General features: G+C 37.6%; 2 protein-coding genes across 4 annotated transcripts in view; both read right to left on the bottom strand.

The window, feature by feature from the left end:
• The window catches only part of LOC118880176 (putative dimethylaniline monooxygenase [N-oxide-forming] 6), a 17,761-nt gene extending 8,271 nt beyond the window's left edge, over nucleotides 1–9,490 (bottom strand). The window contains 5 exon segments of the mRNA XM_036823675.1: nucleotides 774–838; nucleotides 841–915; nucleotides 2,016–2,178; nucleotides 3,287–3,475; nucleotides 9,353–9,490. Coding sequence (XP_036679570.1) covers nucleotides 774–838; nucleotides 841–915; nucleotides 2,016–2,178; nucleotides 3,287–3,475; nucleotides 9,353–9,490 — 630 coding nt within the window.
• Nucleotides 9,491–27,265: 17,775 nt separating this feature from the next.
• LOC118897305 (dimethylaniline monooxygenase [N-oxide-forming] 3) lies at nucleotides 27,266–49,796 on the bottom strand. Of its 3 annotated transcripts, none has more exons than XM_036856409.1 (9): nucleotides 49,681–49,796; nucleotides 48,575–48,806; nucleotides 39,243–39,431; nucleotides 38,072–38,234; nucleotides 37,679–37,821; nucleotides 36,697–36,896; nucleotides 32,103–32,458; nucleotides 29,811–29,883; nucleotides 27,266–29,110 (listed from the first exon to the last, which is right to left on the bottom strand). In XM_036856409.1, the coding sequence occupies exons 2-9, from the start codon at nucleotides 48,704–48,706 to the stop codon at nucleotides 28,768–28,770; spliced, it is 1,599 nt and encodes a 532-aa protein (XP_036712304.1). In that variant the 5' UTR covers nucleotides 48,707–48,806; nucleotides 49,681–49,796; the 3' UTR covers nucleotides 27,266–28,767. The 3 variants fall into 3 exon arrangements, with proteins under 3 accessions (XP_036712304.1, XP_036712296.1, XP_036712313.1); XM_036856401.1 differs by having other exon boundaries at nucleotides 48,575–48,712; nucleotides 49,681–49,795; XM_036856418.1 differs by lacking the exons at nucleotides 48,575–48,806; nucleotides 49,681–49,796 and adding an exon at nucleotides 42,202–42,366.
• Nucleotides 49,797–72,089: the final 22,293 nt, after the last annotated feature.

Raw genomic sequence — 72,089 nt, 5'->3', positions numbered from 1 at the left:
TAAGAATTTATTTATTGAGCACCTATTTCCTTAAAAATATTTTAAGTACTTCTGGGTTTATTGGTCATGTATGATTCATCGTGGAGTCCTCTGGGAAGCCTTCTTTGACAACTTCATCCAGGCTAAGTTCGATTCTCTATTCACGGTGCTGCCACTGCCACACCTAATATCACCGGTCTCATTGCCTCCTCTTGTGATGATCTGTGTACCTGTCATTCTACCTCCACCTATCTATTGCTCCTTGAAGTCAAGAAGTGGTCTGACTTATTTCTGTGTTTATTTCTAGTCTGACGCGGTGCTGACACATAACAAGTGCCTGATATTTGTTGAGCACTGGCTGTTAAATGGGTAAACAACAGTAAGACCTAAATCTTGTGTATCTTCCAGAACTTCAGAGTGGTAAGCACAGTACTGTTGCATGATAGGTGATAAGAAATACTATTAAATAAATAAAAGCAGAGCTTGACTAGCAACCAGTTTGCTTGGAGGTGATCAGAACATAAAATTAAAACAAAAAATGCATATTTACATATATACACATGCACATGCCCTTACCTCTGGTTCCAGCAGATTATACTTCCTTACTAGCATGGGCCACCTTACCTTTCTTCACAGGGAGAATGTCTCAAGTCCTCCTTGATTTAATGGGCATATACAGCAGGTAGACTCCTTGTGGTATGACATCGTAAATACCATCCTCACTGCTTGGGCTAATGCTGTAGTAGCACAGCCATACTCTAGGTTTATTTCCCCAAACCTTTTATATCATGTACTTGTGTAGCCAGATGACTGAGCTCAACAGCAATGTCACATCCTGAGTTTCCCAGGCCAGTCACGGGACCCTCTTCCCCTTGAACACTTCTGGGCCCTTGTAGTCCCGGCTGTGGAGGTAGTGGCCTTGAAACTGGTCTAGGCCTAAACAGAACATGGGGAGTGGTTTGAGTTGATTTTCAGAAGAAATGATCGACTTTTTTTTTTTTGCTATGTTTTATTTTTAATTCTATTGGCAGTCTTAATTTAAAAAAATTCCCTAATTGAAATGCACTTATCCTTTTAGTGATTTTTGACACTAAATCCCTAACTAATTACTTTTAGAGCCTTAGAAAAATACCTTAAGGTATTTGAACTTATATTTGGTAATAATAATAGTATTTATTGAGTACTTACTGTGGGCTAGGCCCTCTGCTAAAGGGTTTACATGTCTTAGCCATTTAATCTTGATAACATCTCTGAATGGTAGTAACTAGTATTATCTCAATTTTAAAAGGCCAGGAAATTCAGGCAAAGAAGTTAAGTGACTTGTCTAGGGTCACATGGTAAGGATCTAGTAGAATAAGGAGTTGAGCCTAGGTGTTCTACGCTCAGAACCCCTAAATATACCGCCTCTTAGCATTAATGGCTTCAATCTTCTGTTCTCCCTTAATCTCTACCTTTTAATTACCTTGCCTTATGAACATCATGCCTTGAGGTGTGAGTGCTAATATTTTTGAGGGGACATGTGTTCCTGTTGCAAGGAAAGAAGGGAGGAAGGAAGGAATGAAAGAAAGAAGGAAATAAGGAAGGAAGGAAGATAAAGAAGCGAGGGAGGAAAGAAGAGAAGGAGGAAGAAGAAAGGAAGGAAGAAGGAAGGAAGGTGGCTTGTGTAATGTATCTATTTGCTGTTTGCCACTTTTGTAGAGTAATGCAATGTGTACCTACACACCCCCCTCACACACTCACCCCCACACTCACTGTGATTTCTAAAGTTAATTTGCAAAATGTGGATATAGAAATTTTAAAACCCAGGTTTCCTCTCTACAGACCGTGTTTTCATCTAATCTCTGACCTGCAAGTCCTTGATTCTTTCAGTGTAGGGCAATTATTACTATATTTCACATATTGTCACATTAAAAATTTTGTTTTGAAATATTTGGAACGTTAAGAACAATCATTATGTACAATCTGTGGAAAGCTCTATTTCAGTCCTTGATGTTTGTGTATAAATCCCCAGATTATTACATATTTTCCAAATGTACCAGGAAAGGAATCCATTGGTAGGTTGGGGTATATATGATGTCCTGAACAAATCATTACAGCATCAAAAATAGTAGATTCCTGCTTCCCATCCTTTTCCAAAACAATTTCCCATTGGCCAGTGACTAAGAAGCTGAGACATTTCTTTATACTAGTAACCAGGGTCTTAAAGAAAACCAGAAAGAAATTCCTTCTATTTACAATCCTATGGTTTTTTTGTGTGTTTCCTTGCAGTATTTCTGTGGAGAAAATAATTATGTGCTCTCCTGGTCATTGAGAATTATATGGAATGGCATCAAAATAGGAGTCACTGTGAAGCTTCACATCTCAAAAGGAAAATTGCTCACTGGGGTATATTTACTTTCTTGACACCTAGTTAGTAGATTCGGGGTAAATTACACTGAGTATTCTTATGAAAGGTGCCATGTCATTTGCTTACTGCCACCCTCCACTGACATTCATGGCTTCTTCCTCTCTGGACTTCTCTTCTATCTACTCCATAAATATGGGATTATCTCAGGCTTCAATCCTTGATCTCTGTTTTGCAATGTATAGACACTATCCCTTGGAAATATTAGTCACTTCCATTGTATGACTATTATGTTGATATAGGTAAAATTATTTTAAATAATAATTAGATAATTAAATAAAATTATATTAATTAAAATCCCAATTCATAATTCTGCTGCTTATTTTTCTCACTACATATATGTGCTTTGCATTTAACAGTAATGAACTGAGGTTGAGTTCAAACAACTGTAAAGTATTACTGATATTTACAGAGACAATGCCTCTATGCCATAACTCCTAAGGCTCCTATCTAAGGAAATAAGTGGGTGAAGAATGAGGGCAATGACTATTTTAATCATTCATTTACATTGTTGCTCTCTTCATAATGGCAGCATTTCTAATGAATGCCACATTTATTGGAACCACAACTCCTTGACATTGAACCTACAGAAGTCGAAATACAACCTAGAGACTTTGGGGTTGTTTCTAAAACATAAGTGTGTGAGGGTGGAAAGTGCACTACGCTGGTACAGCTGCCTCCAGCATTTTCTATGGTGTTTTAAAAGCTCTTACAGACTAGTGAAGAACGTGTTTTAAGGGGAAACAAAAACAATTCATGAATACTTTATAATCTGAACCAACACTTGATTGGCGAGATGTCCAAACATTTGACTCTGATTTCTAGGATACAGTGATGTATCCCTGCTTCTCCTCTAATCCATAAACATATTGATATCAACAGCACAAGTTATAAGGCCCTTACCTCAAACTGTATATATCTTAAAAGATCCTTCTTTTGAGCAAATGTCTTTATGTATTCCTGGAGCTTTCTTTTGTGCATATAGTTGGGGTAATCATCAGGGTATGGGAAGTCTGGAAAGCACATCATCTCTTTGGATGAGTTGATGAATACAGACTGGTAAATGCTGGCTCTGCCTTCTTCTTCATTGTCCTAGGGAGAATAATAAGCTTAAAAGGGAAACCAAGAATGGCATTCCCCTCAGTGAATATTCAATGCTCAGTTGAATATTAATATATTAAAAACCTTCTTAATGTATTAAAAAAACATGAAAAAAATTGACAGCTTTCTGTAAGATATGGAAAGGAAAGCCTTCAGGATAGCACGTGGCACAGAACTGGTAAACCCTCCACCTTGGTCCTTTTACTCTAATTACCCCCTGTTTAGCTCTGTGTTTATAGTTCCATAGAGTTTTCTTTTTTCTTTTCTTTTTTTTTCCAGTCAAAGCACTGGTTCTGATCTCATACTTATGTTCAAAAACATAACTAAATGGTCCAATGGAGGCTGTGGCTTTTAGCCTATTTGATTGGCTATATGGAATTCAATGAACTCTTCACCAGCCACAGAACCTTCTAAATGAAGTCGTTTCCCAGGGTAATCAGATTCACCTGAAGGGCTCCTTAGACTATAGCTTCCGGGGCCCCACCTCAGAATTTCTGGCTCAGTTGTCTGGGGTGGGGCCTGAAAATGTGCATTTCTGACAGATCCACGTGTTGCTGACGCGGCTGGTCCAGGGACCACACCTGAGAACTACTTCTGTATTCTAAATGAATTCTGTGCTTGAGGGTTTCCTGAACTCACCAGTTAGTGGTATTCACTCCTCAACAAAGAAACAGAGGAAATAAGAAGCCTTAGAACTTGTGTTAAATCTTGGCATCTTATTTTAAAACCTCTGTGTAATTGACTCTATGACGTAAATCACAGCAAGATCCTTTTTTGACCCACCTCCTAGAGAAAGGGAAATAAAAACAAAAATAAACAAATGGGACCTAATGAAACTTAAAAGCTTTTGCACAGCAAAGGAAACCATAAACAAGAAGAAAAGACAACCCTCAGAATGGGAGAAAATACTGGTAAATGAAGCAACTTACAAAGGATTAATCTCCAAAATATACAAGCAACTCATGCAGCTCAATATCAAAAAAAAACCAAACAGCCCAACCCAAAAATGGGCAGAAGACCTAAATAGACATTTCTCCAAAGAAGACATACAGATGGCCAATAAACACATGAAAGGATGCTCAACGTCACTAATCATTAGGGAAACGCAAATCAAAACTACAATGAGGTATCACCTCACACTGGTCAGAATGGCCATCATCAAAAAATCTACAAACAATAAATGCTGGAGAGGGTGTGGAGAAAAGGGAACCCTCTTGCACTGTTGATGGGAATGTAAATTGATACAGCCACTATGGAGAACTGTATGGAGGTTCCTTAAAAAACTAAAAATAGAACTACCATACGACCCAGCAATCCCACTACTGGGAATATACCCGGAGAAAATGATAATTCAAAAAGAGTCATGTACCCCAATGTTCATTGCAGCACTATTTACAATAGCCAGGTTATGGAAGCAACCTAAGTGTCCATTGACAGATGAATGGATAAAGAAGATGTGGCACATATATACAATGGAATATTAAGAGAAACAAAATTGAGTTATTTGTAGTGAGGTGGATGGACCTAGAGTCTGTCATAGAGAGTGAAATAAGTCAGAAAAAGGAATACAAATACTGCATGCTAACGCACATATATGGAATCTAAAAAAAAAAAAAAAAAGGGGCGGAAGAACCTAGGGGCAGGACAGGAAGAAAGTCGCAGATGTAGAGAATGGACTTGAGGACACAGGGAGGGGGAAGGGTAAGCTGGGATGAAGTGAGAGAGTGGCATGGACAAATGTAAAATAGATAGCTAGTGAGAAGCAGCTGCATAGCACAGGGAGATCAGCTTGGTGCTTTGTGACCACCTAGAGGGGTGGGATAGGGAGGGTGGGAGGGAGGGGATATGGGGATATATGTATACGTATAGCTGATTCACTTTGTGATACAGCAGAAACTAACACACCACTGTAAAGCAATTATACTCCAATAAAGATGTTAAAAAAACCCCAAAAACCTCTGTGTAACTGAAAAGTGGCTTCTTTTGAGGAGCAGTTGAAGGCTAACTTCAAAATAAACATTTCCTCTCTGTTTCAAGAACAGGATAAAAATTCACACAATGTGCTGCCTTGAAAGTACATCTAAAAGCTGGCAGCCTCTCTTTCCCCATATTCTGAAGGAACTTTCATGAAATGAAGGAAAAGGATGGAATGTTATATTGCTCCTGGATTCAAGACATCTACTTCCCTCTAGCCCAACAACCCCAAATGAAAGGATTGTGTCTCTGATGGGCTGCCTTAGGCCTCACTGTTTCCTCTTACATGACAAAAGCCTCCTCTACTCATGGTTGCTGTATTTCTCATAATAGCGAAGCTCAGAGATTTAAAATTTTTTAAAACCTCTCTTGGAAATTTCTGCTAAGGTCAGAAAAAGGGTGAAGGCTCATGCTTGGAAGGGTCTCATGTTTGAGTCTGTACCATTCACGCATAGCTTGTAACTTTTGTTGATGGTTGTGAGAAGGAGCTTTCTCAGCTGCCCACTGAAAGGAGGGCTGAACTGCGGGTTGCGGACTGGTTTAAAAAAATGTAACATTCTGCTCCGGGAAACAAAGGTGATAGGACCTCACATTATTTCCGTCGTTAATGAATCCCTGCTCTTTCATCCCTGGACTCCAGCCAATTGTAACATGAGGAGATTAGAGTACGTGCCCTACAGCTCCTTGGAATTTTCCCTAAAAGGATGTTCTCCAAACAAAGGAAAACAGAAGTATTATATAACAACAGACAATTGCTCCAGAGAGCTCACATTTTCATTATTTCAATATGTGGGGTGGTTTGAGCCAGTAAGGAGGAAATTAAGCTCAGACTCTGCCTCTGGCTGAGAGAGCTTGTCCTAGACCTAGGTGCCAAGCAGCTATGGGGCACATTATCACTGTCTGTCTTGGGTTATAACTGTGTCCATCTCCCATCATCCCCACTAGAACATAAGGCAATTGAGGGCAAGGTCAGAGGCTAATTCAAGACTATTGTGCATGCATTTTAGCAGTCTGCCTTGATGGTCTTTGATATTCCATCTCTGCTTATCAAGTCCCATTTTTGCTTGTCTAAATATACCCTCAGTGTCCAGCTTAAAAGCTGTCTCCCTTCTCATGCCTTTCCTTGTCTTCCCTCCCACCAATTGGAAGTCATTCCACCAAGCTCTAATTGTCTTTACTGCCCTAATCATACTCTGTCCTATTCATTTGGATTATGATTATTCTAGTACTACTTTTCTCTCTGCTTTTAGAATACTGTCTGCCTGCTGTACTTCTTATATGCAGCTATGCCTAACATAGTACCCTATGCATAATGAACTCAAATATTTATTTGCTGAATGAATAAATGAATGAATGAGTGAAACAAAAGTTCAGATAGTTCTGGTTCTATTATTTTCCCCTTTGCAATCAAAGTGATACTGACCTATTGTACATGGCTTGTTGAGCAACCTCTTATTACAGCAACAATAAAATCTTTAGAGGTCATGAGGTCCTATATTGGAGTACGTTAAACCTAAGACATGCTCACATTCAGCCTGCTAGTATTTAAACTCCATTTGGTTTTCATTTTACAGAAAAAGCACACTGTGAAAAGTTCAGAATTATCAAGTTTCTCTCTTCTGGAATACCTTCTGCCTAACAGGACTTGCAAGATGAAAGCTTATGTAACACATTTTTCAAAAATTCCTCTCTGATCATGCAGCGTACCAAGCAACTTTTCTTAGAAAATAAGGAAGGGGTGGGGTGTATGGAGAGGGCTAAAATTTAGAATATTTGTATATGTTTACATCCCCATAGGGCTTTTGAGTATAATTCTGCTTATGCACAGTGACTTTATGGAAAAGAGACATTCCCCTCTTGTGGATAACCCAGAGTCTGACTTTGCATCTTATTGATCTATCATCTAATTCTTCTTTAAATAAATTTTCAGATCTGGCTGCACTGGTTGACTCACAGATTCCTGGATACACCATGTTCATTGCCTTCTTCTGTGCCTTTCATGGATTCCTGGTCACCCCTATCTAGAAGGGTGACCAGCAGCCCCTTTTTCCCACCTGATACTGGCACACTGTTGTGTTCTGCCCTGTTGAGAATGCCACTCTCTGGAGCTGTGTCACGTAATGGTTCTCTACTTTTCTTGTCCGAGAACATCTTTCAAGTCTCAGCTAAGTGCTATCCCTGTAGGAAGTTTCTTTTGACTTGCTAATATTCTAGTAGTCCAGCCTCATCTAAATCTCAAGGCACTTGTTTATTTAGTTCAAAGTCACCAAGGGCTGTCTTGTTGTAAAGTTCTATAATCTCTTGTTTGAACTGTTAGGACCAGATATGTTTTAGAATTTGTAGATTTTGGGGTTTTTATCCATAATAGTCCTAGTGAGATCTGGTGCAATTCAATCATGTTTCTTGACCATATGACTTCAGGACAGGTTTTGCTACTAAATGAGTTTTTGATCATTTTCTGTCAAGGATTGTGGACCTATATTAAGACTTGCTATACCAAATGAAGTAGAAATCATTTATGTATGGTGATTATGTCACATATTTGTCATCCCAGGACTTAGTACAAAACTCTGTAAAAATAGATACTCAAGCAGCATTTAATTGTTGCTAATAAGATAATAAACAACCATTTCTTGATTTAGGCTAAGCTGGTGGTATCTCCCTGAGCAAATGTAAATTCAAAAATTGAATTAATAAAAAATAGCTCTTGATTATTCCTAATGGAAAATACTAATTAATGATCTATATCTCATGTAATATTTTCAGAGTTTTATGACCCCCGGAGCAACCTGTTGTTGCAGGTTGGGCAGTGACAGATATGAGGACAGACTGTGGTTACAATATAAATCATGTGGATATAATGTCTTCAAGCCAAATAGGTATCATCTACATCCAATCCTAATTGCTGGGAACTTCAGGACAGAAAAGCTGGAAGTTTCCCCAAACCTGGCTTTTGAAATGTAAAAATTGTGTTTATAATGAATATTTCCTGATTATATTTTTTCTCCAGCAATGAGCCTGAATGGCAGAGATAATCATTTTTCTCTCTGGATTTGGCCTGACAGCGTATTTACTAACCACACACACCACACGTACAATCATCATTTATAATAACATAATGTGTACCCAATAGACATGAGTTAATTATAAAATCATATCCTATTGGAATTGGGAGGCAGATTAGAGGTAACTTAATTTCCAACTTCTGCATTTGACTAATGAGCATTTGAAGTCCAGAAAGGAAAAAGTGACTTTCCTGAAACCTATTTGCTTAAAAATTCCGAGTTGAGACCTCTGACCCCAGTCTAGGTTTTTCTTTTTTACATCCCCCTGCCCCGCACCAGCACACCCATGTTCTCAGGATTTAAGAGCAATAGGAATAGAATCTTTCAGTTACATGGGGAGGCAGTGGTATGGTTTTTCTGTTAATCATTGACCCCTTTACTGCCTAGAGATTTGGGCTGTGCCACATAGGTGACAATGTTTAATGAGTTGGAAAGTTCTCTCCAGGATAAGCCTTGCTGGTGTGAAATAGTTTTAAGTGATAGGACTTTAGTAGGATGGGAGAGAGAAGATTTTATTTTCCAAATCTGAAAATAAAGTAGGTCATTGTGACCTACCTCCCAGGTCTGAATTGGAACTGATCAAGATTGATTTGCAGTGTAACCCTTCTATTTTTTTCTTCTCTTTTTAAAAAAATTTTATTTTATACTGGAGTACAGTTGATTAGCAATGTTGTGTTAGTTTCAGGTGTACACCAAAGTGATTCAGTTATACATACACAATTATCTATTCTTTTTCAAATTATTTTCCCAGTTAGGTCAATACAGAATATTGAGCAGAGTTCCCTATGATGTACAGTAGGTCCCATCTACCTTCTATTGTCCTACTCACCGAGAATTGCCACAGGCCTCCGACATCATTGCTCCTTTCAAAGCAGGTGGGCTCCAGCTCCTCTTCCAGACAACACCATATGGAGGCCAAGCCACTGACACCAGCACCGATGATGGCCAATCCCTTCACCATGGTCATCTGCAGGAGGATCTAGAGGAGCTTTTTCAGAAGAGTTTCCTTGAATGCTTAAAATTTTTGAGTAGAAATAACCAGGTGAGGCGTATATGTCAGGATCCTCACCTTAACACAAGAAGACATAGATGCATGTTAAGAGTTTATGCTCATTATGTTTACCACTTTTGCTCTAGTAAGACACTAAATCTGGTTTCTTCTGATTATTCAAGATGCCAAAAATAGCAGAGCCAGTGAACCCCAGAGCAGGAAGGACCTTGGAAATCATCAATCTAATCCTCTCAATTGCAAATGAAACAATTGTCACTCCAAGAAGTTTAGAAATTAGTTCTTCAGGGTCTCAGAGCTAACAAGTAAAAGAGTTGGAACAAGAACTCAAGCCTTCTACATAAAATCCGCTGTACCAAATCACCCCTACTTATCTTGAATGTTTGGCTTTAAGGGGACTTACTCTTAAACAACCACCTTCTTTCCCCAGAGAACTTGCAGTTCTCAAAACGTAGAAGAGATGGCTTTTAATAACGTCTTTTGATGTAAAAATTGGGAAAGGGGAAGAAGTTATTTTTCTTAAAGTAAAAAGTCCTTTTTCCTTGTATTTTTCATGATGTAGAGCCCTGGTACAACCTGGAAGAGAAGGGCTAAGTGTGGTAGGGATAGGAGAATGGGGAGGGGGAGCGGGGAAGAGAGGAAGAAAGGAACGGGGTAAGGGAAACAATGAGATCATTGGTCCTGGTTCCAAAAATTAAAACAATAACTGATATGGTCAGTAAAGCTGTAAAGTGAAACCCCTGGGAGATCAGAGGAACAATGGTTCTTCTATTTCTTTTTGCTTTGGAAGTATAGACTATATAAACAAAGGCTATGCACCTGGACTATAATGAAAGGTTTTGTTGTGCCAACAGTGAAAAAAAAAACAGCTTAATTTTCTGGAAATTTAGGAGGGCCTGATTTGAGGAGGTGAGCTAACTCTTGGAGATGATACGTTTGTAAAAGTAGTGAACTCAAAGGACAGAACTGCAAAGTCACTTAATTTTGTCTCTGGTTCCGTCTCATTTCTGTACCCACCTTTCCTGCTTCCGTATACCTTCTTCTTCCTGTTCTTCCCTCCCTCCCTTCCTTCCACTTCTCTGAGTACCTACCATATGTCATGCCTTATAGCAGTCTGTTGGGGGTTCAAAGATGCAAAGACACAGTATTTCCATCTAGAAACATGCAGTCTAATGGAGAGAGATGATCAAAATCACAATGGAAGTGTAATTCACTGGAGTGCTGGCACTCAGGCCAGAACATCTAGGTCCACCTGGGAGAAGAATGAGAGAGACTTCAAGAGGAAGTAAGAAGAGAGCTGAGTCTTGAAGGAAGAATAGATGCTTGCTGGGTAGACGATGGGCAAGGAACATACAACAGCCATAGAGAAAAATATGTGCAAATACACAAAAAAGTAAGAGAACATGATAGAGTGAGCTGCAATTAGCTCAGTGTTGCTGAACCATAGGGTGTCGGGAATAGCAGATGAATTAAACAGGCAGGGCCCAGATTATGAAGGGTATTGAAGTGCCACACTCAAGCGTTTGGATACCATCCTCTAGGTTATGGTGATCCATTCAAGAATTTTGAACAAGGAAGTGATAAGATCAGAAAAGATCCGATTCACATGGAAACTAGAATGGGCAGTGACTACAATCAAGTAGTCAGGAGGTTATTTCAATAGTCTAGGCAGAGATGTGGAGGACCTAAATTAGAGCAATGTCAGGGGAAAGGAGCATAGAGACTGGACATAAGAGATATTTAGGAAGTAGATATTTGGGGATTTGCTGACTGATTATAGAGTTGATGCCTCAAAGAAGGTCCTTCCGTCTTTAAGATTTTATGTTTATGGCTTATATGCATATCACTCATGATTTAGTACAGGAAGCAGAAAACATTCTATTTCACAATGAAAGGGATATAGCACAGGAAATTAGGTGCTTGCAATAGATGGAAGGGCTGGAGGAACAGAAACCAGGAGGCTGCCATGAGCCTTATAAGGTCAGACCACTAGAGCATCCACCCAAAGGGCAGGAAACTCCTGCTGACACCAAAGATGCCTCCACAGGGTGAGGTATGGAGTTTGGCTGATATAAACACATCTGCTGGAATATGTTTGCCCATAAACACATCACATAAATTTAGCCTCTGCTTCCCTTCGCCTTCCAAGCACAGATGTCTATCTTGATGGAAAAACCTAAGTTGTATCCAAGCTCTAACTGCAAAGAAGTCTTAGAAATGTAGTATTGAACCTTCCAGTCCTTGGGATGCAGGAGGGAGCCCACTGGGGGAGGGTCAATATGCCAACCATCACTAAGCAGTGTCTAGCACAGTGGGTTATGTGGTATGAAATGGAAGCCAGTCCTGCGTTCCTAGAACACCTAAACATATTCGTATTCTTCTCTAATATCAATATAGTAAATACTCAGTGATTAACCCCTTTGGTTGTATATTTTGTGATAATTCTTGCAAGACTTCAGATCTCCCCTCTGTAAAATGAGCAAATTGAACTATTACTAAAGTCCTTCTGACATTCTGTGAATCTCTTAATTTATCTGTGAATAAATCCTACTAAACATTTTCAAAGATAGAAAATATAAGCTAAAGACAACACAAATATATTTAAACTGCTTAAGAGGATCTTCCTTAACTTATGTGACCCTGATGTCCAAAAGTTGATTTAATTTGGCTGCTGAGAGCCAGGTTAAATTGGAAGTTTCAGCTGATGCAACTGAAAGTATAAGAGCATCAAGAAAGCAGAGCTTGATGGAGAGGGTGTGGAGAAAAGGGAACCCTCCTACACTGTTGGTGGGGATGTAAATTGGTGCAGGCTCTATGGAGAACAGTATGGAGGTTTCTTTAAAAAAGTAAAAATAGAGTTAATATATGATCCTGCAGTCCCACTCCTGGGCATATATCTGGAGAAAAACTCTAATTTGAAAAGATACATGCACCCCAGTGTTCATAGCAGCACTATTTACAATAACCAGGGCATGGAAGCAACCTAAATGTCCATCAACACATGAATGGATAAAGAAGATGTGGTATATATATATATATACAATGGGATACTACTGAGCCTTAAATAAGAATGAAATAATGCCACTTGCAGTCACATGGATGGACCTAGGGATTATCATACTAAATGAAGGAAGTCAAACAGAGAAAGACAAATATCATATGGTATCGCTTATATGTGGAATCTATAAAAATGATACAAATGCACTTATTTACAAAACAGAAATAGACTTACAGACATACAAAACAAACTTATAGTTACCAAAGGGAATAACGGGGTGGGGGGAGAGATAAATTAGGAGTTTGGGGTTAACATATACACACTACTATATACAAAATAGGCAGAAAGCAAGGACCTCTTATGCAGCAAGAGGGAGCCTGAAAGGGAATATACGTACGTGTGTACATGGCTGGGTCACTTTGCTGTACACTTGCAACTGACACAGCATTGTAAATTAAGTATACTTTAATAAAAATAAAAACAAAACAAACAAACAAAGAAAGTGAAGCTTGAGATAGAATCTTGAAATTAATCTCTTTGGAAAGAGCTGTTGGCGTGCTGTGTGTCCCTTTCCATCCCATAAAGAGACTGGATCAGAAGACTTGCTTCTTGCCACAAGCATAGGAGGGGCTCCATCCGACCACTTGGAGAGACATTGGAGGCTTGAGGGGACTTTGTCTACCTTCCTCCTACCTGGGAAATCTAGAGGATGAGATTCTGACTGGCTAGCTATGAAGGACAGTTGCTGCTGTGCTGGGTTTGGCCTGCACTCTCAGAGCTGTTGAGACAAAGCACGTGTAAGGGTTTCCTGAGGGCCAGATGTGAGCCACCCAAGGTGAGCTAACATGGGGTCATATTAGATCCTGTCCAATAGGGCTGCCTAGAGGCACGATGGGACCCCAGTGTGAGAAGTGGCTGCTGAGGAAGTGTCTTCCAGAATAGGATCCACTCTTCTGGGTCAAGGGAACTATTGGGGAGAGACCTCTATTGTTTTGGGGCCTCTGAAGCATAAGCTGAAACATCTGTATAAGTAAGAATTAGTCTTAAACCTTTATAGACTTCAGTACTCCACTTTTCAAATTCCATACGTGGTTCACAGTTTGAATACCAAACAGAGCAGAAGTGTTTTGAACAGGCTGCCTGTTGTCTGGCTTCTCTGGGCAGGAGACTAGAATTTTTGGAGGGTGGGGGGAATGAGAAAATTTACTGTCAATCTTGTATAAGATGTGAGAAGTGCTGATGCTTGACAGACAAGCCAATTATTGCAGAACATGTGAGGGTTTGGGGAGATTGTCCAGCTTACTTTATATCTTGTAATTCTCATTATTGTATTTTGCTGAACCTAAGGGAGTCTTGAGGGACCCATAACTGTAGCCAGAGGCCTTGCTTTACTGTGATTCTAGACCCCTGGGATTCATTCCATCGCATCTCCGGGTCCGCTCTGATCACAGAGATATTCCCTTACTCCCTTGCCTGGGCCGATGCCTAGCTCTGCTTGGCTTACCCCAGGGATAGAAGAGGAAGACAGGGAAAAAGTTTAAGCTTCTCTTTCCTGGAAGTTTTCTTCAATAACAAGATATTATGGTGCATCACCTAGAAGTTGAACCCTCAGGTTAGCCAAGAGGGGGCCCTGGGTCACTTGGAGGAAAAGTGTTCAGTCAGGAAGGCTGAAGGGCCAGAATGGCAGGATTCCCGTTCCTTTCTTCAGTGACGACCTCATCTTGGCACCACCCTGCCCTGTTGAATGAACTTAGGCTCAACTCCATTCTTTTTGTGGAGTTCTTCTGCTGTTAGCAGTCTTTCTTTCCTCCCTTCCTTCCTCCCTCCCTCCCTCTCTCTTCTTTCTTTCTTTCTTTCCTTCTTTCTCTTTCTTTTTTCTTTTTCTTTCTTTCTTTCTTTCTTTCTTTCTTTCTTTCTTTCTTTCTTTCTTTCTTTCTTTCTTTCCTTTTCTTTCTTTCTTTCTCTCTTTCTTTCTTTCTTTCTTTCTTTCTTTCTTTCTTTCTTTCTTTCTTTCTTTCTTTCTTTCTTTCTTTTTCTTTCTTCCTTCCTTCCTTTCTTTCTTTTTTTTAAAATTTTTTTTTTAATTGAAGTATAGTTGATTTACAATGTTGTGCCAATCTTTACAGCAAAGTGATTTCTTTTGCTCTTTCTCAGAGGCCATTCTTCTGAAGTTGGGACCTCAAATGACTTCAGGAAATTAATCTTCCTAAACCACCCATTATGTCGTGTTCCTCCTTAGGAGTTGATGGTTACTTCCTGCTGGCACGCATGCTCTGCCTTGCTTTACTCATCCCACCATTTCCCTGCACATACCCTGTCTGCTAGGATGTCTGGCACCCTTAATGTCCATCACACACACCCCACTCCTTCTCATCTCTTTGCCTGTGATCATGCTCCTTCCTGGCACAGGCTTCTGAAATCAGGAGTGTGGGAACTCTTCCACTTCCATTTGGTCTGTACAACTCCTATGCATCTCGAAACCCTGAACAAACTTTACTCTCCTCAAGAAGGCTTCCTAGCACCTGAACACTTTGCTGCTGAGTTCCCATAAATCAAATACGACGTCCCACACTATGTAACATTGTAGACTTCTGGGGTTGTGTGCTCATTGTCTCATGAGTGTTAATTCTTATCTCTGTTAGACAGATTTCATATTTCTTATCATGGACCATCACGTGTACTTAAAATTTTATCTTCCTCAACACCCAGTAGAGGGTTGGGTATTCAGCAGGAGATCTATAAGTAAATGTTGATTTAACTCGATGACCCCTTTCTAAGCGTTTTCTTATTAGTAACACAGAACAGTGATTAAATTCATCTGCCAGAAGTACTCTTTGGTATCATGGGATTTGGAACAGACTTCATCTCTTTCCACAGGAATGCTTGGAGCCATTCTTCTTTGGTTTTGAATGTAATATTCTATGCTTAACTTTTCAGACAAGTCTATGCCAGATGCATTTGTTTGTTTGTTTTTTGTACTGGTTGCAAAATACATTCTCTCTATTTATTTTGTTATATGAAATTGGCTTCAGGATTTGGATCCACTTAAGTCCATGAGATTTTGGCGTACATCTCCCTTCTGACATGGTCAGGGGGAGAAGTGGGGGAATGCAATGAATTAGATGTTGAGAAGTTTCCTAAGTTTGAAATTAGGCCAATCACTCCACAAAGAAGACATTTTCTTTTATTTCCTCAAGTGTCACACTGTTTAACCAGGGCGTTCCTATATTCAAAACCCCCTAGTGTTATCCAAGCCTGATTTCCCTAGACTGATATTCAATTCAGTTAAATTCATTTACTAACTTACTTAGTCTTTCATTAAAATATGTATACCTACTACGTGCCAGGTCCAGTTGTAGGCACTGGGGATTCAGCAGTGAATAAACACAACTAGTTATTGAGAAGTCACAGGGGATGTGGAGAGAAATGGTTACTGTTCCAGCATTCACTGATCTTCTAACATGTGTGTGTTTGTGTATGGAGGAGAAGGACGGTGGAGAGGGGAGAGATGAAGACAAGTGCAGGCATAACTCTAGTGCAGGGAAAAATATAAGTGACACCAAAAGGAAACCAAGTTACTATATGGATTCAAATGAGAGAGAACACACATTTATATAGGGGTAAATTAAGAGAGCCTTTATGGAGGAAGTGGTATTTGAGATGTGTTTAAAGAATGCTGGCTGATTGATTATTACCTTCTCTTGACCTCAAACAGGTTCTTTTAAAAAAATTTTATTATTTTAAATTTTTGTACAATTTTTAAATGTTACTTTCCATTTACAGTTATTAAAAAATATTGGCTATATTCTCCATGTTGTACAGTACATCCTTGAGCCTATCTTACATGCAATAGTCTGTACCTCTCACTCCCCCACCACTATATTGCCCCTCCCCCCCACTGGTAACCACTAGTTTGTTCCCTATATCTGTGAGTCTGCTTCTTTTATGTTATATTCACTAGTAGTTGTATTTTTTAGATTCCACATATAAGCGATATCATACAGTACTTATCTTTCTCGGTATGACTTGTTTCACTTAGCATAATGTCCTCTATCCATGTTGTTGCAAATGGTAAAATTTTGTCCTTTTTATGACTGAGTAGTATTCCATTATATATTTATCACAGCTTCTTTATCCATTCATCTGTTGATGGACATTTAGGTTGCTTCCATGTCTTGGCAATTATAAATAATTTGGCTATGAATATTGGGGTGCATGTATCTTTTTGAATTAGTGTTTTTGTTTTTTTGGGGTATATATCCAGGAGTGGAATTGCTTGGTCATATGGTAGTTCTATTTTTAGTTTTTTGAGAAGCCTCCATACTGTTTTTCACAGTGGTTGGAACAATGTACATTCCCACCAACAGTGTATGAGGGTTCCCTTTTCTCTGTATCCCCGTCAACATTTGCTATTTGTGTTCTTTTTGATGATAGCCATTCTGACAGATGTGAGGTGATATCTCATTGTAGTTTTGATTTGCATTTCCCTGATGATTAGCAATGTTGAGAATCTTTTCATGTGTCTGTTGGCCATCTGCATTTCCCCTTTGGAAAAATGTCTATTCAGTTCTTCTGCCCATTTTTTAATCAGGTTGTTTGTTTTTTTGATGTTGAGTTGTATAAACTGTTTATATATATTGGATATTAATCCCTTACTAGTCATATCATTTGCAAACATTTTTTCCCATTCAGTAGGTTGTCTTTTCATCAAACCTGTTCTTTCGTGCTCTGCTTTATGAAGCTGGGCCTGGGACTCTGCAAACATCATTCTTCTTTGCCAGCTGGCTCCTTGTTTGGGGTGGGGGTCTAGAACCTGGAAAAGAAGGGACTTGCTCCTTTCTGTTTGCTTCCTGTTCCTGTCAGCACTGCTGCAGCATTATGTCTTCCCCCTGGCAGCAATGCTGGTGCCGTAGCTAGTTCCGGGTTACAGTTGTTCCAACACTCCTAGAACAAATTTATTTATGCTGCTTCAAAGAGACCAACAGCAGCCAGCTGGCAGCCTCCTCAGAGGTACCATCTCAGCTCTGCAAGTTCCCTCTAAGCTTCTCAATTCCAATAATCCCAGTTTCTCCCCTTTGTCTCTTCAGGCCTGGAGGTGGTAGCTCCTTCAGCAATTGCTACTTCTATGATATTCTGTGTTCTCTTTTTGTCCTTTAGGGTTTCTGATATCTCACCAACAATTTTTAATATTATATTCTTTATGTTAAAATAAGTGGTGAGGTTTCTATCTCCTGACTGGATACTGACTGATACAAAAGTTGGTGCCAGGAATGGTCCAAGGAAATGGACACTCAAAAATGAGATTTGGGAGTTGGTTTGGTCATGTCCCTGAACTTGAATGCAGTGCTGAACCCCTTGACAATTGTGAATTGGGATGCAGTGATCCATGGAAAATGGTGGTATCACAACTAACCGTATTATCATCTATGTTTGATTGTGGGGAAGTACGTACTAAAGCAAGTGCCTTGGAGGAACAAGTGGCTGTTGCACTTACCTGTGTGGTAACAAAGATGACCAAAAGGTCAGGGGGAGGGATGGCTATTCTGAGCAAACTGAAGTACTTAAGAAAGAAAATGACAGGCTCTGGTCTTTAGACTCTCAGCTCAATGCATGGTCAGAGAGGCAGAGCTTCTGTGGTGACCCTAAAAGAATCTCTTATTCTTCGGGGCTAACCTTGTTGAAACTCAGAACAAATTTAACTTTTGCAGCTTTCAGAATTATAACATAAGTGGAATCCCCAGCCTCATCAAGTCTTTCAATAAACCTGAGAATCTTGAACTTTTGAGTCACTCTAAGCCTCTCTTATGGTGGAAGCAGCCTACCTTCCATATCTGAGGATGCTTAAAGATGTTGTAATAACTTTGCAACAGGATGACTATTCTCTTCAAGATCTACCCCAATCTACCTTTTCTTTGTTGTCATTAGACTCATAATCAGAGTTAACCTCAGCAGGTACAAAGTCTGACCCAGGAGGAAAGAGTTTAGATTTAAGACGGGTTTGAAAGATGCTTAGATTCCAAGCAGGAAAATAACTATAGCTATAGGCATGAAGATGGGTCTATTCGGAGATCAAACTGTAAATAATCTAGTTAATTTGGAACATGGTTGCAAGTAAGACTAGAAAAGCAGGTTGAGCTATATTGGGAGGCACCCTGCATGTGATTAAAATAGAGGAAGGAAGAAGTGGTGAAGGATTTTGAGTAGGAGTAATGTGTTTATGGGCTCATCCCAGGAAGGTAACCTGGCAGTGGTGTACAGGGTATATACTGTGACAGGGGAACTAGTCTAGCTGGCCAGTTAGAGGTCCATTTCAATAGTTTAGGAAATAACAGTAGTTGGATCTAGCTTGTTGGCAGTAGGAGTTAAAAGGTGAGGAGAGGAATGCAAAATGATGCACCTACTTTGGAAGACAATTTGGCAGTTTCTTCCAAAGCTAAACATACTCATCATACGATCCAGCAATCGTGCTTCTTGGTATTTACCCAAAGGAATTGAAAACTTATGTCCACACATAAACATGCAAATGGATGTTTATAGCAGCTTTATTCATAATTGCCCATATTTGGAGGCAACCAAGATGTTCTTCAGTAGGTGAATATATAAATAAACAATGGTACATCCAGATAATGGAATATTATTCAGTGCTAAAAAGAAATGAGCTGTCAAGCTATGAAAAGACATGGAGGAATCTTAAATGAAAGAAGCCAGTCTGAAAAGGTTACATACTATAAGATTCCAACTATATGACACTCTGGAAAAGGCAAAACTATGTAGACAGTAAAAAGATCAGTGGTTGCTAAGGGTTATAGGGAGAGTGGGAGGAATAGGCAGAGCACAGAGGAATTTTAGGGCAGTGAAACTATTCTGTATGATACTATAATGGTGGATACATGTCATTATACATTTGCCCAAACCCACAGAATGTACAATACCAAGAATTAACCATAATGTAAATTATGGATCTTGGGTGATGATATGTCAGTGTAGGTCCATCGATTGTAATAAATGTACCACTCTGGTCAGGGACGTTGATAATGGGAAGGTTATGCATGTGTGGGGATAGGGAATATATCGGAAATTTCTGTGCATTTTTCTCCATTTTGCTGTGAGCCTACAAGTGCTCCACAATAAAAATACAATTGAAAAGGTGGGGACAGGTAAAAGACACATAGAAGGTGGACTATATAAGATCTATTCTTACATTGCAGATGGGGATTCTAAGAAGAAGAGGAAAATGAGGTGAAATTTTGAGTCTATGTAACTGGTGGCATGAGTGTGAGTCTGCGTGCAAGGTGGGGGGGAGGGGCGAATATAAGAGAGGGAGTAAATGAGAAAATGAGTAGGTAAAGACAAACGTGGGGTGGGAATAAGCAATGAAGATGCCCAAAAAGGTGCATTCTGTTGAGTCAGACTGTGATTCTACTGGGAGAAAATAGATGTATTTGCAGCTGAGTTTCCACACTGGAATGAATCTCTACAGAGATATTACTGGGGAAACTGGGACTTCAGAGTACCAAAAAATTGACTAGAAATCCATCAGGTCTTGGGTGGATATGCTTTAAGAATATAGTTGCAGTAGCTTAAAAAAAGACACACCTGGGATTCAAATGGGGTTGGGGTTGGTAACCACCAACCTTCCATAATTTGGGGGTCACTTTGGTCTGAAGCTAGAGGACTGGACTAGATGACTTTTTAGGGCTTTATTCTCTATTTTCTATTATTCTATGACGTGAATTTTTTTTTTGGATTTCTTCCTAGTCTTATTGGGATATAATTGACATACAGTACTATATAAGTTCAAGATGTACAGCATAATGATTTGACTTACAAATATTGTGAAATGATTATCACAATAAGTTTAGTTAACATCCATCATCTCATATAGATACAAGATATTTTATTTTTATTAATTTGCATATTTGTTTATTGACTGTTTTCCTCCAATAGAATGTAATCTTCTTAAGAGTAGAGATAATTTCTATCTAATTTACTGTTGAGTCCCCAGGGCATAGAATAGCCCTTGCGCATTATAAGTACTCAATAATTATTGGTGGAAAGCATAAATTCTATTTGTTCCTTACTATTATAATTTTTATTAAAACCTTTGGACTAGAAAATATGATAATTATTTTAGAGTTGAAAACACTGGCATTGGAATACTATTTACAGTAGAGTAACAGTATGAGAAATAAGCAGATTATGTTGCTTCCACTATTAGCTGGGGCAACTAATAGTGTTGCAACTAATAGTATTTAGTGTTCTGCCAGAAGACTACTGATTAAGAAGAGGTTGGGGATGGGCTTCCCTGGTGGTGCAGTGGTTAAGAATCTGCCTGCCATTGCAGTGGACACGGATTCGAGCCCTGGTCCGGGAAGATCCCACGTGCCGCGGAGCAACTAAGCCCATGTGCCACAACTACTGAGCCTGTGCTCTAAAGCCCACAAGCCACAAGCACTGAAGCCCGTGCGCCTAGAGCTTGTATTCCACAACAAGAGAAGCCACCACAATGAGAAGCCCGCGCACCGCAACGAAGAGTAGACCCCACTCGCCACAACAAGAGAAAGCCCACACGCAGCAATGAAGACCCAATGCAGCCAAAAATAAATAAATAAAATAAACAAATTTAAAAAAAAAGGAGAGGTTGGGGGAACCACATAAAACACTGGACAGGATTAGTGTTGGAAGGATGTAAGTGACACAGTGAAATTTAGATAAGAGTTTACCATTATCTTGCTGGAAAAATTTCAAATTATAATTTTCTTATTTGAAGTCTCTGGGTCTGCGTCAGCCTTTCCTCAATTTACATAAGCTTGGGAAAGGAGGATTAATAATTGCCAGTTGCACCTTTACACAGAGGCACCTGTTTACCTACACTCAGAGAATTTTCAATCTGTTGGTTTTGCTGCCCCCAATCCCTGGGCCAACTCACAACAAGGTGGAAGGTGCACAGCGGCCACCTGCAGGGTCTAGAATGAGTCTTGGTTTACTAATATTGGTAAAGTCTTTACCTGGTCCCTCGCCAAGACCTTCTGTAAATCCTACAGGGCTGGCACCTTCTGGCAGACACAAGAATGAACAGATCTCCAACTATAGGAAGCATAACTGATCAAGGACGAAGCTGATCACTGCTCGCTGCCTTGGAACTGAGGCCATATTTATTGGTCTGCTCCCAGCCAATGACTGAGTGTGGCAGGGATACTCAGCAAGTCTATTCCTTGTAGACACAGGGCTCCTCTGATACCCAACTTTGAATCTGTAATTCTCCTATGGCCTGGCCTTGCCAAACTTTTCTTAAGCTAATCTACGGCCTAGGATGCTTCACCCAACCCTCTTCCCCTCTTTCCTTTGCTTGGCCCAGACTTGCTTCCCTGTGTGACAGCTCTCCCTGTCTTCCAGTTTCTTCCCTGTTATCTTTCACAGTTTTCTCTTGATAAAATCCTTGTTCATTTAGTCCTGTCTTGGCATATGCTTCTTGAGAACCCTGGAATAACATACCCTTTCTCTATGACTGGACTTTTTCTCTTTGTTTTTAAAATCAGAAGTGAAACCCTATTCTGATCTCCAGGCCACTTTATTGGGACTCTGATAGCCTGTCTGGTTCTTAGCAATATTCCCTCCTTTCCATTTAGGAGCTGGATCTTTTCATGTCATCTGCTTCTGGCTGGAGTCTTACTTGAATAGGTGGACACTATAGAATCACAGTGTCCTTTGGAACCATCTGTAAGACTTTGACTATTGCTACCACCTAGAAATTCACTGCCTTGTCTTCATTATTGGTATGATCAAGAAATCACCAACTTGTCTTCCTCTTGGATATCAACAGCTAGTTAAGGCAAGTTGGACTCTGGAATTTTGACCTCTGGCCACATATCTGTGGTGCTAGCCCTAGGATGAGCAGGTAAATTGCACAAGCCTGTAGCCTACATCATTTTGGGCTTTGTTCCCTTCCACGCCAGCCTGCAGTTGAGGTCCTAGCATCCCACACATCAAGAATTAAAGTACCAATCATCTAAATGAGACGTTGAAATATATACACCCCAGTAGAGGTGATATTTTCAGCTGTTTCCAGTAATCCTTAATGAGAGTGAATTACAGATTCTTTATTGAGATTAATGTGAAAGCAGGAGAAATATGAATGGGTATTTGTGGGTATTTGAATAACATGGCAAATATTCCAAGGAGCACAAAAGCAGAAAGGAAAACCTGGTACTTCAAAGTAAACCTCATTGCCTCCATAGTTTTCCCCAATGTCAGGGAGTGCCTTGGACTTTCTCTCTTGAGTTGAAATCTCTATTTGCCAGGTATCCACACGGTTACACCACAAGCAGGAGGCTATACATTTCCATGTGGGGTATAGTATTACAACTAATCCTTTTGACAAGAAGAAATGGACAATTATTCTGACCAACTTGTGTTTCTAAGTTTGTAAGCTGTTTATTTTCAGGGCTTCCTCCATAGCTAAGCCTGGTAACTGAGTCTTGTGAAAAGCAGTTGTGAATATAGTAGGTACAGAAGTCTATAAGAAAAGGTTTGAGCAATGTAGGTACCATTTCAAGATTAGAAAGGGTACTCAGAACTTCCTTTGTTAAATGGTGTTCTCTTAACCCAAGAAAACAGTCAACTGAGAACTGGGTTTCTAGATTATAGTTGCTTTCCTCTTGTGCTTTGTCACAGAATTAACCTGCACCCTGCCAGGGGATTGGAAGACCCCTGGCTCTACCACTACCTCTTTGCATGTTTATTTCCCCATCTGCAATATAGGCATGGAGAATGTCCTGGTAAGCTTACATGCTGTTCATGAAAAGAGGATGATAAAAGTAAATCTGAATGCACTTGTAGAACAGTGTGATGTCCTAAAAATACAAGGTAATGCTATCTGGATAGGAATGGTAATAATAATGCACAAGGGCAACCATGTACCTCTGGAGTTTATGCAGCAAGTCGATTAGCCTTATGAATTAGTAACATGGGTTTCTTTCCATTAGTTGACTGTTAACCCCCAAATAGTCAGCTTGAGAATAAATAATATCCTGGTTTATTTTTAAGAATCTGATTCCTTTGTCCTTCAAGTATTCCCATTTGCTTCTATAAATGTGACTGTATCAAATACAGAGTACAAATTTGACTTAACCTGATCTATCACCTGGCTTATTTTAAACTTCTTTTCAAGAACAATAGATTAGATATTAGAAAGAATTGCTTAAAAAACATAATATTTCTTGATTTAATATTAATTGGTTTAACATTTAATATTGATATGATTTGTTATGATAGGTTAATTTTGATACTAGTCATCTTGATAAAAGGTAACTATAGTACTTTTTAGGACCTATAAAAGTAAATTTGTATTGCACTACCCAAATGCCAATGGATGTATAATTTTATATAATGAATATATCACAATTTGAGAGTAATGAACAATGCTATTTATTTTACAGAATAAAAATGACTTTAAAAGGAACATGTTAAAGAATTTTACTGAATAAATATATATTAAGAATGTATTAAAATGCATGTTTTTATGAAGTGTAGTGAATACACATGCAAATTTATTTACTAATTTAATAAATATTTATTGAGTATCCACTAGTACCAGACACATTGAAGGCACTGAGGATACAGTGGAGAATAAAACAGGAGGGATTTATGTTCATATTGTAGCTGGGAGTGAGAAAGAGGAGGATAGATAAGAAACAAGTAAAAAAAAAAATGAATAAGATGATTTCAGAAAAAAGAAGTGCCCAGAAGGAAATAAAACAGGATGGTTTGAAAGAGGGTTATGCTGATGTAAATTGGGTGGCCAGGAAAAGCATTTTTTTTTTTTTTTCCTGAGATTGTCCTATGTCAATTGAGATCTGAATACTGTAAGAAAATGCCAGTATGCAGAGATCTTGAGATAAAGCATTCAAGCAGAGCAACAGCAAATGTAACTGTTCTCAGTTGGAAATGAATTTAGTCTGAAAGAAAGCCCGTCTGGTGGGAATACAGAAGGGTGGAGAAATGTATCAAATGGGGTTGAAGGTAGAGCAGGATCTTGTAGGTCATGATGGGACTTTAATTTTATTCTAATTGTAATGGCTCGCCATTGTAAGGATTTAATCTTGGGGGTGACAAGATTCTATTTATGTTTGAGAAAGATCACCTTTGCTGCTGCATAGAAATTGAAATGTTAGGCAGCCCTAGCAAACTAATACCTGAGACAAAGAAAAGAATCAAGGATCATGCCTGGGTTTTTGGCTTGAGAAACTGAATATTTAGACATCTTATTACTAGGATGCGTAAGGCTGAGGAAGAAACAATTTGGGGTATACATGTGTGTGTTGGTAGTGGGGAAAATGAAGAGTGAAATTTAGTAGTTAAAACTACATGTTTGAGATGCCTATCCACATGCAAGAAAATATATCAAGTAGGCAGTGGTATATATAAACCTAGAAAATATAGAAGTGTTATACAAATGATTCAAATAAAGGAATTTGGAACCATTCCTCATCACTTCTGGATGTCAACACAAAGAGCTGGTTATACAGAACTAATATCATTTAACAATGTTGGTAAGTTGGACTATGATTTGTATATTATTTGTGCTGAAGGAAACTATGTGCTGCATGATTTCTGGGTCTCAAAGATCAACAGAGCTTGGACAGACACAATAAGGTCAGATGTCACCTTGAAATCCATTCCAAATTAGGAGCAGTTGTGACATTCTGAAAAAACTGTATTGGATTAGATGTCATGAGATGTGGCTTTGGATTTGAACTGTGCCCTTTCTGGATGAGTGTGTAATCCTGGATTATAATCTCTAAGACTCAGATTTTTCAACCATTTTATAATGATTCTTATTAGGGGTGATTTCACTCCATTTAGGACATTTTTGAATTTTTCAGGGGCAGTTTTTGTTGTTGCATGATTGGGGAGTACTAGATATTAGATACACTGTAAAGTCTATACAGTGATTTGTCCAATATTTCAAGCAACTTTTGAAACCCAGTGGATGTGTATTTGTAGGTAAAAAACCTAAGGAGGTCCTAAACATTACAATGGGGCTACAGTGGTTAAGATATATTTTTTATATGTGTATGTAGGTTATATTGTCTATAAATTTCACTTCAGGACTGTAAATAGAGCATTGCAAAGTACTTACTATTAAAAGGGGGACATTGCATTGGATTGTGTTGAGGACTATTGACTTCTAAGATCTTGATCAGAAGGGCCATCAGAGAGACCACTTGGCCCAAGACTCATATTCATAAAGGACCTCACATTTATTCTTTTGATGTTGTCTCCAAATGAGATTCACAATGATAGAACTGAAAGACATTTTCTATCTTAAAACATTGAATATGCAGCTGTGTCTTAGGGTACAGCTAGGGTATTATGAATTCCTATTTTTGTAATAAAACCTGTAATTATCTTGTGAATATATATGTAATATTGTGTCATATCTTTTGCTTTAAAGTTTTAGTTTGTCCTATATAAACTTTTAAAATAAATTACAGTTTTTATAATATTTTTGACATTTCTTCATTTAAAAAATTGTTCTGATAGAAAAAAGTCTCAGGCTTCTCTTGACTTCTGAGAAGCCCTGGTGATAAGACCTGTGTTAAAGGGTTATTCTGAATATTAATTAAGCTTCAATACTTTAATTAAACTCTAACATTATAGCAGATGCTAGCAATTTCTGAAAATCTTGGGCAACTGAGAACACAGAGGCTGGATTTCTACAAAAAATTAGAAGTTTTTGCTTGCTCAAGGCAAAGTTAGATTTTTTTTTTTTTTCAGTTCTCTGTTACATACCAGACTGTACCTGACTGAAGACAGGGACCCTATCTAACTCAGCATCTTCATCACAGCATGTAGCATGGTTGTGTCTAGGGGAGCATGCTCACTTCTTGGAAGACAGTTTGAGGTTAGCATGTAGGACACCATCCCAGAAGATCCAAGAGTCCTTCAAAGTGAATACTCTTGCCTCCAATCATTTCTGCTGAAGGAAAAGGACAAAGGAAGAAGGAAGGGGAAGAGGGAAGATGAAGAAGTTAGAGAAAGAAAAAAAGAAGTAAGAATAGTAACAGAGAAGAAAGAAGAGGAAGATAAAGAGGAAGAAGACAGGAAGGAAAAGAGGAAGTGAAGAAGATTGGTAGGTAAATACACTGAAGATTGACTTTGGTCTCAGTATTTGGCTAAAAACTGCTACTTGGCTTCAGAAGCTGGAAACCTCTGAATGGCTGAATTGCCGAAATTCATTTCAAGGTCCTTCCTCCCATTGTGGAAAGTGGGTGTGGCCATTAATCCCGTGATCCTGCAGGTCAGCTTCATATCTAATCAGCATAGCTATGACAGCTGTACAAAAAAAATTTTATTTGCTTTTATTTTTAATATCTGACTATGCACTTTTAAGAACTGGTAAGAATTTCTAGATGAAACTGGGAGTGAAAAAAATCTTTTGTGCTTCATATGTTCAAATTGTGTGTCAGTTGAAATACACACACACACACATATTTAGTCTTAGAGTAACATATGTGGAATTGAATGATTGAGAATTACTGTTATGTACCAAAGTAATTAAGACATTGATAATAGTTCAGTTTAGTATGGGAATAGATAGATGTTAATAGGACTATTAAGAGAGTATGTTGGCTACAGTAGTTTAGAAAGAATATTATATCCTTCATGAGCCAATTAATGTCTACAAAAACTTAAAGAATCATATGAGGAAGAATAAAAGAAACTGTATCATATCAATTTTAATCTTCAATTTATTTTGCATACTAGCGTTTATAACATGAAACAAAATAAAGTTTATGTGCTGTATTTAATTTGTTTACTTGATTCCATTTAGGCCACAGGGTTTCAAGAAAAGTTCTGTTTCACTTGGGAATATTTGGGAATACTTCACATCTTATGAGAAGACCTTAAAAGCAGAATATTATTTTGCTACCTTAAACAATTAGGAAAAGGGAACGATTTAAAGTTCTGTACAACGTCCATAATAAATCTTAGCTCCAAAGATTAAAATATCAAGAGAATTAAAAAAAAAAAAGAAAAGAAGAAAGTGTTAGAGAAAAATGTGATCTCCTCCTCCTCTTGTTGCTCTAATGGCTTCAGTTAGAAATTTTGTAAGGAGTATTTCATAAGGAGTATGGATTCCAGGATTTTGTAAGGAGTATTTCATCTAAAGAAGCATAATAGAGAAAGGAATAATGAATAAGAAAGATAAAATGGTATTTCCCCCCAAATTTGTGACTGTCCCTTTATAACCAAGTGTAACACAAGATTTTTATTTTAATAAAGTTTGTTTGGAAAAAAAAAAGAAATGAAGGTGTAGTGAGAAATGTGGAGTTTCACAACATGCAGAGCCCTCTGGTGGCTGGTGATGCTGACAGATTATTTTATCTGCTCCATAATGTCAAACGTGAAAATCTGTAACTATCAAAATTTAATTGTAACATGTAATAATACTTTAAAAAATAAAATTTAAGATTTATTCTGGCACCCCATTCTATAAGGGTATATAATTCTATATGATTTATATCAGGTTTTATTAGGCTTGGGTCATAGCTTTGGCTAAATATTTAATTTTTTAAAAGACTGTCCATTCAGTTAAAAGGTCTATTTGGTGCTCTACTCATTATTATTGTCATTATTTTGCTGCTACATGTTGGAAAGTTGGTTCCTTATTGAGAATCTAAATAAAATGAGTTACTTCTTGCTAACTTTCACTATAAATGGGGTCTCCATGCTATGTTTCTTGGCCAGGGGAGAGGAGGAATCGCCTGGAGGACAGAAATAGAATATAATAGCCAAATTCTCCCCTTGATCCTGCAAATAGTTTGTAGAAGTAGGCTGGGACTATCATATTGCAACTACTCTGCTTAATCTGCTCTTTGTTTAGATTTGAAATACATATTTCAAACATTGTTTAAGGAGAAAAGGAATCATGTCAAATGTTTCAGGAGATGATTTAGGTTAGAGATAAAGAGCATATATCTAATTATGAAATGTTATGGAAATGTTATGGAATTATGAAATGTTAGTGGAACCTGAAGAGAATTGATTAATGCTCTTCAGATCATGACATGATTCTTACAGGAGCTTATTTAAAAGCCTAGAAATAGTACTGTCTTACTGACTAATGCCTGCTAAATAGGAAAGTAGGAGGTGTGAAATTCCTAATTTTTAAATAGCAGAGTTTCTTCCCAGGTAGTGTTAGTTACTTTCAGAATCCTAGATGGAATGATGATTAGAACAACACAAGGAAAGCAGCAATTGACAGAACAGAAATAAGAACGGGCCTGAACCAACTGCAAAATAAGCAAGGCTTCAGAGGACTCCCAACAATTCTTGTCGTCGTGGGTTTCAATATCCGGTCCCACTGGGTCAGGATGGCATTTCTGGCTCCTGGCCACTTCCCCGGGCCCACCAGCCTAAACTGATATGAGCTGCAAGGGCCAAAGTAAACCTCCAAGGCCAACTTTGGATCTGTGAGAAACAGCCATGGGATGTTGGGCTTTGCCCCAATGAAGGAGGCAAGTTCATCCATATAAACGATATAATCCGTCTGTATGGTATCGCTTTTGCCAAACCTAGGGGCGGGAGAGGAAACAAGACTGTGGTCATCCACGCTTTGTGCAGGAAAAAGAACAGGGAAAATGCCTCACACCTTTTTATCCATGGGAATCAACATCTATCCTTTGTGTTGGTAAGGGGACTATTGCCCATTATCCTGTACTTTGTAGTTGTTACTAAAGGACTTTCATACTGATCTCATTTGGACATTCCACAACACTGCAAGGCAGCTGAGAAAGGCAATTTTATTCACATTTACAAATAGGTAAATTGTCTCCTGCTCAAGTGAGGTTACTACTTCATGGCCACTGAGCTAATTAGTGACAGAGGTAGGGCTGGAACCCAGTTCTTCTGACAAGTTCTCATTTTATTAGAGCCATCAGTTGGAAAGCATCCTTTACATCTTAGAGGATTTATGGGCTAGAAAATTGAAGTCCACATCCACATGTTCCCAAACTCCTCTGACTTCTAATCTTTCTGGGTTTCCTTTCTATGACATATTGCAGGAGCTATGGAGGGTTAAAACAGGATTTAGTGAGGTATCAGGTGCAAAATAGATCCTGGATATAAATATTTGTTGAATGGCTGAATTTAGCTCATAGCTGTCACCGTAATGACCTCACTCAGGGCCATTTAAAACTAAAATAGTTCCAAGTATTCACAAATTCTGCTTTTTCTATGAAAATTCTAGATCCCCTTTACAATAGCTGCTCTTACCATTTGAGCTTTTTCCCCATTTTTTCATCAATATCATTCATCATGTCCTTGACAGAAGGCAAAGTGCAAGTTCCTATAAAAAGGGAAAGACATGATAGTAGTTAAATAAGTCTGTCACAGGACCAGCCTGCAATGTTTCCTTTTTAATAGTGAGTTATGAATCACATTAGTATTTCCAAATTTTTTGTCACTGTCTAGCAAAATAAAATTTTGAGACAAACATACAGGTCATTCCCAATCTTCTCAGTGATGATACTTGTCACAATAATTAAAAGCCATTACCCAAATAGTCTTTTATCTTTGTATCTTTGCACTTAAACCAGTTATCGGATTTAAAAAGTCAGTTTCAAAATATTAGATTATATATTCTAATCTCTCAGCTTTATTTTTAAGTATGTTATCTAATAAATTATAGCCAAAGGTAAATAGGCATCTCTTTTTTAAGATTTAAGAAAAAAAATCTTCATAGGAAGTTATCTTGCTTTGCCAGGAAAGGGAATTTACAGCAGATAAGATAGAGAATTTAGTGAAGCCGCAAGGTTCTCTCTGAAAAGCCAATAGCTCCTGAATGAGACTGAGGATATGTACTGTCCACAAGTCACCAAGGATATAGGGAAGTCCCAGGAGACTAAATCTGAGTTGGGGCTGCCCCAAGATTTCAGGCTCTTTCTGGCACCAATTTACAGAATTCTCTGAAATCTAGACCCAAACTTTTGTACCCAGAGATGCTTCAAATTAGTGTGGTTTCTTTGGCAATTCTGGGATCACCTGGAGCAAGACTAGAACTCCCAGCCTAGCTCTGATTGCTCAAGACCTGCAATGACTTGCCTAACTCCCTATTCCTGAAATCCTTATAAGCAGGATCACGTGAACAGTCTGTAGACATGGCCTTGTTTCAAACCTTGGAACTCATTCTGTTCTTGGGCAGGAGGAGAGATGGAGAAGAGGCTGTATTCTATAGCCCACCAGCTATTGCCATTGGGCTGCTTGTAGCTGACCCCTCTATCTGGTACCCTGGTTCCCCCAAATTGGATTGCTTGCCTTATCTTCCATTTCCCCTAAGACTGAGTCTTTGCCTTGTGCATCAGTTCTCTGTTGATTGGGTATCTGCCTTGTCTCCTTTCTTCAGAGCCTAGGTTACAACTCCTGTCCACACAGAGAGTAAGTGTCCCACATTTTAATGCCAGTCTTTTTGAACTTGAACCCTGAGCTTAGCTCTTTCTAAGTAGAATTTCATGCCTTCACCTTCCTGGCTGCTGCCTCACTGGAGTAACATCATCCTGCAACACATCTCTGCTTGGGGACCGGGGAGTGAAGGAGATTCAGAGAGATCACTGATATGAAGGACTGTAATGATGTGGATAGTAGCCTGGTGGTGGGCGATGATGCAGGCTATGCAGTTGCAGGTTCCAACCACCAGTATAAAAGAACGCTTAAATCCCAGCAAGTCAGGTAGGACTGGAAGCCTTAGATGTGGCTTCAAAGGAAGCAGACCAGCTAAGATTCCTTATCCATAAGTTTCATACCTTTAAGACCAACTAAACTTTGCACACTAAACTTTGACATCTCTATCTGTTCTTTAACCATGGCCCTGTTTGGTCTTATTATCTGAATTGGCCCACGACTGCATTTAAAGGTTAGTGTGAATCTGATCCCAGTGCCTAGGGCTGGATGATGCTGCCTGCCTTCTTTGCTTGGCCCCAATCAAGTTTGTTGTTTCCTTTTTCTTTTTAAAATACAGGGATTTAGTATTCCTTAAAGACTGACTGTCTACCACACCAAGTGCTTTCTGCTTCTAATGATCCATGGCAGGGAAGAAAATAGAGCAGGAAATCCACTTCCTCTCTAGCAATGATAATTTTTTTTCATGACTGTGGATGTTTAAAGTTGGCTGGATATTGGCTTTGAAACATCTGTTATTAACCTTTCAAGAAATGTCATTCTATTGAGTTTTGAAATCTTAATTTTATAAAGTTGTCATGCGTTTAAGATGAGAAGCTCTGGTGTTCTCAAGTTTAATGAAAGGTCTTGGGTAATTAACAGTTCTAAGGAGTTATAAATCGCAAACTACTCCTTGAATAATGTCTTGTACTATTGTTTATGACAACCCAATGTAATATATTTTTAATTGCTTATAAAATATAGTACCAAAAATGTAGAATTGTAGATTCTGGAAACTGGATGGGACCTAGGATTTGTCCCTTGTTATTAGGATTATTGTTTTCACAAAGACTCGAAGCCATTCTCATTGGCTTCCATCTTTCCCATCAATGAACTTCTTTGTCTACTTACCCTTTATTACTTGCACTGCCCAGCGAGACTGCAAGTCAGTTGTGGGGATGACAGCTCCAAGGGACTGGACAAGGCCGATCACTGCCATGGTTGGCTTCTCCAGTGGAGGCGGGAAGATGCCTTTAAATAAGGTGACCTCGTTGTCTCTGCTCTTAATGATGGAGTCATCAAGGAAGGGGTAGGCATAACTATAGCCTGTTGCAAAGATGACACAGTCAATGGCCTCAAACACTGTTCCATCCTCAAAAATGGCCGAAGTCTCTGTAAACTCCTTCACATTTGGCTTAACAGTCACAGTGCCACATAGAATGCGAGCCGGGAGCTCATCATTGAACACGGGCTCTTTCCTCAGGGTGCTGTATGGAAAACAGAGATGACCATTAGAACAGTAACATTTCCTGTTTCTTTTATTGGTCCATAATAATTAATTAATGATTGTTAATAGTTAATTAGTAAGGAAGGAGAAAATGACTCAAGATTTTTTAATGTGCCATGGAGTGTCACCAATATGGTTGAAGAACAAAACTGATGTAAGGCAACATTGTGGAGTAAGAGAAGTTGTTTTTTTGCTGATCCCTTCTCTATTTCCTGTGATCTTTCTCTTCTCTTCCACAGAGCTCTCTCTAAATCCCAGAATAAGCACCCAGGCCCTTTCCCCTGTTAAAACCTATATCAGGGAAAACTCTTAAAGTCAGAGTACCCGGGTCTTTAAATTTTTTTCTTTGCTACTTATCAACTGTGAACCTTGATCAAATTAAGTTTTCTTAATTTCTCTTGCCTCATCTTTCTCATCTGGAGTGGCAATAAAGTTATACCTACCGCAGGTCATTGGGAGACCTAAGTAATATAAAGAATTTGGTGTAGTTTGTAGCACATACATAGTGCTCGAAATGTTAACCATTATTCTTAACATAGCATACTCCAAAGTGGTCATTGTGATGTAAAGAAGATCAAATAGGTGGAAGGAAGCCAAAGGTGGGAAGACTGCAGTCAGGTTCTATCATAAAATGTGAAGTGTGAGCCCCGTGCAGACAAAGGCACAAGTCAGGTGAGGGAGGGAGCATCTAGGAATTTAAATAAGGCCAGGAGAAGGAAGAGGCCACTGGAAATCTGGAAAGAGAGAGCTTCTGATTACTTTTTATTCAGTAATATCTCTAGTGAGTGCACATAAATCTGAACTTAGGGGTGAACTGAATAATGTTGAAGGAAAAGACTTTGTTCCTATAGGACGGTGAGAGCTGTGAGAGAGCCATAGGTAGACTCCACTGGGGAGGAAACTGAGCCAGACAATGAGATTGGTTGGAATGCTGATTGGAAAAAGGCTGGATTCAACTGCTCAAATTACCTGCCATTTATCTTAAACCCACTGCCATGTTGAAACTTCTTTTGTCAAGGCCACCAGGATCTTCAAGCTGCCAGATCCCATGGTCTACTCTTACTTCTCATTTTACTCAACTTATTAGCAGCATTTGACACACTTCATGGTGTCCTCCTCCATGAAACACTGTCTTCATTTTGCTTTCAGGTCATCACTCACTCTTGATTCCTTTCTATCTACCTCGCTATTCTTTCTCAGTGTCTCCTGCTGAATTCTTCTCCTCTTCCTGACCTCTAAACGATGATGTGCCCCAGGACTCAGCCCTCATAACTTTTGTTTTCTCCATCTCCATTCATTCTTCAAGAGACGTCATCTAGTTTTCGTTTCTTTAAATACTATCTATATTCCGATCAGTCCACATTTTTGTTGTTGTTGTTGTTTCAGTTCACACTTTAAACTTATGGTTTGAATGTCTCTTCTGTCTTGTGTATCCCACTGCTTTTCCACATTCTTCTGTGTGAATGTCGAATAGACATTCCAACTTTGATACGTTTAAAACTAAATTTCCGCTCCTCCCATGGTTTTCCACGTCTCAATAGATGTCACCTCCATCCTTGCCCTCTTGCTCAGATCAAAAGTCTGGAAGACATCCTTGACCCTTTTTTTGCTTTCACGTCTGTTATTCAATCTAACAGAAAATCCTGTTTGGGTTTACCTTCAAACTGTATCCAAAATCTGACCACTTCTGAGCACTGACGATCCTACTTCAAGCCACCTACCCCTCTCATATGGATTTTTGACAATAGCCTCTTTATTTATTTATTTATTTATTTATTTTATACAGCAGGTTCTTATTAGTTATCTGTTTTATACATATTAGTGTATACATGTCAATCCCAATCTCCCAATTCATCACACCACCACCACCACCACCCCTGCTTCCATACATTTGTTCTCTACATCTGTGTCTCTATTTCTGCCTTGCAAACTGGTTCATCTGTACCATTTTTCTAGATTCCACATATATGCGTTCATTTACGATATTTGTTTTTCTCTTTTCTGACTTTCACTCTGTATGACAGTCTCTAGGTCCATCCACGTCTCTACAAATGACCCAGTTTCATTCCTTTTTATGGCTGAGTAATATTCCATTGTATATATGTACCACAACTTCTTTATCCATTCATCTGTCGATGGGCATTTAGGTTGCTTCCATGACCTGGCTATTGTAAACAGTGCTGCAATGAACATTGGGATGCATGTGTCTTCTTGAATTATGGTTTTCTCCGGGTATATGCCCAGGTAATGGGATTGCTGGGTCGTATGGTAATTCTATTTTTAGTTTTTTAAGGAACCTCCATACTGTTTTCCATAGTGGCTGTATCAATTTGCATTCCCACCAACAGAGCAAGAGGGTTCCCTTTTCTCCACACCCTCTCCAGCATTTGTTGTTTGTAGATTTTCTGATGATGCCCATTCTAACTGGTGTGAGGTGATACCTCATTGCAGTTTTGATTTGCATTTCTCTAATAATTAGTGATGTTGATCAACTTTTCATGTGTCTCTTGGCCATTTCTATATCTTCTTTGGAGAAACGTCTATTTAGGTCTTCTGCCTATTTTTTGATTGGGTTGTTTGTTTTTTTAATACTGAGCTGCATGAATTGTTTATATATTTTGGAGATTAATCCTTTGTCCATTGATTCATTTGCAAATATTTTCTCCCATTCTGAAGGTTGTCTTTTCATCTTGTTTATAGTTTCCTTTGCTGTGCAAAAGGTTTTAAGTTTCATTAGGTCCCATTTGTTTATTTTTGTTTTTATTTCCATTTCTCTAGGAGGTGGGTCAAAAAAGATCTTGCTGTGATTTATATCAGAGAATGTAAACTCTTAGAGGAAAACATAGGAATAATGCTCTTTGACGATAGCCTCTTACCTAGTGTTTCCACTTCCTTCCTTGACCTACCCACCTATAATGAGTGATGACCATAACAGCCAAAGTGATCTCTTCAAATTAACTTAGATCTTGTCTTCAATTTACTCAGATGCCTGCAATGTCTTCCCACTGCATTCAGAGTAAAGGCCAGACTCCTTACAGTGGCCTACAAGACCCAATGTCAACTGGCTATATTGATGTCTCTGGTTTCATTTCCTGCTACTCTCCCCAGCCATCTTCTCCAGGAAGAGAAGCTCATTGTAGTTTGTTGAACATACCAGTCATACCCCTGAAGAGGTGATGTCCTAGCTGTTCCCATTGTCCAGAATGCTCTTCTCCAGATATCCTCATGGCTCATTTTCTCATCTCCTTCAGGAATTTGCTTAAAAGTTTTCTCAGTGAGACCTCCCCTGCAGAGTGTTTAAAATTGTCCTGATGGCACTCCCTGTTACCCTTGCTTGCTTTGTTTTTTCTCCCTGATACATGTCACCATATGATTTTCTGCTATTTGTTTATTGTCTGTTTCCCACTACTAGAATGTGGGACAGCGATTTTATGTGTTTGTTCACTGCTATATCCACAGGATTTAACACAGGTCCTGGCACATAATAAATGCTTAATAAATATTTGTTGAATTAGTGAATTAACTTTGATGTAAACAGCTTATAACTTGGGTTTTTCACCCACGTCAAAGTAATTTCTTATCATGTGACTCGCTTGGGGGATGTTATAGGAGAGAGTGAGGAGACTGAAGATGTAAACATTGTGGCCATAGTTCAGTGCGAGGGCTCCATTAAGGGGCAGGTGAGGAGAGTGAAGCACAGGGAAAGTTCTGCTTTGCTTAACTTAACTTTGTCATTAAGAAAGAGGCAGTAGAGCAAGGTGGCTAAGAGTGAGGGACTCTGGAGTCAGCAGATCTGGACAAGCCTTTAACTTCCTGGCTGTGTGGCTTTGGTAAAGTTAACTACATTGAACCACAGTTTTCTCATCTCTGAAATGAAGATTATAACAGAGCCATCCTCATAGTTGTTGTGAAAATAAAGGGAGATAATGAGTGTCAGAGAATCTGACATGTATTAAGGGCTTAAAACATGTTGACTATTATTATCATAACTCTAGGGACTAATTCCTGAGGTATTGATATTATATAACTTTCCAGCTGTGCAAATCTGGTAAGGAGGATTGTGAATAGGAAAATACCCCTAACTTTTGCAATTCTTTATCCTCTGAAATGTGAGAGGTGATTACTTCACTTTGATTTGTTTAGGGGTTACAACACACATAAGGGTTGTTGACACTGAAATAAAAATTAGCAGGCATAAAATGTTTAACTCTGCTTTACCCATTTAAAGGCATCAAGCCATAGTTCTCATGCTTGAATCTTGCGTTCATTTGCTTCACGTACCACCAGTCAGAGATGACTGTTGGTAAGTTGTTCTTGAGGAAGGTTTCAAATCGAGTGATAAACATCATGTCCCATGGATAGCCACCATGCCAGACCCGGCTCATCACCCAGGAGCCACTTCTGGAGCTGACGATGACCTTAAAGAACACCATTTCAACCATTAAGGTGGTGACCATTTGTACTGGATATTGTGATATATCCCCCAGATCTGCCTTTAGGAATGGAGTTATTAAAACAGCTTCTGGGAGTGTTGCCAGAAGGCAACCCTGAGCTGTCAGCCCTCTTTGGCGGTTACTTTGGTAACTTATACTCTTTTTGGATTCCCTGCATTCAGTGACTGGTTAATGGAAGGATATAAAGGCCCAGCCTCTCACTTCAACTAGAGACAATTCTAAAGGACTCTCCTAGCTTCAGAGTAAATAAAGGAAAACTTCTTTCCCTTCCCTCAGAGGTATTCATCCAGAGAGCTCTCCCAAATAAACTTCCTGCACTATAATCTACATCTTAGGATCAACACTCTGTCGTACTCCTCCAGGCAAATTTTCATATTTTAATCAAATCTTCTCTGGTGTTGATGACCAATAACTGAATTCTACTCATATTTCTTCTAGTGCTTGTGCTTATCTGATGATCCCAAAATGATCCCATTAGTTTCAGAGGAATTTACTGGACACATGTTAGACAATAAATGTCCCAAAGAAGAAGATTGTTGAATGACAACATCACTCCTTGCTGATGTTCTGCCTTTGCCATATCAAGCTATTTAAAATCTCACAAGTTACCAGGGAAGTTGAGCTATATGAAACACTATTTAGTCTTCCTATCAAGCACCTTGCTCTTCTCCCGTTTCATTATCACACCTTTCAAATGGTGTGTCTGTCCCTTTAAAGATAGTTCCCTTAGTATCTGGGAGGCGTACCTGTTCAGCTGTGTGGCTGAGTTCTGAGGCAATATCACAGCCCGAATTTCCCAGGCCAATCACCAGGACTCGCTTCCCCTTGAATATTCCTGGTTCTTTATAGTCCCAGCTGTGCAAGCATTTGCCTTTAAAAAGTTGTAGACCTGAGTGAAAAGTGGGAAACATATGAATCATTTGATTTTCATTTAAAAAACTGCTGTAACAGATCTTGTGGGTGAATATAGTTGCAGTAATCTGGAATTTTAGCACACCAGGTATGTTAGATACAATAGAAGCATATTTTAATTTAATGTGTGCTTTTATAAATTGTACTTTTATATATGTAAGAAAGACATTATCAAGGTTATTCATTCATATCAGATTTGTAGATGGCACCCTAAATTTTGGCCTTACCTGGAAAGGACTCTTTTGGTAGGTTGGGGTACACATGATGTCCAGAACAAATCATTACAGCATCAAAGACAGCTGATTCTTTTTTATCATCCTTTTCAGTGGTAACGTCCCATTGGCCAGTGACTGAGAAATCAGGACGTTTACTTACACTGGATACAAGTGTCTAAGAGAAACATAGAAAGATAGCCTTCTTTTTTTCTATGCTAACAGGTAGGTTTGGCACCAACTTGATCAAATAGGATGAAAAAAATCTTTAATAGGGGCTTAGGAAAAATACTTAATTCATTATGAAGGTACATATTACAAATTCAAAATTCCTTCAGAATAATTCAAAACATTAAATGGTCTATATGTTTTTTATCCCCACATGGTTCCTTGTGTATGACCAGTATTTTCTGCAGTAGAAGAGTGATTCCTTTTGGAGCTATGACAGTGAATTGAATCATAGTTTACAAGAGGCATGTAGCACATGTAGTAAATAATCTGGTGGCCAATAATTTTTGTAGTAACAACTATTTCCTAATGTATTTCATTAGTCTATTTTTAACATTATTGTCTTAAAATGAAAGATGTTGTCTATATTCAGAGCATAAGTTCTTCTCAAATTTTAGTGTGCGTAAGGATTACCTGAAAAACCTTAGGAATCAGGATCGGGCCTGCAGCCCAGGGAGGGAGCTGTGAAGGAGGAAAGGTTCCTACACCTTGGGAAGGCTCCTCACCAGTGGAGAAATTAGAGTGGATGGAGGGGGAGTTTCAGAGCCTAAAAGGGGAAAGCAGCCCCAGCCCCAGTTTATTTTCTAATATAAGCATTTAAGCTTATAATTTTCATGAAAGTTTTGCTCTCTCTGCTTCCCACAAATACCAATATGTAGAATTTAAATTATCATTCAGCTCTAAATATTTTAAAATTTCCATTGCAATTTCTTTTTTGACCCATACATTGTTTAGGAAAAAAGAGCTCTTAAATTCATGGAATGTGGTCAAGTTTTGTAAATTTCCTATGTATTCTTGAGAAGAATGTGTATTCTCTAAATCTAGGGTCAGAGAAGCCACATCATTAAAAACGTTGACAAGTAAGAAAGAGACACTGAAAGGAACTAATGGGAATCTACTAATAAAAAGAAAATTCCTCACAGTAATGCCCCGAATTAATTTCTTGATAATATCTTACCTTAAGTTGAATGTATCTCAGGAGGTTCTTTTCTTTGGCAAACGCAGTGATGTATTCCTGGAGCTTACTGTTATGCATAAAGTTGGGAAAGTCATCAGGAAAAGGGAAGTCTGGAAAACATGTCATCTCTTTGGAAGAGTTGGTAAAGACTGACCGATAAATGCTGGCCCTGCCTTCCTCGGCATGGTCCTGTGAAAGTATGGTTTTAAATGGAAGAGAGTTTGTAAATGAGTATACTTATCACGGTCAGGGCCAGTTCCAAATAATTACCACTCATTTTCAGTCGGCCTTTACCCACAAGTAAGTGAAATAAGATGAGGCATAAATTAACTTCACTTAAACAATTTGATGATAATCAAAGGAACTTAGAATGTGGAAAAATATATCTTTCTTAATATCTTTGCTTTTCTAAGGGAAACAAATTCTGAATTTCATCATGTCCTTTAAAGAACATGTAACTGGAATAATTTTATTCCTTTTAGCCATTTAATACAGTGGTAGATATTTTCCAAAATTCACCCATGCATGATTTCAATGTGTCAACACATAAGCATGGGCAAACCAAATGTGATATATACATACGATGGAGTATTATTCAGCCTTAAAAAGAAAGGAAATTCTGATATATGCTGTGATAGGCATTAACTTTGAGGACATATGCTAAATGAAATAAGCCAGTCACAAAAAGATAAATACTGTATAATTCCACTTAGCTGAGGTAACCTGAGTGATCACATTTATAGAGACTGAAAGAGCGGTGGTTGCCTGGGACCAGGGAGAGGAAGGAATCGAGAGTTATTGTTTAATTTCTGTATTATTTTACTTTGGGAAGATTAAAAATGTTCTGGAGAGGGATGGTGGTATGATTGCACAGTAATGTGATTTAACTTAATGCCACAGAACTATGCACTTTAAAATGGTTAAACAGTAAATCTTTATTGTGGTTTATTTACCACAATGAAAAAAATTTCCTTTAGCATGTCATGAGGTAGTTCTGGTGGATTAGATCATGATATTTTCTTATGTACCTAGGGCAGAGAGAAGTTTGGTTATGTTTAGAACAGTGCTTTTCAAATGTTTTTGACCATACCCTATAGTTAGTAATATATTTTATATTGCAACCCAGTGCATGCACACACACAAACACACACACCGTGGGGACAAAAGTTTTATGAAATAAATCATTTTCAACAAGTTGAGTTGCACACATACTTTCTATACATTCCATTTAAACATGCAGATTGATTCATTAATTTATATCATAGCACACTAATGAGTCATAATCTCCAGTTTGAAAAACATTGGTTTAAGCGAACTGGGTAAGGAGAAAGGGGAATAGAGGCAGAAAAAGGGGTAATGGTGGATTACCTAAGTCCTAAGCTTTATTCTGGAATTCTGAAATTAACATAACCTTCTGTTAGATAGATTGAGGGGAACACTGAGGGAAGAGGGGCTTTTGTTTTCACATTTGAAATTCTGGTAAGATATCAGAATAGATATCAAAGGCTCCCCCTGAACCAACCTGGGTAGGGGGACGTTGACACAGGAAGGTCAAGTAGCAATGATTAGGAAGAGGTAGGACGTTAGTTTAGCTCTCTTGAACCCATTCAGTTTGAACAAAACATAGGAGTTCCTGCTTGCTCCCAACAGGGATGCAGAAATTATCTGAGAATCTTAGTAGGTAGTTTACCAGAGAGTTGCCATGGAAGAAGCTAAGCGACATTTTAGGAGAGATGCAGAGTGGACCACTTGGGTCAGGGACTCAGTGAGAAAACTGGACCTGACAAGTGAGGTCTATTCAGCAAGGAGATTCAGTGGTTCCTGATTAAGCTAAGAGAGGACAGTCTCCAGGTTCATCAACTGCTGTCTTACCCTCTTGAAGGATGAGTGTGAATGGTAACCAAATAGAATAGAAACATCAGGAGACCAGAGGGGCCAGAGGACAGTCCCAAGACCTGTGTTTGAATCTGGGAAACTTTGGCTTTCCTTTACCACAAGGTCATTTAAGTTCTCCTTCTCCATAAGCCCAGATACAATTTTGGAAACAGCTGAGGGGCAAGGTGGGGACCTGAAAGACTGAGTATTGATCCAAAAGAGACCTAGAGATTAAGCTGTGCCAACTGGGGGTACTCCTTGTGTCTTAGAATGCTTTTATGCTTCTCTCTATGTAATTCTGGATATTTGTCTGTTGTCCTATTTATGCTAGACATAAACGAGTGACCTGAACACTTAGTAGTCTAGTATTACTTACTGACAAAACATTGCAAAATATCAAGAACTCATAGGAGAAAATGGGAGAGGATCTCCCAGGACAGAGTGAGAGTTTTAGGGTTCGCTGACATGCTTCATGACTTTCCCTCAACTTATAACATGAGGCATTTGGTAGACAGAATTTTAAGAGTGACCCTTAGTGCTCTTCATCCTTGTACAGTCATTTGCCCTCTGAGTATGGGTGAAACCTGTAAATATCATATCACTCAAAGTATGAGGAGGATTCAGCTTGTTGTTCTTGGCGTTGAAGATGGAGGGTGCCATATGCCAAGGAATACTAGCGGCCTTTAGGAGCTGAGAGGAATCCCAACTTACAGCCAGCAAGGAAACAAAGACCTTAATCTTACCACAGCAAGGAACTGAATTCAGTCACCACCCTGTATGAACTTGGGTGCAGATTCTTCCCTTGTGCCTCCAGATAAGGGCCCTGCCCAGCTAGCAGCTTATTTTTGACCTCGTGAAACCCTAAGCAAAGAACCTAGCTGAACTATGCTGTACTTCTGATCTCTACACCTGAGAGTAATAAATAAGTGTTGTTCTGAGCTGCTAAAGTTTGTGGTAATTTGCTATGCAGAAATAGAAAACTAATACAAGGCCAAAGGTAAGGTTTTGGAGCAAGCCAAAGTCGGGGAAAATTATGTAATGTAACAACAAGGGAGGAGTTTCATATAATAAAAATGATGCAAACCTTTGAGACAGGTTTGAGGTACTTTTGCAACTTTGGTTGCTTCAGGGTAATATTCAGTAAATCCCCCTAGCAATGCTGAGCTGATTGGTCTTCAGTTTTTCTTGGGTTCCGAAAAGGCCAGGATTAATGAGAGAAGAGTTGCAGCATCAACTAACCGCATCACTTGTGACTTGCTTAAAAAAAAAAAAAAAAAAAAAAGCACAAAAATATGTCATGGACATCTTACTATTCCTATTTGGTATTATAGTGTATCTCAGAGCCCATGTTTATAGACTGATTCTTTTAAGTTGATCATATAAGAAGTTCATAAGAGAATGACTGTAGAGTCATAAATTGCATTTTCAAATATAAATTTTTTGTGGGGCAAGTGTTCAACAAAGAACCAAACCTTGGTTATTTATGGAAGTAGCTTTATTTATTTATTTTTGATTACTAAAGTAATCCAGACTTCTGATTAAACATGAAAGATTATATAGATGCATTAAACTCTTTTTCCACTAAAATTACTGTAAAGGTATCAGAGTATGAACCCACAAGAAAAGAAAAAGAAAAAAAAAATAAAAGCAAACAAGAAATAGCAACAATATTTTGAAAGTAGAACATAGATGCATGAGTGATAACTGACTTAACAGACCAAAGAAAGGTGAAAGCTAAGACTAGATCTATCAACTGGGAATCTGGATCAAATAATGATACTCTAAGACATTCAAGGTCTACAATCTTTTACTTCACATATATAATTTCTCAGAAAACTACTGAGGATGTACTCTCATATAGTCTACTAAAATGAGAGAATAAACAAAATAGTAGAAAGATAAGGTTTCCAGAAAATAGGGTTACCCAGGGTAAAGCAGTGTAGCTAGCCTAGGGAAAAGAAGGAAGACAATCTGAAAGTATCTTTAAGAGATAGTTGAGAGAAGAATTAAGCTGGTGAAACACCTTGTGTGTTTAAACATGTTGAGAGGAGAATCAGAATTCTGTGGGATGGCCTGGGGTTTGAATTAGAGAGAGCATTTATAAAATTAAACCAACAAAGGACACAAGGCAGTTATTAGCTCCAGTGAAAACAAAAAGTTATTTAAGAAAGAAAATATAACAATGAACAGTATTTACATGGTTATAATAATATAAACATGAAGGTTTACTTAAACAAAAAGAATGGTATAACTATATGAACAAGAGAAGATGGAAAATCTTGTAAATGGGTGTGTCTTTTGTTTGAAATATTCTAAGGGATTGCTGTTTGTACATAGCACCAATCAAAAAAAATTCTATAAATACAGAGGAAGTTACAAGAAATGGGTCAAAAATGAATATGGTGAAACAGAGAATTCAAATTTAGCCTAAAAGAGGCCAGGTATTAGAGTAAGAGGCGATAACAGTGTTGCCTGACTTTCTAATTTTTCAAAAGAAGATATATCCCTAGATTTTTATGTGAAATATCATGATTTTAAAATAATGGATCAAAAAATTTTAAAAATGTATAGATCAAATAAAACAGAACAGCTTTAGTATAAAAAGAGCCAGTTTGCTAACTCTAAAACATGCATAAACTATTGATTTTTGTCTGGTAATTCCAACCTCATTGTATTATCTTATTTTTTGCAACCATTTTCCAATTGATGTCCTTCATGGTATAAAATCAGATAGACAGTAACTGATAATTTTTCCTCCTTTCCAGTTTCTCTTTTTTATTATCAATCGCTTGTCTTATTGAATTGGCTCAAACTTCTAAAAGAACATTAATCAATAGATCTTTAAGAGAGAGCTTAAAAATTTCCTGGAGGCAGTATTTTCCATCATTTTGTTATAAATTTCTATTTTATTGTATTGGCAACAGAGAATTTCATTTTATTTATATATTTTTTCAAAAAATTTGAGGCTTTTTGGTTGAGTCAGTTTTAGAAATATTCCATGGGCACTTGAAAATAAGGCATATTTCATCTTTTTATAGTGTTTGTTGTATATCAACTAGTGACAGACCAAAGTGCAAGATGTAATAGTTGTTAAGCTACTATTTGACCAAAACTATGATCCTTAAAAAATAAAATAACAAACTAAACATTAGTCTAATTCCTAAGATTGCACTTTCAAATTTAAAGAGCCAATAAAACCCCAAAAGAGGGGCTTCCCTGGTGGCGCAGTGGTTAAGAATCTGCCTGCCAATGCAGGGGACACGGGTTCGAGCCCTGGTCTGGGAAGATCCCACGTGCCGTGGAGCAAATAAGCCAGTGTGCCACAACTACTGAGCCTGCGCTCTAGAGCCTGTGAGCCACAACTACTGAGCCCGCATGCCACAACTATTGAAACCCGTGCACCTAAAGTCCGTGCTCCACAACAAGAGAAGCCACGGCAATGAGAAGCCCGTGCACCGCGATGAAGAGTAGCCCCGCTCGCCACAACTAGAGAAAGCCCATGCACAGCAACGAAGACCCAACGCTGCCAAAAATAATAAATAAATAAAGTTAAAAATTAAAAACAAAATACCTAAAAGGGGCTCCAAAGAAAAACATTTCTTTCCTTAAAAAAATTAACATTGTTTTCTATCTGAAATGATTTTCCCTCTGATGAAAGATCAAACTGTAGATCTCTATGTAGAGTTGCCAGTTCATAATGAAAAGCAATGAGCACTAGAAATTTAGAATTAGGGCTCATATAACTCAAAATTTCAGGCCCATAGAATATAAATTTTTAGTTTAATACTAGAATATTCCAATCACATCAAAAGCCAATGTGGCTGTGGCCTTGTTCTTGACAAGTAATTCAGTGGTAGATTAGTTGCCAAGTTTGCATCAGAAAGCAATGTGATCTTGAAATATGGCATGAGTTTTCTGCTGCTCCCTTGGGTTGTTGACTCTGCTAGTGTGCATTTGGGATGCAGAGGTGGAGGAATTCATAGCTTTGGGTGAGTTTAGGAAGCTTGATAGTGATTATAATTAACACAAGGAGAGACTGAATATTAAAGATCAAATAGATACATAGGCTAGAAAAAAATCAGGGGAAGTGAACAATGGGTTGTATGCCCAGAAAAAAAGAGACTTTATTCATGACACTTCAGGCCAAAATACAGTTTACTCACATATTGTTTGGGGGACTCCTGAGAAAGAAAGACCTTTCCCCTAGACCTGCATCCTAGTCACAACGTACTTTATTTTCTCAGCGATCAGAGCAGGTGAGGGAACTATATCATCTTGCCTTTAGATCAGGGTTAGAAGAAAGAACTAGAAGAGCTATAGGAAAGTGCTATAGGAAACAGCTACAAAAGTTTGGATTATCTGCACTTCACCCTTTATACACATAGCTAATATTTGGATCTCTCTGAAAGAAAAAAAAGTTGAGAGAATGTAAAGTGCTGTCTTTAGAAACTAAAGATAATGAAAATCCAAAATTTAACCTGATTTTATAATATAATCCCATGATGTGAATTCTAGGTATACTGCTACAGACTCCTAGAGGTATTGGAGAAACACTGCAAGTCACAACATCATTTGCAATCTTTAAGTCCTCTCACAGAGGTGAAATAGTTTGGAAACTCCGAATAACCAAGTATATTAGTTTCTATTAGCTTCGTGAGGCTATTATAATAAATTACCACAAACTTGACAGCTTGAAAAAACAGGAATTTATTCCCTCATGATTCCAGAGACCAGGAGTTGGAAACCAGTATCACTGGGCCTAAATCAAAGTGCTGGCAGGACCACGTTCATTCCAGAGGCTCTAGGGGAGAATCATTGTCTCTTCCAGCTTCTGGTGCATGCCAGCGTTCTTCGGCTCTTTTAGCATCTTGAGGCCACCTGTATTCCTTGGCTAATGTCCCCTTTCTCCATCTTCAAGGTCACAGCATAGCATCTTCAAATCTCTCTTTCTGATGAGGTTGCATTTTCTTTTCTATCTTTGTGTGTCAAATCTCTCTCTGCCTCTCTATTTTAGGGGTTTATGTTATGGCATCTTGGGCCCACCCAGATGATCCAGGATAATCTCATCATCTCAAAATTCTTAATTTAGTCATGTCTGTAAATATCCTTTGTCTTTATTAGGAACATTTACAGGTGCTAGAATTAGGACCTGATATCTTTGAGGATGCCATTGTTTGAAAAGCCTACCCCAGTCCACTGTCAGGCCCCTAAGGATTCACATTTATCCCACATGCCAAATACATTCACTTCAGCCCAACATCCCCCCAGTCTCAATCCACTGCAGCATCAAATCAAGTCCCAAATCTCACTTATATATCATCAGCTTAAAAGTCCTAAATCTCATCATCTAAATCAGGTATGAATGAGACTGAGTATGATTCACCCTGGGATAAAATTCTCCATTTCTGGACCTGCCAAACAAGGAAACATGTTGTCTTCCTCTAAAATACAGTGATGGGACAGGCATAGGGTACCCGTTACAAATGTTCCCATTCCAAAAGGAAGAAAATGGAAGGAAAAGAGGAGTCACCAGTCCCAAGCAATTTTGGAATCCAGCAGGGCAAGTTTCATTAGGTTTCAAGACCTGGTAATAAGCCTTTGTGTCTCAAGGCTCCAGCCTCTGTGTTTGAGGTTCCAGCCTCTAGGGTAAATTTTCTTTTTCTTGAAGAGCAGCACATATTTGCAGCTGCATAGTTTATTACTCTATGATGCTAGGTTCAAATTTTTAAAGTCTTTCTTGAGCAACAAGAGAGGCAGCTGCTCTCAAAAGCTATATCAGCAGTGTCTTTCTTCAGCAATGCTTTGCAAAGTAAGTTTTTATTTATTTATTTATATTTATTTATTTTTGGCTGTGTTGGGTCTTCGTTGCTGTGCGCGGGCTTTCTCTAGTTGCAGCAAGCGCGGGCTACTCTTCGCTTCGGTGCGCGGGCTTCTCATTGCAGTGGCTTCTCGTTGCGGAGCATGGGCACGGACTTTAGTAGTTGTGGCACATGGGCTCAGTAGTTGTGGCTCACGGGCTCTAGAGCGCAGGCTCAGTAGTTGTGGCACATTGGCTTTGTTGCTCTGCGGCATGTGGGATCTTCCCGGACCAGGGCTGGAACCTGTGTCCCCTGCATTGGCAGGTAGATTCTTAACCACTGAGCCATCAGGGAAGCCCTCAAGGTAAGTTTGAATATGAGGATTTGGTTAAGATCACTGTGTAGAAGACTTGCCTGCTCAATAAGCCACTTGTTGAAATGTCACCCAGCAGTTTAAAAAGGGGTTAAGAATTCAGGTTGGAGAGACAAGTCAGATTGAATTGGGGTCTTGTCTTTACCATTTACCAGCCATTTATCATTTTTTCTTTTCTTTTTAAGCTTCAGATTCATTTGTAAAAGGGAAAAATTCATACTAGCTTATAGGATTATTATAAAGACTGAATTAAATGGGAAAGGTGTTTGGCATATAGAAAGTGCTCAATAAAATAGCCCTAAGATTCATCAGTGTGCTAATCTGAAGATCTGTCAGCACATTCCAGTGACACGCTGGGCTCTACAATGTTATAAAAGATACTGCATGTTTTGAAGAGTTCTTTACAGCCTAGAAAACATCTACATTAATAAGAATAATTCTCATATCTTTATAATATTTAAAGAGCTGTCACAAACACTGTCTCCTTAAATACAACCTCTTATTAAGGTATAAAGTTTAATACTAATTTTGCATTTGAGAAGGAAATGGTGGCTTAAAAAGGGTTAATGATCTTCCTATGTTTCCATATGTGTTAATGGTTTATCAGAAGAAGAAGAAGAAAACAGGAGTAGGCTTAGCCAGACAGCATTCCTAAGGTTGGAGACACTCAGGGAGTTGGGGGCACAAGGCAGCCCACACACCCAATGATATGCTTGTCAGACAACACAGGAAGTGATTTAACGTCAGCTTACAAGCATGTCTGCTGATGGAGTCCTTAATATAAATGCATAGAAGTAAAAAGTCATTGAAGAACTTCAAATCAGTGTGTCCTATTCTTGGTTCCTCTCGTAGCTATCTCATGAATTATGCGTTTTGGGCAAGACCGAAGTCAGCACCTGAAATCTTAAAATCTGTGGTCTGAATCACTAAGAGTATGTTCCAGAACCTCAGCAAAAGAATGGAAAGAGCCGTTGCTTTTTAAATGAATAACTCATGTAATTCCATTACATAAACCTAACCAATATTTGACCATGGATTTTATCCCCAGGTGGCTCACTTATTAATGATTTATTGGAGTTGAGCTCTGTACACAGAGACTAACCAGCCCACTATCTCATTTACTTTTGAAGTAAGTAAGGGACTTACTTTCCAACCTGCTTCTGATGTTGTGCTTCATAGAGTGAGTGTAACTGCCATGACAGCTTCTTTGGAAGGCTGTGTTCAAGCAATGTGCTCTCACACTTCCCATCTCACTCCCCAGTCTACTGCAGTGGCGTCCCACTCACCGAGAATTTCCACAGGCCCCCGATGTCTTCGCCCTTCTCAAAGCAGGTGGGCTCCAGCCCCTCTTCCAGGCAGCTCCTGATGGATGCCAAGCCACTGATGCCAGCTCCAATGATGGCCACTTTCTTCACCATGGTTGCCTGTGCAAAGGCCCAGGGAACATTTCCAGCAACAGTATTGCTGAAGACTCATTTTTGGATTTTTTTTGGTATCACTTTTTGGCTTAATAAGAAACTTTGTTTTTGCACCAAGGAAAGCAATATTAAAAGAAAATAGATCAGAACTTTTTTTTAGTCATCTAACTACACTTTGCATTTCTCTTTAATTTCTAAAGAGAATATTTTTTCCTCCCCAAAAAAACACTTTGTTTTCAGTCAACTCTCCAAAATTAAGAGGCTGATGATCTGGCAAAATATTTGTCTTCTTTGCCTTTGGCCCTTTGTCATGTACTCTGTACTAGAGACAGTAAATGGGAGAAAGAGGAGATTCACCGCTAAAACACATATACACACACTTATACCCACAAACATTTATGTATGTATGAATGAAGAAACAAATATATACGTGTATGTATATAAATGCATATACATACACACATATAAATACACACACATATTTATTTCTTCTTTCTACTTTAACATAAACCTTGAGGAATAAGATCTGGTTATATCTGTGTTTCGGTACGCCAGGAAGTCACCCTCTTTTCTCCCCTAATAATGTTCTTCACCTTCTCAATTAAAAAGAAAAGTCAAGTCTCTTTATCTAAAAACAACTTCTTCCCACTAGCTGCTACCCTCAACCTCCATTCTCTTCTAAAATAAATTATGTTTCCTAATCTATTCCTATTCCTGACAATATCTTTAGACCTGACTATTACTTTTCTCTGTTTTTGTCTTTTTAGACAAAATCACATAGATATGCAGAGAAGTAGATTTGGAAGACAAAAATCATAATCCTTAATTCTCAGAAAATAAAAAAAGATCTACTTGAATTATATGTCATTCTCATTTTGGCCATATTTGGTACAAATATAGCATGCTCCTTCTCCATTTACCAATCCCACTCTCCTCCCTCTCAAATCATTACAGTATCACCCTTCTTTTTCTACCTTTTCTTTATCTTCTGTTCTTCTGAAGGTTTAAGTCTTGTCCAAGATATTTGGGCAGTTTGAAAGAAAAAATGCTTCCCTGAACCAACACTCTAGGGGGGATTATTGCAAAATGGGAGGAGTTGCTCTTAAAGAGGAACTCATTTCCCAGTCCTCCAGCAAGTGAGGACACCATCAACTCCCTGCCAAGGGTGGGGCTCTGCTCTAGTCTCTTGGCTGCCCAATCCCTGCTTTCCCTTTAGTCCTAGTAAACCCAATCTACTTACACTCCTGGACTCTTGGCCTGGGACTCAGGCATTTGTCCCAGATAGATGACTCTGCAGTTTTCTGCTCCATTTTATGATGTGTTATTCAAAATTTACCTTATTTTTCTCATTTCTAATTCTTCTCTGGGTATCTCATAGTAGCCACCCAATACTGTTGAAAACTAGCTGTTTAATTGAGATATCCCAGCAGTGAAGATGGGTTTTCTCTCCTTCCTCTTATCCTCTCTTTGGACCTTTGTGGTCAAAGGCCTAGATTTCTCAAATTTGTATTTCTTTGATTCTGGTCAGTGTGTAGTCATGGAAAAGATCAAATTCCATAAATTGATCCATTAGCACCAGGTAAAATTATGTTGGTGATGAGACTAAATAAACTGTACTTAACTCCCGGTCATGAAGTATATTGAAGTTTCTAAAAATTGTTTCTCTACCAACCATATTCCTCTATCACTTAAAATGATGATACCTCAATTATCTGACTCAGTGAGTCCCCTCATTAAGCAGGTAATACTTAGCATAAACTGGCATATATTTAATTCTGGAGGAATTGCCTTTTTATGTTTTTTGGAGGTGGTGATGCTCATCTATAAAGTAAATGTGGTGAAGTGGAGAGTCAGAGACACTTCAAATCTTAGTTCAGTCACTTAGAGCTGCGTGGCCTTGGGCAAGTCATTGAACCTCTCCATTTCTTGTTTTCTTCATTAATAAAATGAGGATACTATCTATCTTGCTCAATTGTTACAAGGCTTAGAGGAGATATATATATATATATATATATATATATATATGTATATACACGTATTTATATCTATACACTTATATATATGCATATGTAAACCTGGCATGTAGTTAGCAATTACCAAATGGTAAAGGTACGTTGTAGGTAAAAATTTTTTTTTTTTTTTTTTAATCACAGGCTCACTAAATTTTCTAAGCTGCAATTTGGATCACATGTTTTTATCTCCTCTCGTTTTACATAGAGCTCTTTTTAGTTTTTAATGCTACTCAAACTATAGCGATTATGGATACCTTCCTTAGGAAGCAGTACCATTCCTATAGTTTTATTCATCTAAGGATGAGCAGGATACACCCAATTCTAGCTTGACCTCTAATGCTATTGTGTCTCTCCACAAGGTAAAAAAGGCTACTCTTCCCAGTTCTTCCCTTTGCAGGAGTATATTTCATCTGTAACAGACCCATTTATTAGCCCCAGTCTCTCTCCTGGACACCTCTGCCTAGTTTTTACTTGCTGCATCTTTCTGCAAAGCCCTCTTTCATCTTCAGAATCCCAAATGCCCAGGACCTGGTTGGGGGAGTGGCCACTACCTCTTTCATTGCCTCTCTTTTCCACACTCTTTTACATGGTTTCCTTCATGTTCTCTGGAGTAGGGCTGGGTGAGAGAGAACATTAGGAATAACAATTTAGTTTAGAGCGTGTGGCACCCCAAGGAGGCATCCCTCGTTGGTCATAAGATTACTCTTAATTCCTGGCCACATTCCCTACACACTGTATTCGACTATTCTTCTCCCAGATCCTGTAGTTTCAAGGTTCTAGGAGGGAGTTTAAAAGTGGGTGCATCAGTGAGAGGAATGACAACTGATTTCCTGAAGGAATGTTGGGACTAAGCACCTCGACCCTACTAGCTCACTCTCTTCTCTATTCCTTGTCTTGTACAATCCCCATAACTGCGTACAAAGATGCCTATACAAGCTTGTAAAGAGATACTCATTTTGTACATACCCAGGGGGATTCGGTGCCTCCTTTCCTCACATGAGTTCTAGAGCTGAGGTTGACAAACTTTCTGCAAAGGGCCAAATAGCAGATATTTTGCCTTTGTGGTCCATACAGTCTCTGTTGCAACTATTCCACACCATGCTGTAGTGTGAAAACAGCCATAGAAAATTGATGGGCATGGGTGTAATCCCATAACACTTATCTATAGACACTGAAATGTGAATTTTGTATAATTTTCATGTGTTATGAAATATTCTTCTTCTTTTGATTTTCTTCCAACCATTTCAAAATGTAAAACAATTCTTGGCTTGCAAGTTGTGCAAAACAAAGGGACCAGATTTGGTTACAGCTGTACCCCTGCTTTAGAGAAACAACATTGTTGAAGTGAACCGTTGTTCAGGGTGTTACCGGTCTTCTGTGAGGTGATCTTACTAAAAAGCTTCAAAGTGTGAGGATGTCCTTGTGTTTTTAAGAAATTTCCTAGGGAAGAGAATTTCTAAGTGGATATGCCTCTTGCGAATTCAATGTACCTATGTTGATGTATTCCTCTGTAGTAGGTGTTCATCACACTCCTGCCTGCCTCCTAAATGAGAAGAGGCAGAATTACCCTTCAATTAGTGGAGTTACAGCTGGGAACTTTACCCATTCTCTGGGACTATAATTAAGTTATCAGTTCCATCTATTTACTTATCTGCTTATACGCAGAGATCATGAATCCCAACAGGCTGCGACATCAGCCAAGGATGATGTAAAATGAAAGTTTAAAAAGTCCAACAAAATAAAGACAAATCCAAGTCACACGTGTCCTTAACTAACATGTTCCACTGTTTACACATTCCCTTCAAGATTAGTTGAATCCCAGAAAACTCTTTGAATCCTACTTTTTAAGAGATCACTGATTTCTAACATGGCAGCTCTCCAACCAAAGCCACTGAGCACACATGGACTGCATAGGAATGCTTCCACACAGACACTCCTTCAAGACTGGGACAGGCAACTGTTTCACCTAATTCATAGAGACAGAGAATGTTAAACAAAATGAGAAGACAGAAGAACATGTTTCAAGGGAAAGAATAAGAAAAAAACCCTGAAAGAAAACCTAATGGAACAGAGATAAATAATTTATTAGATAAAGAGTTCAAAGCATTAGTAATAAGAATGCTAACTGAACTTGGGAAAAGAAGAGATGAACACAGAATTTTAACAAGGAACTAGAAAATATAAAAAGGAAAAAGTCAGAGCTAAAGAATACAATAACTGAAATGAAAAATACACTAGAAGGAATTAATAGCAGACTAAGTGATACAGAAGAACATGTAAGGGATCTGGAGGATAGAATAACGAAAAACACACAATCAGAACGGCAAAAAGAAAAAAAAAATTTTAAATGAGGATAGTTTAAGGGACCTCTAAGACATCAAGCTTACTAACACTTGCATAACAGGGGTACTAGAAGGAGAAGAGAGAGAAAGGAGGAGAAAATATAACTGATGAAATTATGGCTGAAAATTTACCCACGCTGAAGAAGGAGACAGATTTCCAGGTACATGAATCACAGAGAGTCTCAAACAAAATGAACTTGAAGAGACCAACACCAAGATATATCAAAATTAAAGTGGCAAAAGATATACAGAGAATTTTAAAGAGTGCAAGAGAAAAACAAAGAACCACATACAAGTGAACCCTAATAAGACTATCAGCTGACTCTTCTGCAGAAACTTTGCAGCCAGAAGGGAGTGGCATGATATATTTAAAGTGCTGAAAGGGAAAAACCTACAACTTAGGATACTCTACCCAGCAAGGTTATTATTCAATATTGAAGGAAAGATAAATAATACAGTAATATCAGCTGGTAGCATTGGGAGTGCAAGTAATAATAGTACAGCTATAATTAGAATGGATCAAACAAATAGTGGTGTTTGATACTGAGATGTGGCTGGTGGTTCTATATTGATAATTCTAGTAATAAAACTGATTGCACCTAAAATTGATGGGACACCTGCTAAAGGTAATGAAAAGTTAGTCAAATCTATAGAAGGTCCATTGTGAGCTAAATTACTGGTTAAGGGCAGTCATACTGTTCATCCTGTTCCAACATCTGCTTTAGTTATAGATGAGGCAAGAGCAAGTAAGAGTGATGATGGGAGAAGACTTCCCTGGTGGCACAGTGGATAAGACTCTGTGCTCCCACCTAAGTGTCCATTGACAGATGAATGGATAAAGAAGATGTGGTACATACATACAATGGAATATTACTCAGCCATAAAAGGAAATGAAATTGAGTTATTTGTAGTGAGGTGGATGGACATAGAGACTGTCATACAGAGTGAAGTAAGTCAGAAAGAGAAAAACAAATACCGTATGCTAACACATATATATGGAAGCTAAAAAAAAAAGAGATTCTGAAGAACCTAGGGGCAGGACAGGAATAAAGACACACGTAGAGAATGGACTTGAGGACATGGGGAGGGGGAAGGGTAAGCTGGGACAATGTGAGAGAGTGGCGTGGACTTATATATACTACCAAATGTAAAATAGATAGCTGGTGGGAAGCAGCCACATAGCACAGGGAGATCAGCTCGGGGCTTTGTGACCACCTAGAGTGGTGGTATAGGGAGGGTGGGAGGGAGACGCAAGAGGGAGGAGATATGGGGATATATGCATATGTATAGCTGATTCACTTTGTTATACAGCAGCAACTAACACACCATTGTAAAGCAATTATACTCCAATAAAGATGTTAAAAAAAAAGGCTCCATGCTCCCAATGCAGGGGACCTGGGTTCAATCCCTGGTTAGGAAACTAGATCCCACATGCATGCTGAAGTGCGCATGCCACTACTAAGGAGCCACGTGCCACAACTAAGGAACCCACATGCCACAACTAAGGAGCCTGGCTGTTGCAACTAAGACCTGGTGCAACCAAAAAAAAAAAAGAGTGATGATATGAGATGTAAAAGCTTACATTGTTTATTCAGGGAGTTACTATATCAGGGGCTTCAATGACTAATGGTACTAATCAACTGCCAAAGCTCCTGATCATAATAGATATTACTATAAAAAAGGTTATTAGAATGTGTAAGCAATAACATTATAAATTTTACCATTTCCTAATAAAGCTGTCATTTAACCTAATTCAGTATGGACTGAAGGCTTGGGAAGGTTCCTACTATTCTGGTTCAAGAACCAAATAGTAAATATGATATGTCAATATCTTTATGGTTTGTTGAGAATAATAAGAGGTTTATCAACACAGGTAAAATGGCTGAGTAAGCATTAGACTAACTCTAAAGACAGAGGTTGAATCCTCTTTTTACCAAGCCCTATAGTGAATAACAGATTGAATTGCAAATTCAAAGAGATAGCTTTAATTCTGCCAGGCTTCTCCTACCTTTCTCCCCTAAGCAGCTGGAGAAGACTGAAGCCAGCTGACTAGAGTATTTCACTGCTAGCTAAAATTTCATGGGATGGAAGCATACCCATCTAGTAAGGATTTAGCTTAATGGAAGTGTTTGATCTGCATGCAGCTGATGCAAGGTAGAGTCTTGCAATCCATGTTTCCGAAACAAAATAGATAACACTTGCTTAGGGCTTTGAAGGGACTTGGTCTATGTTAACCTAAATCCCTAGGCCAGTACTGATAATATTGGCATTAGGGGCAATATTGATGCTGATACAGTAATGGATAGAGATTTTAAAAAAATATTTGGTTTATATTTTCATTTTATTGTCATTTTATTTTTATTTTATTTACTGATAGGAATAATGTTAGTGATATAGAATATATTAATCATATGTAGATTAAGTAATGCTACAATAGGTATTAATTGTCATTTTATTTTTATTTTATTTACTGATAGGAATAACGTTAGTGATATAGAATAAGTTAATCATATGTAGATTAAGTAATGCTACAATAGGTATTAATTGTCATTTTATTTTTATTTTATTTACTGATAGGAATAACGTTAGTGATATAGAATAAATTAATCATATGTAGATTAAGTAATGCTACAATAGGTATTAATGTTGGTATAATAATGCTGCTATTTTTGGTGGGAGGCCTCCTAAGGATAATATAATTAGAAGAATTATGGTAGTAATTAAAGGTACTCTGTTTCATGTGTGTGGAAGTGTTGTGATGGATGAACTGTAAATAAATAATACAAATGTAGTAAATGTTAACATAATATAAATGAATAGATTAAGAGCTATAAAAGTTGGGTCATAGATCATGATAGCTGCTATTCAGCCTAAATGGCCAATTGATAAATAGGCCAACGTTTTTTGCAGTTGTGTTTGGTTGAGCCTTCCTCAGTATCCTAACTGTAATTGATACTATAGCAATAATGAATATATCTAGATTAATTGATGATGAAATTTGATATAAAACTGATGTGAGTGCAAGTTTTTGTCATGTTGATAAGATTAAGCTTCATATTAATGGAATGAATACCTTGTGTAACTTCTGGTACTCAAAAATGGAATGGGGAAAGTCAAAGTTTTATAATAAGGGCCACTGTAATAATAGAAGATGCTGTTGGATTAAAAATTTTAGTAGTTGTTCGTTGACTAGAATATATTATTTTAATAATGATAGCTATTATGAGAAGTATAGAAGTAGTGGCTTGTGTTAGGAAATATTTAGTGGATATGTCATGGATTTAATGTTACTAATTATAATCATGGATTATAATTTTTGATTAGGATTGGAATATTAATTATATTTATCTTGAAGCCAATTCAGATTATTAATCAATGTGAGCTTAATATAATATTATGGTATCTGTAGTAATGGTAAATGAAATAATAATAAAGATAAGAGGATTGATTAGTATGGGAAAGATACAAACCAACATTTTGGGGGTATTGGCTTGAAGATTTATTTAGCTGATTTTACTATAGAGTGTGATGTAATATGGTAACACGGAGATTTTTGAATTCTTAGGACTAGGTTCAGTTCCTAAAAGTCTAGAAATAAGAGGGTTTAAGCCTCTATTATTTACTGTATCAAAGTAACTTTTTTATCAGGCATATTTCTTTGTGGTGGAATACTTGCTATAGTAACGGTATTTGACATATGCCATGTGCATGAGGCTAGTGTTAGAGTAAACATTTCTTCATAAGAGATGCGTAAACTAGTCATATCTGAACTGTGGGTAAGATGCCTGAGTTCATAAAAATAAAATAGAAGGGTTTTGATAATGAAGATAATTGTATACTTTTCTGGTATATAGGGATTGCAGAATGTTCCTCAGAAAACAGTTTTTGGTAAAATTTTTATTATGATAATGTTGGCATATTCTGCTGGAATAGATAGGGAAAGGGGCCTGCTGCATATTTGACCTTAAAACCGGAGACAAATTCTGATTCTCCCTCTGTTAATAACAAAGGGGCTCGGTTGGTTTCTGCTAGGGTAGAAATAAATCATATTATGGCTGGTGGTCACGATGGAAAAATTAGTCATAAGTATTACTGAGTAATAATTGGGTTGATAGTGTAAATGATCCATTTATAAGTAGTACAGTTAATTGAATAATTGCTAGTGCAACAACGTCATATGACATCGTTTGTGATATAGCTCAGAGTGTACCAATTAAGGGCTATTTTGAACTTGAAGCTCATCCTGATCAGAGAATAAATAGCTAAACTTGATACAGCTAATAAGAATAATACACCTAAATTTGTTGAATAGTGGATATGGTATGCATAGTGAAATTCATATTGATGATGTTAATGGTCATAAAATTTCTTTGACTAATAACTGTTTTCCATCTTTCCCATTTTTTAAAATTGAAGTATAGTTGATGCACAATATTATGTTACTTTCAGGTGTACAACATAATGATTTGCCAATCAAATACATTATGAAACAATCACCACAGTAAGTCTAGTAACCATCTGTCACCATACAAAATTATTACAATATTATTGACTATATTCCTTATGCTGTATATTACATTCCCATGACATGTTTTTACAACTGAAAATTTGTACCTCTTTTTTTGCTATGTAGCTGTTTTTATCCATAAACACGTTTCATATCACCTTCACAAATTTAAAAATGGCAAAAACTCCTCCATAATCAACATTATATAAATTCATTTACACACCTGCTGATCCCTAGCCATTTAAAAATGTATAAGAACTAATTTTAGTGACCAGTTTTATAACAAAAATATTATCCAAATATTCTTTTTTAATTTATTAAATTTAAAAGTTGCCATGGTCTTAAAATTAATGAAATCTCTGTACATTAAAATTCATTCAAAATTTATATTTATAATCTTAATTTGTGAAAATAATAACTTAAATGACTCATAAAGCTGACATAAAAATTTAGAAAGTTTATATCAAGAGGAGATTAACCTTAGTCTTTCACAACCTAAAATACTGTATTAGTTTTAGTTTTATACAATTAAGTGAGTGAAAAGACAAACAATAGTGAAAGTTTGTACATCTTAATCCCCTTCACTATTTCACCCAACCCCTCATGCCCCTCCCCTCTGGCAACCACCAGCTTGCTCTCTGTAGTATAAGTGTGTTTCTGCTTTGTTTTGCTTGCTTTGTTTTTTAGATTCCACATATAAGTGAAATACAGTATTCTCTGAATTATTTCACTTTAGCATAATACCCTATAGGTCCATTTATTCTGTAGCAAATGGCAGTTGTTTACTGTAAATAATGCTACAGTGAACATAGGGGTGTATATATCTTTTTAAATTAGTGTTTTTGTTTTCTTCCAGTAAATAGCCAGAAATGGACTTGCTGGATCATATGGTAGTTCTATTTTAATGTTTTGAGGAACCTACATACTGTTTTTAATAGTGGCTGCACCAATTTAATTCCCACCAACAGTGTACAAGGGTTTCCTTTTCTTTACATCATTGCCAACACTTGTTATTGTCTTTTTGATGATAGCCATTCTGACATGTGTGAGGTTATATCTTTGATAAATAATTTGAAAACATTGACAGTGGGTTGAAGCAGAACATGAAGACCAACAATATTTGGTCCTTTATGAAGTTATATATAACCCAATGCTTTTTGTTTGATTAATAAAGGAATGCTATGGCAAGTAAAATAGGAACAATTAACAGAAAATTAATTCTGAACGTACTGTTAAGAAGAGGAATTAAACCTCTAGTTGTAAAGGTTTAAGTTTTATGCTATTACTGGACTCTTCCATTTTAACAAGCCCTGTTCTTGGTCAGGGTTGATAGAAATTACTTAGATTATATCATCTATTATGTTGAAGGCACTTTTGTCAAGTTGGCCTTATTTCTCTTGTCTTTTCATACTGGAAGAAATATTAAATAGAAACTGACCTGGGTCACTCCAGTCTGAACTAAGATCACGTGGGATACTAATCTTTTGAGCAAAAGAACCATTAATAGGGATTACACCTTTGGGATGTCCTAATCCAACATTGAGGTCATGAACCCTACTGTCAATATGAACTCTTGAACAAGATTGCAGTTATCCCCAGAGTAACTTGTTCTGTTGATCAGTTTTTGGATCAATAAGGGACAAAATGTATTTTCACTAGTTTGGTCTAAATTTAAACCACTCTGAAATTATTTTTATACTCTGTAGTCACCCCAAACAAAATTATTAATCCATTTAAATTTTTGTTATTCCTCAGTTTGGTTAAAATGTTTGTATTTGGATGATTAATTAATCAAAGCTCCATAGGTTCTTCTCATCTTATTTTGTTATTCCTTCCTTTTTACAGGAAGGTCAATTTCACTGATTGAAAGTAAGAGACAGTAAAACTCTTGTGTGGCCTTTCATACAAGTCTTTAGAGAACAAATGATTGTGTTACCTTTGCATGGTCAGAATACTGCAGCGTTAAACATATTTAATTGGGCAGGAAATGCCTGTAATACTAGAAATGCTAGAGGCAGTGTTTTTGGTCAACAGACAGGGTTTATGTTAGCAGAGTTCCTTTTATGTTTAAAAATCTTCTTAGGCACATGCTGTGTTGAATTAACACTTGATTTAATAGTTAATTATTAGGTTAAATTTATTTAATTGTTAGGTATCAGTAGTTATCTGATCTAAGCTTATTACAAAAAAATAATTCTTGTTACAGTTATTAACAGTTTTCTTCTATTAATTGATTAATTCAGTATTGAGTCAATTTTTATTACTGAAATTAAAATTGCTGAGTTTGAATGCTTTCTTAACCAAGACTGCTATTAAGCCAACTATGGATTTATTAATACTTACTCTCTAAGGAAGGTTTTTCTTATGTCTAAAGAGCTGTACCTTTTTGGATAACATTTAACTTTACATTGGACTTTTTTTTTTTTTTTTTAGGTAAATTTAAAGTTGAACTAGAATTCTATTGTGGATAGCCAGCTATCACCAGGCTCAGTAGTCTTTTCATTTGTACTAATATATCTTCTCACTATTTTGCCATGTAGCTGAGTGTGTTCTTTAAACTGCCTGCTAAGTAGCTCATGTGGTTTTGGGGTATTTGACTTAAGTCTTCCTTCTGAGATTGTTCTATTTAATTCATTATGCAAAGGGTAAAGGGGTAAACTTTACTCTTTAAGACTTTAAATGCTTATCTCATCATTTTCTTATAGTACTTTAGAGCACCCATTAAGATTTCTATTGCCTATACTTGTAAAAAAATGTTTTCTTTCATTTAAATACAATTGTTAAGTTTAGTTAGGTTTGGACTAGCTTTAGTTCAAAGTGGTCATTTGAAGATGAAATCTCCTGGGTGTAAACTAGATGCTTGACTTAAGCTGCACGTTGATTTGTCCAAGCACACTTTCCAGTATGTTATCTTGTACATTGACTTGTCTCATGTGTTAGATAATTATAAATATGAAATTAATATTTGAGGAGGGTGACGGATGGTGTGTGCATGCTTCATGGCCATGATTCATTTAAGCTCTCTATTCTTTTTTTTTTTTTTTTTTTTTAAGAAATTCACGTTCTTTTATTTATTTATTTATTTATTTATGACTGTGTTGAGTCTTCGTTTCTGTGTGAGGGCTTTCTCTAGTTGCGGCAAGTGGGGACCACTCTTCATCGCGGTGCGCGGGCCTCTCACCATCGCGGCCTCTCTTGTTGCGGAGCACAGGCTCCAGACGCGCAGGCTCAGTAATTGTGGCTCACGGGCCCAGTTGCTCCGTGGCATGTGGGATCTTCCCAGACCAGGGCTGGAACCCGTGTCCCCTGCATTGGCAGGCAGATTCTCAACCACTGCGCCACCAGGGAAGCCCCTCTATTCTTAATTTACTACTAACTCCTCCTTTAGTCTTTGGCTTCATAAAGGCTTTCATATAATTTTTAATGTTCTGAAAGTAGAAAAAGTAGCCCATTTCTTTTCACCCATCAGCTACACCTTGACCTAGTGTTTTTATGCTGATAGTTGTGCTTACTGTAATTCACTGAGGATGGTGGTATGTAGGCTGTATCAGCAAGGAGTGGTGAGGCTTTTCTGGGTTTATCACTTATAGAGGAGGCTCCTCTAGAGGAATGTAAAAGGCACTGTGAAGTCCTTTGAGTTTTAGGCTATTGGTAGTAGTACTGTGGCAAGAAATTTGTTATGTTAATTACTTGAGTTTAGATCTAAGCATAATGGGGTATCTAATCGTAGCTTGAATCTTAGCTATTGTGTAACCAGAAATATTAAAGTCACTTTTTTAGGTTGTTTTAATTTTAGTTGGAGCTTTTTAATGAAAACTTAACTAGCATTAAATTATCTTAAACATGCTTTATGACAAATTTTTTAAAATTTGGGCTAATTGCATGACTGTGGTAGCGAGCACGAAATTTACAAACCCTGACGTTAAGTTAATATAACAGTCAAACTTTCCGTTATAGCTTAACGTTTGATTACAGACGTCTCCCGTGGAGGCGTGGTTAGGCAAGGTGTTATCAACTGTTTATTATTGTGCTTGATTCCTGCTCCTTTTAATTTTTACTGATCTAGAGGGCATTCTCAAGGGGATGCAGATGCTTGCATGTGTAATTTTATTAAAAATTAATAGAAAGACTAGGACCAGTCCTGTGTGTTAATGAAGTTTTATAAACTCATCTAGGCATTTTTCAGTTTCTTGCTTTAATTATTAAGCTGCATTAACTAAATCAGATCTATAGAAATTCCTTTCCATAAAAATCTTGAAATTTTAAATGCTATGTCAGTATTGGGAGGGGTCATGTTAAACCTGTTAGAGAATAAAAAAAAATTCTAGCCCATTAAATTTAACTTTTGGAAATATTTTAGCATTTTAAAATTTCATTTAATTAGGAGTTAGGCTAGAATATGTTTGGTTGAGATTATAACTGGAGAAAATATGCTATAAATTATGGAATAATTAACATTATTTAGGCTTTGTATGAGTTGTTACAGAGTCTTGTTTTGGGGGTTTGGCAAAATAAACTTATACAGGTCCCCTTATTCAGAAATAGAGCATTCCTATGAAATCTTTCATAAGCCAATGGCTTAAAGGGAAGAAGCAATTACCTTGCTAATGGATGCACAAAATAAATAGAGATGAAGCACAGATGCTCACAGACACAGTTCAAAGCTATGGTGGCTTGATGCTGAGATGCTGAGTATAGTTCCCAAGGGAGGAGCTTGCCGGTGCCGCTCTCCCTGCTTGGGGTACGTTCTGCCTCTCTAAGGGCTCCTGCAAAACAAACGCTGAACGCTATTTTCACTTTTTGTCTTTTTTCATAAAAGTGAAAAATCTTTGTATTTCTTTTGGTTAGTGACAACAGGTACTTTTTTGTAAAGGCAAAGTGGCATAAAACAAACTTTCGAGAAGCAGGGTGGATACCTGTACAATATGTATAGCTAAAAGTTAAGAGGGTTTGCTAAGATAATTTTGTTTGATGATAATATGTGTGCAAGTTTATAATTACATTTTTTATATCCTACAAGAATTGACTAATTAACCCCTTATGGTTATGATGTTGGTAATTAACATTCAATTTAAGCTCAGCTACAAATTGCTTGACTGTGTTAAGGCCTTTGATGGCCATAGCTGAGTCACAGCATCCCCCCAAATTAAAAAAGATACCAAATGCATGACACCACAGTTACATGGGAGCCTGGGATGATTAGTCATTAGTCCATCGAGCTGTCTTATCTAAGGGAATGGATGGAGAATTTTAAGTGGAAAGATCCTGAAGTAAGAACCATATGCCAGCTATAGTTTTCCGTTAGAACCTTCACATATTATGGGCCTGGAGTGAGAAGAGGGGTATAACCCAAACGACTTATTGGTTTCTCAGAGCTTGGTAATTAAGGAAAGATCATGGCTATGAGAAACGTGGTGATAAGGATTGATATAATCTGTAATAGATTTTGATTTGGGAGAAAAATGTGAATGGATATATACCAAGTTGTATATATATTTTACCTTGGGGGGTAATTATACACGAATGGATGAAAGAACTAAGACTAAGTAAATGAATGAATGAATATATAAATAAATAAAATTAAAAAAATAAAACTGAACTAAAATTTTTGATCAGGAAAATAATAAAATCAAAATGTTCTAGAACTTAGGTAATAAAAGATTACATTTCATCTGGGAGCTAACAAATAGGTAAAAATTAGAACAGGAATCTGTGACGTAGTTTGGCTGTGATTTGAAGAGATTTTTGACCCTTGGATGCACTGTTTAGAAACATAGGCTTGAAGGTTGGATCTAACCACAGGCACTGAATCGTTCCTCCACCTGGTGTTCTTTTACAAAAGGCCAAGGTTGCTGTTACTCACACTGTTAATATTACCCCAGGAGCAGGAAAATCAAAGGGTTGTTATGAAAGAAACTAAATAAAAAAGAGCTTATCTTGCATCTCCGAGTTTCCATCAGTTGCACAAGTTACAAGTAACCGTAAGTCACCAGGAAAATGGCAGCAATTACCACCAGCCTTCCATCTAGAGCAGGAAGCTTGAGGAATAAGGATCATCACTTTTATGACTCATTAAAGGGAGATTCCTTGTCTTGGTGGCTTTGATAAATTTTGGGGGGCTTGGGAGAATAAGAGAGCCTTTTGGCCCTGTTCCATTTCCCAGATTCTCTCAGCTGGAACTGGGTTGATGTACAAGGGCCAAAAAGATTTCCCAGGCTGGTTTTGGATCCATGAGGAACAAGGACATGAGTTTGAGGTTCACACCAGAAAAGCTGGCCATTTCACTCATAGAGTCCATATACTGTACTGGAGAGAAATACGCCAGCTAGGAACATACCTAAAGGCAAATAGGAAGCAAAACAGGAACCTTATTAATTGATGTTACCTTGATACTCATGTCTGCATTTTAAAACAATAATTTTCAAAATTTACTTTCCACTTAGAATTATAGAATTTTAGAGTTTGAAAGGACATTAAGGATTAAAATTCTGAATGGCCTCACTATGATATTTTGGGCAGGGAAATTCTTCAATGTATGGGACTATCTTAGTGATTGCAGTGTATTTAGCTTGCCTGGTACTCAGTCAATAAATGCCAGTGACATCTCTGGCATTAGGAAAACAAAAAACCTGTCCCCATACGTTTCCAGGTGATCCTATGTAGAAGTACTGCTGCCACTGAGAATCACCTATAGATCAACCCACTTATTTTATTTTGAGACAAAAAATGTGAAAGATGTTAATTGATTTATTCAAATCTTAGCTGACTAGTTTAACAAATATTTCATAATTCTTACCACATGTCAGGAACTGAGCTAGATGCTGATGATATAAAGATTTATAATACAGAGTGCAGAGCCTAGCAGAGAAGGCAGACGCATAAATAGTTAACTTCACTATTATACACACACACATACACACATACATACACATGCACACACATACACACACAGCACACACATACACATACACACACACACGGCAAACACATACACACACACACACACATACACACACATGCACACACATACACACACATTGCCAGTGTGCCGAGTTGGATGACATATTAAATAGGCAAAATAGCAAATAGATAAGGTTCATGGAGCTGGTTGGAATTTATAACCATGGAGAATGCACATGATATCTTTCATTTGTATCTTAAACTATATTCATATGTACTTTTCATTCATTAATCTAGTAAATGAGTGCCTACTGTGAGCCCAGTAATGTTCTAAGCATTAGAGATACATTCCCTCATGTAACTTACATCTGAGTGATCTCCTTTGTTGCAACTTTTCCAGTTCTACTCCTAAATGACTGACAACAGTGGTACATCTGTAAAATTTAGGATATTATCAGTAAGTTTTAAGATAAGTATTCTTTCATTTCACTATCTCTTTCAACCCCAGAATATCATCAAGAGGAGGAGACCCATCACTTATTGGTCCATAAGTAATACAGAAGCAATTAGAGAGAAGTTATAATAAAAAGTTTTGAAATCGCTTTAGAAAGTATAAGTTTATGAAAATGTTACATATAATAAGAAAAATGGTATAGTTATGATTACTGTGGATTTTATCTATAGATTAATTAAATTGGTCTGAAGATTAGCTCCATTTATTTATATGAAATTTTGTTTGTGAAATAGTATTGTTGGCTTGACTTCTGAAGGTGCTGGGGGATCAAATGTTCTTTGATATCTCATCAGAGAACAAAATGAATCCCTTTAAAGCACAAAACTTAGCATTTTCTGGTGTGATAAAAGTTAAAGTTAATCAACTATGTCTCAATTGAAAAAAATTTTAAAAAGTTAAAGTTGTTGTATGATCCCTGTTTTAGAGTAAAGTGATTTTTTCTTTCTTTCCAAGGAATTACTTAGTCTCAAAGGCACACCCATTTATTTTGACATCTGAATTATCACTGTACTCATTATCTACTGTTGAAATAAAATTCAGAGAGCTTTCCTTGATGTTAATATTTTATTGTGTGAGAAACAAACTTTTCTTGAACAGGGAGACTTCAAACTCAAAAGTGGTATGAAGCTCAGAGGAAGGATGTTACAGGATGATTTATAAAGTGAAGACGAGGAAGGTGTTTAATCTTTGCAATGATGAAGGTGAAGATGATGATGATGATTAAAATAGGGGTTTCCAGGTGGCAGGGGATTGGTTAAAAGTGATTATCTTATACTATTTTAGGAAGATGACCATTTCACTTATTATTATCAGAGGCATTTGCTATGATGTCTTAGTTATTACTACCATTGCATAATAATATTTCAATTATAAAAATAGATTGCATATTATTACACATGTCAGAATTGGTCTCAGAAGCATAATATTAGATAAGCATGAAATGAATGAATAAGGATTAGACAACATTTATGCATAATCTCCATAATGAAACTTGAGGTTACCAAACAACAATCTTGTTGGTCTTTTTAGTAAGCATTAAATCAATAAATTATTCCAAACACTCATATATGAGCAGAAAGTCTGTTTAGAAATCTACCTAACACCAAGGTTGACAGCGTCTTCAGTCCTATGCTTGTGGTTAATATTATGGGGTTCAAGACTTGGATAGGGAATAAGGCAGGAGAGAAAATGAAGACAAAGAGGGAAGAATCCAAGGAGAATGATTTAGAGTCAGACAGACCTGGTTTGAAACTCAGCTCCAGCATATACAAACTCAGCTGAATGACCTTAAGAAAGTGATTTCATTTCTTTTGTATATTTCTTAATCAGCAAAACATGGAATATGACGACTGCAAAAGGTGGCCACAGGGACAAATAAGCTGATATATATGGAACATAAGCATAAGCTTCTTGTCAGAGAGTATTTTTGCACACATACTCATTTAGCAGCAAAACATGATCTTCCTGGAAGAAAGCACAGCTGGGGAGAAAAATATAGGCACAAAAGTATACTTTTCTGTTTAAGAGAACCTTTCTTAGGTGAAGGCAGTGCACCTTGTAGCTCTTAGTAGAAGTAAGCAAACAGCTCTAGAAGTCATGATAAATCACTGTAAGTCATCTTTATTGAGTCACTTGAGCCAAAGCTAAACCTAATCTGTTTTGCCTTGAAGCATGCATTAGAGCAATTGTTCTTAAACAGCAGTGAACATCAAGATAACTTGAATGGATTACAAATCAAAATAAAACAGATCACCATGATTAGGTTTCATTTCTGACCACTAGATCAAAAATGAAGGGTGAAGCCCAGGAATTAATCACTTTCCCAATAGTACCTGACCTCACCCACTAGCCCTGAAAGAAAAAAACCCAAAAACCTTCCCCAGATGTGAGAACTGCTGAGTTTAAGGATCAGGGAAAGTCTAGTACATAAACTTGACCAGACCACACTAGATTTGGTTCCCTTGTTCACACAGGCTAGGGGTATGGCTTCCTTGGCCAGTATCTTAGTAAGGAGTACTACACATTCATATCACCATTCTGCTTCACGTCTTTTAGGGTAATGCTACTTATATTTATGCTTAATTTAGCTACAGGGAGAGTCATCTGGTTCCTATTCCAGAGTGTGGGTTTGAGATACTCTTAAATTTTTGTGTGACTTACATAAAGTCTAGAATTTAAAAAATTGCTTTTTCTACCTATTGGATATTTGACCTTGGCCAAATTACTTAGTATTTCTGAGCTTCAATTTTCTCTTTCATAAAATGAGGATATTAATAGTAGCAGCTAGATAGGAACATATTATAATAGTAAATTCCTACATTAAATGACTATTTTCAATTACAATCAGGACTTTGAAGTCTCAAATAGGTAAAACTCAAGGAAGCAGCATTAGTTATGTAATGCTGATTAACAAAATTTGTTTGCCAATTAGAGATGCTTTAAATTATAAAACTACCCAGTATAGAGCCAGCCATAAAACAGGTTCTCAGAAGTCCCAGTTCTCTCTATGACTCCCTTTCCCTAACTCATGACAACTTTTTATGTTCTGCCTTGCTTGTTATTTTGCACTGAGTTATTATTATCTCTTGTATTATTTAATTTCCTATTTGTTTATCTTTTAAATTAGGCTTTAAACTCTTTGGAGGAAAGGAATACATACTACACTCATGGTGATATCCCCAGTGCCTAGCACAGGACCTTGAAACAGAAAGTGCTCAATAAAAGTGTCAATTGATGTGGGATAAAAATAGTAAAAAAGAATAATAGAAAGGAAAGACAGGAGTTTGTGGGAAGCAGAGTTAAGTGTGTCAGATACAGAGTAGCCTAATGCTAGGGATGTTTAATTTCTCCCAACAGCTAGGCTTTGGCTTCCGCAAAGTCCCATCATAATTACCCAAACTTTATATAATCACCTAATTTAAATACATATTTGAAAAGCATTTAAATATTGCAAATATTTTCAAAAGATACATATTTGAAGCTAAAATTATGATAAATAATTTTAAATTAAATATAGCTAACATTACTAAATATGGCTAAATATGATAGATTGGACCTGGGGCGTGTAGACAGGCAGATACACTTATACTTGATATACCCCCAGCAATTGAGTGGCATGAAAGTATTGTATAAGTTGAGTTGAATCAAATGTCTTATTTCAAAGAAGGGGAAGAACATGACTCAGATAAAATTTGTGTATGAAGCTGGATTATAAAAGTAGGTAGGCTCACTACTAAGAATTTTAATTTCTGAAACATTCTTTCATTTTTAGTCAGATTACCAGAAAAGAGGAAAGTTGAAAAATGAAAAATGTCTTTGAAAGAAAAAAATATCATTTATTCAGTTACATTGAAGGTACCACTCTCATCTCCATTTGAAGAAAAAAAAATCATCTCTTCCATTAAAGTGCCTTTGTGTCAGTGCAAATCAGGGTGGTGGGAGATCCTTCTAGGACTATACAAATATAGAAAAGACCAACAGGAAAAGTGCCAACAAAATCTTCCCATAGATAGGGAATATGGTGAAAGGCTGTCAACAGGAGGATGATTGAACAAGGAGGATCAAGGCTTGCTGGATTTCAAAGGCAGGAACTGGATGAAGAGTTCAGACAGATGAAATTCAGACTGTCTTGGATGCAGTTGGTGAGAATGAGCAGCCCAAACTGAGGGTATGGGGGTGTAGAAATGGGATCCTGAGGAGTGGAATAACTGTTTGTCATCTGTATATAGCAGGCAAATAGTCAGTATAATTGGACATAGGAGAGGATTTAGACTAGATGACACTTTACCTGGGAAGGAATCACCAGTGGCAAAGATGACAGCATCAGTGTTTTCCGTATTTGTGCCACTTTCAAAGGTGTTACTGTTTCTGTAAAGGCCTTTGTATTTGATTTCTTGATAACACAGCCTGAGAGAATAGCATTGGGATGATTATTACTACCATGGGAAATTTCTGGGCAGCTTGTTTGTTGAAATTAAAGAGAAGGTGTCTGGGGTTCCAGATGTATTGGCTCTTCATTCAAGTGTAAATTCTGCCTTACTCATCTAGTCAGTAGGTACAACTCTTTTACACACTGTTTAAAACGTATGTTCTCCTTCATGAAAAGATTAAGCCACGGCTCCAAAAGAGGGCAGGCATTTGGGCGATTTTTCCTGTAGTCCTATGAGTGGGTCACATAGACACAGTTGCCTGTGCTGTTGGGTCAGATTATAGGCATTGGTGGCAGTCAGTGGCATTGTGGTAATGGTGGGGCAGCGCCAGAATTGAAGTTATAAGGAAGTAGGAGAGTTGCACTTTAACCTAGCCCAGGAAGTGAGAGTGAGAGATGCAGTCCCAGTAGCATTTGGGGTAAAGAACTGAGCCTGCTGGGTTTAGCCCCTTGAACTCTCTCTTTCAGAGCCATTCGGCCTGCAGGAAGGTCACCCTCTCTGTTCCTCCATGTAGAAGAACCCTGGACTAAATGCCAAGTCTCTAGTGCTTTTATTGCTGTAAATGAAGCTAATATAATTTCACTGTAAATGGAAGAGCCCTTAATCAAGTATATTATGATTTATCATTATTTTTTTATTAATAAATTCTTCCTTGTCTTCCCTTAAGTTGAATATACATCAGTAGGCCACCATGCTTGGCATATGTGTGGAAATCCCTCATGACTTGTCTATTAGGCATGTAACTAGGTTAATATTCTGAAATGATGACCTATAGTGGTTTCCTAGAAGTCATCATCTCCTTAGAGGTGATAATAGAGATTTATGAATGGCAGCCCTCTGGCTCTGTCCTTGGTATCACTCTCGTGTAGGAAGTAATAAAATGTCAGATAGTTTGTGTTAATTTATGGGAAACAAGAGCTGGGGAAAGTGAAAGCATCTGATAAGTATACATAAGACTTGGTTGGTACTATTTCTACTTTCTGACATTCTCTGGTTCTAGGATCTTTAGTTCTAACCCATTTCTGGCTGCTTTATATATGCTGAAGGTTGAGCTACAGGTACTTAATATACTTCTGTCCTCCGTTAAAGCTGCTCTAGGAGACTAAGGATAGCAAAATAAAGTTTTTCTTCAACATATAATTGTTGATTATCTAGCTTTCAAGAAAAGGTGATAGACTATCCAGATATCCTATTGGATGTTTAGAGTCTCAGACAATGCCTCTTTATCAGTTAACAGTCTGACAGGTAAAGACATCACCACAATTAAAAATAATAATTATAATAAAGTTCAAATTGGAAACATGAATTTAGTAGATTGAACCTTGGAAATTGGAGTTAAAAGATTTAACTCTCTTCACCAGCTATCTACCTCATCATGCACAACTCATTTAGATTCTCTAGACTTCAGATTCCTCATTCATTAGAATGTATCTCATGATGTTAGTGTAACAGTAGAATGAGATATTACGCATAAGGCCTTTGAAAATAGAAAGGCACTAGGGACAGTGCAGTGGTATTAACATGAGGAATCTGTGTATGGAGTTTGGGGATCTCTCCTTGACCAGGTGTGGAAGGACAATCAGAAACATTACTTCTGAGTTTTTTTTTTTTTTTTTTAAGGCTCTCCTTACAGGGATGTAGCCTTAAAAGTAAGCACAGAATGTGTACATATTGAAGGGAAATTAATAGATGGAAAGAAGTTTTGGAATAAAAAACAAAGTCAGTAAAAAATGTGGTGGATATTGAAATTGACTTTAGAAAGGACTGCCAGATTTTTCATATGTTAGTGATATGTAGATCTGCAATAATGCATGGTGAATGTTTGGAAAAGAATCACTTTTCTTGGTTGAGAAGATAAATTTTGCACTACAAAAAATATGTGATTGATAAAATATCGTATATGCTATCTAAAAACTCCTCCAAGTTTGCAGCTAAGCTTCTTTTCAGATTTTTTTTTCTATTTCTAACATAATAATTGAGTTAAATTATTTCATGTTTATATCTTTAAGCTGATGGCTATACTGGAGATAAAAAGTGATTTATGTGTGATCACCTCTGAGAAAACTGAGTATAAGGAGCTATTAAATATTAGAATGGAAGTTTCTGGGGTTTTTTTGTTTTTTTAATAAGTTTAAGAAAAGCAAGGGGTGGGGAAAGAGCTGAAAAGGAAGGAGAGGCCTGGAGGGATGGACCAGGGACCCCTGGAATCCTCATCCAACTGCTACACAATTGATACCTGGTCTAATAGGCTTAGATGTTGGACCTAGAAATAGTTCCAGGGCCCAGTAGATACCTGTTTCAAGTGCATATCATACACATATACAACCATTGCTCGACTTCCTAAGTGTTGGTTTTCAAATTTGACTTGTAACTTTTATAAGACCTTCTGATAGCCTCTTGAGACAGAAGAAACCTACAAATTTTAATCCAGATAGGATATGATTTTATATCAAAGCTCCTAAAACAGAATGAATAAAATACAAAACTGTGCATTAAAACATGAACATAATATTTTATTTTTATGCTTGACTGCAGATTAGAAATAATTAGAAATTAATTAGAAATTAATTAATAATTACAAATTAATTAATTAGAAATAATCTTGCTAACTCCTTTTTTCCCTCTCTCCTACCACCTCTGCTACCCCCTCCCTCCAATAGAAATAGAATGCATGAATTTTGGAATAAAATTGATTCCAAGTCAAGTAGATTGGTGGTAAGAATGGGAATAGAAACAAATGTTCATGGATCAGGAGCATGGAGTTGAGTGGTTTCCTGGGTGATGGCTCCTATTTTTTCTTCAATGCAGAGAGCAAAGTCATCTGTTGAGAATGAGTGGCAAGTGGTAGCAGAGTAGACTTCAGGAGAGTGCAAAATGTAGGAAATAGCTGTAAGGATTGCCTGGGGCCCCAGGGTCTAGTTGGGGTGGAGGAGCATGAATTTCTAACAGAACATGACTTGTTCATGTGCAGTAACACCATTTTGGATGTGCTTGTGTGATTTTTCTCCAGGAGCAATGTCAATCTGGGAGCAGAGAAGGGAGGTACAACAGATGAATTGATCCATGGTATGTGTTTCTTAGATGGGTTCAGTGGAAGAGGGATGGTGGAATTGTGGCTTTTGTTAGCAGGGTGGCTGAAGTGAAAGACAAGAGTCCTAGGCCATGCAAAGAAGAAAATG

The sequence above is a fragment of the Balaenoptera musculus genome, chromosome 1 (genome assembly GCF_009873245.2).
Source record: "Balaenoptera musculus isolate JJ_BM4_2016_0621 chromosome 1, mBalMus1.pri.v3, whole genome shotgun sequence".
In the NCBI taxonomy this organism is placed as follows: Eukaryota; Metazoa; Chordata; class Mammalia; order Artiodactyla; family Balaenopteridae; genus Balaenoptera; species Balaenoptera musculus.
This window is presented reverse-complemented; position numbering and strand designations above follow the sequence as displayed.

What these genes read in the sequence shown, in the direction of transcription:
- LOC118897305 (XM_036856409.1), bottom strand. Translation starts at nt 48,706, where the DNA reads ATGGTGAAGAAAGTGGCCATCATTGGAGCTGGCATCAGTGGCTTGGCA. An exon ending in TGAGATACATTCAACTTAAG is followed by an intron (nt 38,235 to 39,242) that starts GTAAGATATTAT and finishes TGTTTCTCTTAG; the next exon opens with ACACTTGTATCCAGTGTAAG. An exon ending in TCAGCCACACAGCTGAACAG is followed by an intron (nt 36,897 to 37,678) that starts GTACGCCTCCCA and finishes GTGTTCTTTAAG; the next exon opens with GTCATCGTCAGCTCCAGAAG.